This window comes from Dunckerocampus dactyliophorus, chromosome 13, assembly GCF_027744805.1.
Source record: "Dunckerocampus dactyliophorus isolate RoL2022-P2 chromosome 13, RoL_Ddac_1.1, whole genome shotgun sequence".
Lineage (NCBI taxonomy): Eukaryota > Metazoa > Chordata > Actinopteri > Syngnathiformes > Syngnathidae > Dunckerocampus > Dunckerocampus dactyliophorus.
The window spans coordinates 132,046-202,500 of record NC_072831.1 but is presented as its reverse complement, the minus strand read 5'-3'; the positions used below and the strand labels follow the sequence as shown (position 1 = coordinate 202,500).

Sequence of the window (70,455 nt, the reverse complement as noted above, 5' to 3'; positions counted from 1 at the left end):
AGTATTTTGATGCCGCTTTTGGCGCACTGAAACACGGACTCCAGCTGGGCCGGGCCGCTGTGATGAAACACTGGAGGTTATTTTCTAAAAACTGGTTTCCGCGTCCCCCCGGGCGCCCTGCTGGGCCGCGCAAGGCGGCCTGGGCTGCCCTCCCCAAATGAGTACCCCGTTGGGCCGCGCATGGCAGGCATCCAAAGGAAGAAACATGAGCAGCGATGAAGAGACATGAGCTGCAATTTTGACAAAGTGTCACCTCTCAAGCATTTCCAAGCGTGACACAAACAAAAGGGAACGGTAACTAAGAGTGACTTGTGCATCCATTTTCCAAGTGCCAACTTCTATGGCACTGATGGAAATCACGGAGGAAATCACTACTGCCATAGACAACAGAAGATGCGCAGCTGCAGTATTCATGGATCTGACAAAAGCTTTCGATACAATTAATCACACTATTTTAATTTCAAAATTAGAAAGGTACAGAATTAGAGGTTCAGTCTTAAATTGGGTTAAAAGCTATCTAGCAAAGAGGAAACAATTAGTAAAGCTAGGAGAATACACATCAGGGAGTTTACATACCATGTGTGGAGTACCCCAGGGGTCCATACTGGGACCAAAACTGTTTAACTTGTACATTAACGACGTTTGTAAAGTAACAAACAACTTAAAATTGGTCTTATTCGCCGATGATACCACCGCTTTCTGTTCTGGTGAAAGCACACAAGAACTCATTAAAAAGGTCAAGGATGAAAAGGTCATATTAAAGTCATGGTTTGACAGGAACAGATTATCTCTGAATTTAAGTAAAACTAAAATAATGCTATTTGGTAATAGTAGAAAGGACACGTACGACCAAATACAAATTAATGGAACGGATATTGAAAAAGTGGAAGAATATAAATTCCTTGGGGTTGTAATAGATGAAAAAATGAGTTGGAAATCTCATATTAAATATATACAACAAAAGGTGGCGAGAAATATCTCTATATTGAATAAAGCAAAATATGTTCTTGATCAAAAATCACTCCACACTCTGTACTGTTCCTTAGTATTACCATATCTAACGTATTGTGTGGAGATATGGGAAATAATTACAAAAGCAATCTTCACTCACTCACTGTACTGCAAAAAAGATCTGTGAGGATCATTCATAATGCCAAATATAGTAGTAGTAGTAGTAGTAGTAGTACTTTATTAATCCCACAGCAGGGAAATTCATCTATTACAGCAGCAAGCAAGATACACAAGTAAAGAATGCATAGTCATAGACAATGCATGCAATGCATAGACATAGTGAATACAAAATGGTTCAGGTGTTGTAGAGCCTGACAGCGGTCGGTATGAAGGACCTGCGGAACCTCTCCTTCTTACACCGTGGGTGTAACAGTCTGCTGCTGAAGGAGCTGCTAAGGGAACCCACAGTGTCATGTAGCGGGTGAGAGGTGTTGTCCATGATGGATGTCAGCTTAGCCAACATCCTTCTCTCCCCCACTTCCTCCACGGAGTCCAGAGGACCGTCCAGGACAGAGCTCGCTCTCCTGATCAGCCTATTGATCCTGCTCCTGTCCCTGTCCGTGCTGCCCCCTCTCCAGCAGCCCACAGCGTAGAAGATGGCTGAGGCCACCACAGAGTCATAAAAGGTCCGTAAGAGAGTCCTGCACACACCAACCACCATAGACAACATACAAACCTTTATTTTTAATATCACATATTAGTGATGATCATTCATAATACCAAGTATAGACAACATACAAACCTTTATTTTTTAAATCCCACATATTCAAATGTGCTGATTTAGTACACTTTCAAACTGCTAAAATAATGCATAAAGTTAACAATAACTTGTTAGCCAAAAACCTCATCCAGTATTTCTCAATCAGAGAGGAGAAATATGATCTTAGAGGAAAGTTCAACCTAAAACATTTATACGGGAGAACTAGGCTGAAAAGCCACAGCATTTCCGTGTGTGGAATGAAACGATGGAAGGGATTGAGTAAGGAAGTCCAACAAAGTACAGAGATGAGCACATTCATAAACAATACAAGCAGTTGATGTTTGCTAAATACAAGCAGAAGAGTCCTGATTGTTCTGTCAGGTTTGTTATTTTATTTTATTTTTTTATGTTATTTTATTTTATTTTTTATTTTTTTTATGTTTTATTTTTTTTATAATTTTCTTTGTTGTGTTTAAAAAAAAAGAAAAAAGCTTTGTTCTTTTTTATTTATTTATTTAGTATTGTCGTCATTATTATTATTATTATTAATGTATGTGTATGTATATATATATATATATATATAATTTTTTTTTTCTTCTTTCTTTTTTTTTGGGGGGGGGAGGGTTATCTTACCGTTATCTATTATGTATTATTCTGACTATCACAGAAAACATGACATGGAATGCAGGAAGTGAACAACATGTACTGTATAAGATGTAGATTGGAAGGGGGGTAGGATTAAATAAGCTCTGCTTCTTCCTACTCCTTTTGGACATGTGGAACTGTGAAAGAATGATTCATGAGATGTATTCCATTGTAACCTTCATGTTCAAATAAACTAAACCAAACCAAACCAAACCAAGTGTCACTCCACAGCTGGCGCCCAGGCTGTGTGACGCAGGTGTCCGACGAGTAGCGCCCGCGATGGGCCGCGCCAGGCGGCCCGGGCTGCGCTATCACCTCCGGATGAAAAATCCAAAGGAGCACGTTGGTGCTTCGTGGGAGTCGGCGCACGCGATAGGCGACGTCTGGCGGCCCTCGCCAGCGGGTAAAGACGACCACGAGCGCCATGCTGCGCCGATGGAGCTGTCCGAGGAGCGGGAGCGCCCGCGATGGGCGGCGTCCGGCGGCCCCTGGCCGCGCTTCGCCTGTGCGTCGCTCTCCACCTCCGGGTGGCCAATCCGAGGTGTCAGAAAAGCGTGTGCGCCCGCGATGGGCAGCGTCCGGCGGCCCCTGGCCACGCTTCGCCTGCGGGTGTACGCTAGGAGCGAGGCTGCTGCTCGCTCCGGCGCGGTAGCTTTGTCCGCGCACCACCTCCGGGTGGTGAAAAAAAAGTCAAGTATAAAAGCCAACATGTGCTCCAAATGTTCATTTTGTGTTCATTTTGTCTCCTCTTGGCTTGAGGGCTCAGTGATTTCAATACAGTAGCAGGTTGTACATGTCGATACCAACATTGATATCATTCTACTTCTTCACACTAACTACAGTATTTTATGAAGTAATATATGGTTTACAAGTAATCCTTTATTTCTCTTTCCATTCCTTCATTCATTTACTGTAGAAAATGTCATCGTTTTTAAAACAGAAAATATGACAATATTTGGAAAATGTTTTAAAAAGACATTTACATTTTCTATTCAAATGTGCATTACTTTGTAGTCATTTACTGTGGAAAATGTGGAAGTTTTGCAAATGTTCTTAAAAGCCAGCTATTTTTGGTGGGGCAAAACCAAAACCTAGCATGGATTCTAAGGGCCTGTCATACAGTGTATCATTTGAAAAGACAAGAATAAAAATAGGAATAAGCATGTTAAATACATGTTGGCTTAGTTTGCTGAGAGAAGCACCAACCTCCGCAAGTATCTGGCTGGGAATGTTTTGAGGAAAAAATAGCTGGGATGGGTTCTGCGTGGATGTGTGTGTTTATTTCTCAGAATCTCGTCTCTCCCCCCACTCTTGTCCTGGTCCAGGAGCCCCGTGAGAAGAGGTCAAGATCCAACCAGCATGATGGCCCCCAGAAAGGCTGGATGGTTGCCTGGAGGGTGTGTTCCAAGCAACACTTGTCAGCCTTCCTGGTAACTTATTGGCTCAACGTGAACATGAAAATGTCCAACATTACAGGATTTTAAAAGCATGGCTTTTCATCAACTTTTATTTGAAACTTCTTCAAAGATCCTGAGGGTCATGGAACAAAAAAGTGGAGACCTCCTGCAGCGACGTACGACAGTTGTGCAAGAAGATACGCCGCCGCATGCCGGGCCTAGTCCGAGTCCTGACCTGAATCCTTTTCAAATGCGGTGGCATGACCTTAAAAAGGCGCTTCACGCTGGAAAACCTTCAAACTCTTCAGATACTTCTTCATCCAATGTATGTATTTGTTTAGATGACACTTTGTGGCCCACTCAGGCCCTAATTCATGCAACGTGTGCACACTGACCTCAAGTGCTCAATCATTCCAGAGTTTTCCTCATGGAGCAGTGAGGCACACACATGGGATGATGAAGAGCATCCCGCTTTTTTTACGCAATACTTCCTAATAGGCTTCTCTCTTGGAGAAAAAGTGTCTGAAAGTCATGTGCAACAAGAATGATATGATCCCGGTGTGGATTGGGAACTTGTGTCCTATTAGACAACACTGTTGTTTCATTGGAACACTAATTACTGGATGTCTAGCTTGGCCGTTGTCAACCATCTGTAGCTGGAAAAAAGCAATTCTGAAATGTGAACAATGTGAACAATAATAATAGAAACCAAATATAGTGCTGACCAACTTAGTGTTGCACTTCCTGTGTTGCACGATGCATGTAAAACACCTGCTCAGGCCCAATCATCTCCAAGAACATGTCATGTTTCCAGCAGCTCTCCAAAAATGTCCAAACTTTGATCTGCAGCCTTTCTGATGGTCCCAACTCTCCAGCACTCTGGAATAGACTTTCCTGGACTGTAGATGTCATCCCTCCGCCTCGTCAGCCGGCTACATATAGAGCCACCACAGTCCTGATTGGCAAGGGAGAACCCGCCCATTGTGTTCTGATTGGCGTATGTGTCCCACGGATGTGTTTCACAAATGATCCAATCCCAGGAATGTTTCAGTCTGGACGGGGCGTCATTTTCAACTGTGATGAATTTTATTCATGAATGGTTTGACAGCTGTAGTTTTCAGAGAAATGAACATGACGGTGTTCCAACTGTATCCTTGAATATGAAGGTGTTCCAGCTGTATCCTTGAATATGAAGGTGTTCCAGCTGTATCCTTGAATATGACGGTGTTCCAACTGTATCCTTGAACATAACGGTGTTCCAGCTGTATCCTTGAACATGACGGTGTTCCATTTGTATCCTAGAACATGACGGTGTTCCACCTGTATCCTTGAACATGACGGTGTTCCAGCTGTATCCTTGAACATGACGGTGTTGCATTTGTATCCTAGAACATGACGGTGTTCCACCTGTATCCTTGAGCATGACGGTGTTCCAGCTGTATCCTTCAACATGACGGTGTTCCACCTGTATCCTTGAACATGACGGTTTTCCAGCTTTATCCTAGAACATGACGGTTTTCCAGCTGTATCCTAGAACATGATGGTGTTCCAGCTCTATCCTTGAACATGACGGTTTTCCAGCTGTATCCTAGAACATGACGGTGTTCCAGCTGTATCCTTGAACATGACGGTGTTCCAGCTGTATCCTTGAACATGACGGTGTTCCACCTGTATCCTAGAACATGACGGTGTTCCACCTGTATCCGAGAACATGACGGTGTTCCAGCTGTATCCTTGAACATGACGGTTTTCCAGCTTTATCCTAGAACATGACGGTTTTCCAGCTGTATCCTAGAACATGATGGTGTTCCAGCTGTATCCTAGAATATGACACGGTGTTCCAGCTGTATCCTTGAACATGACGGTGTTCCAGCTGTATCCTTGAACATGACGGTGTTCCAGCTGTATCCTTGAACATGACGGTGTTCCACCTGTATCCTTGAACATGACGGTGTTCCATTTGTATCCTAGAACATGACGATGTTCCACCTGTATCCTTGAACATGACGGTTTTCCAGCTTTATCCTAGAACATGACGGTTTTCCAGCTGTATCCTAGAACATGATGGTGTTCCAGCTGTATCCTAGAATATGACACGGTGTTCCAGCTCTATCCTTGAACATGACGGTTTTCCAGCTGTATCCTAGAACATGACGGTGTTCCAGCTGTATCCTTGAACATCACGGCGTTCCATTTGTATCCTAGAACATGACGGTGTTCCACCTGTATCCGAGAACATGACGGTGTTCCAGCTGTATCCTTGAACATGACGGTGTTCCAGCTTCTATCCTTGAACATGATGGTGTTCCAGCTGTATCCTTGAACATGACGGTGTTCCAACTGTATCCTTGAATATGAAGGTGTTCCAACTGTATCCTTGAACCTGATGGTGTTCCAGCTGTATCCTGTTCCAGTTGAGGAAGGTCTGTTTATGGCGTTTGTTCAAGCCAAGCTTCACACCCAAATTCAGGTGCACTCACACAGGCTATTAGTCTGCTAACTCTTCTAGTGGGATGTTAGCGTCCACACATGTTGCTACAACATCTTCAGCCCCACTTGGAATGGATTCACCACCGTAACCGAGGCATTTCCTTGGAAAGTTACAACTATTTTCTTTGGAAACTTTCAACCCCAGTGAGTTTCTAGGTGCAGCCAAAGCGTCAGGGGGGTGATTCAGTCACTGCAAGCCAGCAGGAGGTGCTAGAGGCTGGATTGTCATGTATGTGGGGTAGGTTCTTACCCCCTCCCCTGCAAGGTGAATGTGGGTTCCCTCATTTGTATCCCTTTACAAAAAAATGATGTCGTTATTTAGAAATGATGGCATCTATTCCACGGGACAAAACATCCATACAGTAATCCCTGTTGGCATTGGCATTGGGAAGACTGGATCACTTGGACTTTTTGGAATAGTTGAAGGTTCCCCTAGAAATGGCACTATGCTGTATATTCATCTCCACAAGCGTTGGTACATACTGTAGTCCATGACCACACGGCGCTTACACCAGTCATGGAGAGATGACACTTACATATACACGTTACTTTGTGTACAATATAATAATAACACAATCATATCATCATGTTGTATTTCTTTTATTGATGCAAATATATGCTGTATCATGTGGGATGTTTGTGTCATGAGATCCAATGTCAAACTGCACTGGCACCACATCATTAGGTACACCTGCACAATATGTGCTTCTTAAACAACAAGTGGCTGATTGCAAAGAAAAAATGATCCTATTTTTGGATCGGGATGTTTCGCCAGTCACAAGACCCCCCATCTACTGAACTGGACTTTACAGTCACTGATCTCCTTCAGATGACAGCGTCTACACAAGATGTAGTCTAGCTGTGTGCTCCGACCTCCACTCTTATAGGTCACCCTATGTTCCTGCCTCTTCTGGAAGAAAGTATTCACTATAGCCATTTCCATCCTTTTTGCAAAGTCAACCACCATCTGTCCTTCTGCATTCCTCTCCTGGATACCAAACCTGCCCATGGCCTCCTCATCCCCTCTGTTTCCTGCACCAACATGTCCATTGAAGTCTGCACCAATGACAACTCTCTCTCTTCTAGGTATGCTCTGCATCACTTCATCCAAGTCCAACCAGAATGTCTCCTTCTCCTCCAGCTCACATCCTACCTGTGGAGCATACCCACTAACAACATCGACCATCACACCTTCCATTTCTAGCTTCAGACTCATCACTCAGACACTCTTGTTACCTCCAGGACATTCCTAACAAACTCCTCCTTCAAGGTAACTCCTACTCCGTTTCTCTTCCTATCTACACCATGATAGAACAACTTGAACCTTGCTCCTAAACTTCTAGCCTTGCTACCTTTCCACCTGGTCTCCTGGACACACAGTATGTCTACCTTCCTTCTCTGCATCATGTCGACCAACTCGCTACCTTTTCCTGTCATAGTTCCAACATTCAACGTCCCTACTCTCAGTCCCATACTCTTGGCGTTCCTCTTCTCTCTCTTCCTACGGACACACTTTCCTCCTCTCCTTCTTCCACCAACAGTAGTCCAATTTCCACCAGCACCCTGCAGGTCAACAGCACCGATGGCGGTCGTTGTTAACCCGGGCCTCGACCGATCCGGTATGGAAGTCATAGACTTCATTCGCATGTTTGATTTGGCAAAAGTTTTACGTCGGATGCCCTTCCTGACACAACCGTCTGTATTTATCCGGGCTTGGGACCGCCACAATAAGACACTAAGACACTGGCTTGTGTCCTCTTGGGGCTACATTACATACTCATGACCTTCACACTGCTAGCTTATTGAGCTACTCATGACCTTTACACTGCTAGCTTATTGAGCTACTCATGACCTTTGACACTGCTAGCTTATTGAGCTACTGGTGACCTTTACACTGCTAGCTTATTGAGCTACTTGTGACCTTTGACACTGCTAGCTTATTGAGCTACTCATGACCTTTACACTGCCAGCTTATTGAGCTACTGGTGACCTTTGCCACTGCTAGCTTATTGAGCTACTTGTGACCTTTGACACTGCTAGCTTATTGAGCTACTCATGACCTTTACACTGCCAGCTTATTGAGCTACTGGTGACCTTTGCCACTGCTAGCTTATTGAGCTACTGGTGACCTTTACACTGCTAGCTTATTGAGCTACTGGTGACCTTTGCCACTGCTAGCTTATTGAGCTACTCATGACCTTTACACTGCCAGCTTATTGAGCTACTGGTGACCTTTACACTGCTAGCTTATTGAGCTACTGGTGATGTTTGCCACTGCTAGCTTATTGAGCTACGTGTTTCCTGGTGTTGACTTGTATTTCCTGGTTCAAATGTCTCCCGTTTGAATGGAATCTCCAACTAAATGGAATATTTCATCTTTTTATGACTCATTTCTTCTTTCAGGACATTCTTCTCAGCCACGTCGGCCTTTTTGGATGTTTTGGAAGAGATCCATTTCAAAGTGGATTATTTTGGTTCTGATGCGGCCCAGCCCGTCATGTGCCGTCTGATTGGTTAGAGGCCAATCAGCACTGAAACACACACACACACACTGGAGAGGAGACCAACGTTTCATCCCAGTTTCGTTGGTTTCATCCCATTTCACAATGTCAGCATTCATGTGCTCACACGACAAGCAACGAATTCATGTCCTGGTGACATCCAACGGTAAAAAGGAGGTGGTGATGTGTTTATGGAACACGGTCAGCACGTTTCCAATGTCTTCCATGAGCACCATTTGGAAAGGGAAGTGGAAATGATTGTTGTGAACGTGCAGGTTTCCTTCCATTGTCAATGATTGCAGTCCAGCTGTGGATGGATGGATGAGTTCATGTGCTGACATGTGGATGATTGATCTCATGGCATTTGTCTTCCACATTCACGTCCACAATCAATGACTTGGCTTCTCGACCACATGGACGCTAACGTCTTTGATGAAGCAAGTCATGTTTCTAGTTGCATCGCATAGAATGAAACATTAGAATTGGACAGGAAGAACAATCCAGCTAGCAAACATCCAACTTTGGAACAAACCTTTCTTATTCCTTCTTTGCGTTTGCTCTGAAAACACGGAGGGAAAATAGGAGCGCTTCGTTTTCACTTTGGGCTTTCATGTCAAACACCGATAAACGAGTCACACGCCGAGTCGTCCGTGACCCCTTTTGTCCCTTTTGCTACCGTGCTGGAAATTGGAAAAACAATTTGTTCTGTTTTTGTTGTTTAGTTTGAGTCTCTGGAAATAAATGTTGACAAAACAAGTCATTCATGTCGGCTTTATTTTGAAAAGGAATGAACGGATGATACACGGATTCATCCCTTTTGTCCATTTTTCCAATTGTGTCCAAAATAGAACACTGGAAAAATGATTTGTTGTCCGTTTCTTTGTTTTGCTCTGAAAAGAAGTCTTGAAAAAACAGGCCTTATTTAGTTTTTCTTTGTTTGCTTTTAATGTGAAAAGCCAATAAAGGAATGACGGGTGGATTCGTCCTTGATCCGTTTTGTCCGTTTTATAACCGTGCTTGTCCAGCGTTTCTTTGTCTTTGTGAGAAAAGCAAAGGAGTTTTTATTTGTGTGCTGGTGGCCAAGAAGCCTTCAAAGAGCATCTCAGCACTCAAAGCACTCGGCTGCCTTGTGATGGCATCACGTGGCGTTGCTGGAAATGATGCGGGACGATGAAGCCTATAAAAGGGACGTCACCGTCAGACACTCACTCTACTTCCGCCTGGAAGAGACCGACATCTCCGTTCTTCACGACCGATCATCCAACCGTCCTTCCTTCTTCCAGCCCGTTTGGTTCTGAGACGACTCTTCAGCGGACAAGATGAGAATGATCCTTCTGCTGGTGCAGCTGGCCACCTGCTGTGCCATCGGTAAGACCAAGACGTCCTTTCAATGTCAGTAAGACTCGTCCAAAAGAATCCATCAGATCATAGTCACCTTGGATGAGTGCTAATGCTCGATTGCAGTGATCCACAACCCTCGGTACCGGGCCGTGGGCACTTGGTACCCGACAAACCATTTCCATGGCTTATTGTGAAAAGTGGTTCTGGCACCTGACGCTTGTCCATTGTGGGTGTGCTAACTTTATCTCTACTGCTGCTGTCTTCTTTGCTTTGGTTGATTTGAACATGAAGGTTGCGATGGAAAACATCTCATCAATCATCCTTTCACACTCGTTCATTGTCATTCATACGTTTGTTGTTGAATAGCTTCTCCATCATTGGAGAGAATTGTGGTAACAAGGAAACTGGTTGATAATTTGTAAATTGGTGTTTGTCTCCTTTTTTAAAGATTGCAACCACCTTGGCTGTTCTCATTTTGCTTGGAAATATTCCAGTCTGAAAAGATAAGTTACTAATCTATGTTAACGGGTCTACGATCTCATTGATGACCTTTTCATTGTTTCCATTTCCATTCCATGACAATCAGTTGATGTTTTAGCCTTAAAATGGTTAACAATGTCAGTGATCTCCTTTTTGGTTACAGCAGTGAGAAACATAGAATTAAGATTCCTATCAATGATATCATTCCCTTCATCAATTGGGTCTTGTTTTGGAATTTCTTCTTCCAGTTTTGGTCCAATATTTACAAAGTAATGGTTGTAATGTTCCTTGTAAATATGAAGACTGGCAGATGATGACTGAGGCCACTGATGGTGTTGTTATCCAAGTCATTGGTGAATATATTATGGATGGGGGGGGCACAGTGCTCTGGTATTCTACTTGGTCTAATGATTTTAGGATATAAACTCAAACTATACATTGTATCTGTGAAGTCGTCTATTTCCTTGCACTTGTGTGAGTTCAAGAGTTCAAGTCTCCACATATAAAAATAGTTTTTTGACCTCCTGTATGTCTGTAAACGTTGTCTTAATCCAATCCTCAAACATTCCAATCTTTGACTTTGGAGTTCTGTACACACAACTTATTAACACATGTTTGCTTTTTTCTTTACAGATTTCCATTGTTATACATTCTAAAATGTTATCAATGACAAATGACATATTCTTTACCATTTTGTAGTTCAGATGTTTGTCCACGTATACGGCCACACCTCCTCCATTTGCATTGTTCCTGTTTGCACACGTCATTTCATATCCTTCCAGCTCGAAGTCCATTCCTTTGTTAGCATTAATCCAAGCTTATGAGATTGCTTTTACTTTGAAAGGCTCTTTGAATTGATTCAAATATTGTTTAATATTCGTAAAGTTTGCGTACAAGCTTCTGCTGTTTATGTGGATGATGGATAACTTGTCGTCGTTGATGAAGACGTTGTTGTATTGCTCCTCCATATAATAACATATTATTATTAACTATATAACAACATAAACATGTTATATTATTATTATTATTAACTATATAACAACAAACATGTTCTATTATTATTATTATTATTATTATTAACTATATAACAACATAAACATGTTATATTATTATTATTATTAACTATATAACAACATAAACATGTTATATTATTATTATTATTAACTATATAACAACAAACATGTTCTATTATTATTATTATTATTATTATTAACTATATAACAACATAAACATGTTATATTATTATTATTATTAACTATATAACAACATAAACATGTTATATTATTATTATTAACTATATAACAACATAAACATGTTATATTATTATTATTATTAACTATATAACAACATAAACATGCTATATTATTATTATTATTAACTATAATTATGAACTATATAACAACATAAACATGTTACATTATAATTATTATTAACTATATAACATAAACATGTTATATTATTATTATTATTAACTACATAACAACATAAACATGTTATATTATTATTATTATTAACTATATAACAACATAAACATGCTATATTATTATTATTATGAACTATATAACAACATAAACATGTTATATTATATATTATTATTAACTATATAACAACATAAACATGTTACATTATTATTATTATTAACTATATAACATAAACATGTTATATTATTATTATTATTATTAACTATATAACAACATAAACATGTTATATTATTATTATTATTAACTATATAACAACATAAACATGCTATATTATTATTATTAACTATATAACAACATAAACATGTTATATTATTATTATTATTAACTATATAACAACATAAACATGTAATATTATTATTATGAACTATATAACAACATAAACATGTTATATTATTATTATTATTATTAACTATATAACAACATAAACATGTTATATTATTATTATTATTAACTATATAACAACATAAACATGTAATAATATTATTATGAACTACATAACAACATAAACATGTTATATTATTATTATTATTAACTATATAACAACATAAACATGTTATATTATTATTATTATTAACTATATAACAACATAAACATGTTATATTATTATTATTATTAACTATATAACAACATAAACATGTTATATTATTATTATTATGAACTATATAACAACATAAACATGCTATATTATTATTATTAACTATATAACAACATAAACATGTTATATTATTATTATTATTAACTATATAACAACATAAACATGTTATATTATTATTATTATTAACTATATAACAACATAAACATGCTATATTATTATTATTATTAACTATATAACAACATAAACATGTTATATTATTATTATTATGAACTATATAACAACATAAACATGCTATATTATTATTATTATTAACTATATAACAACATAAACATGCTATATTATTATTATTATTAAGTATATAACAACATAAACATGTTCTATTATTATTATTATTAAGTATATAACAACATAAACATGTAATATTATGATTATTATTAACTATATAACAACATAAACATGTTATATTATTATTATTATTAACTATATAACAACATAAACATGCTATATTATTATTATTATGAACTATATAACAACATAAACATGTTATATTATTATTATTATTAACTATATAACAACATAAACATGTTATTATTATTATTATTAACTATATAACAACATAAACATGTTATATTATTATTATTATTAACTATATAACAACATAAACATGCTATATTATTATTATTATTAACTATATAACAACATAAACATGTTATATTATTATTATTATTAACTATATAACAACATAAACATGTTATATTATTATTATTATTAACTATATAACAACATAAACATGTTATATTATTATTATTATTAACTATATAACAACATAAACATGTTATATTATTATTATGAACTATATAACAACATAAACATGTTATATTATTATTATTAACTATATAACAACATAAACATGTTATATTATTATTATTATTAACTATATAACAACATAAACATGTTATATTATTATTATTATTAACTATATAACAACATAAACATGTTATATTATTATTATTATGAACTATATAACAACATAAACATGCTATATTATTATTATTAACTATATAACAACATAAACATGTTATATTATTATTATTATTAACTATATAACAACATAAACATGTTATATTATTATTATTATTAACTATATAACAACATAAACATGCTATATTATTATTATTATTAACTATATAACAACATAAACATGTTATATTATTATTATTATGAACTATATAACAACATAAACATGCTATATTATTATTATTATTAACTATATAACAACATAAACATGCTATATTATTATTATTATTAAGTATATAACAACATAAACATGTTCTATTATTATTATTATTAAGTATATAACAACATAAACATGTAATATTATGATTATTATTAACTATATAACAACATAAACATGTTATATTATTATTATTATTAACTATATAACAACATAAACATGCTATATTATTATTATTATTAACTATATAACAACATAAACATGTTATATTATTATTATTATTAACTATATAACAACATAAACATGTTATTATTATTATTATTAACTATATAACAACATAAACATGTTATATTATTATTATTATTAACTATATAACAACATAAACATGCTATATTATTATTATTATTAACTATATAACAACATAAACATGTTATATTATTATTATTATTAACTATATAACAACATAAACATGTTATATTATTATTATTATTAACTATATAACAACATAAACATGTTATATTATTATTATTATTAACTATATAACAACATAAACATGTTATATTATTATTATGAACTATATAACAACATAAACATGCTATATTATTATTATGAACTATATGACAACATAAACATGTTATATTATTATTATTAACTATATAACAACATAAACATGCTATATTATTATTATTATTAACTATATAACAACATAAACATGTTATATTATTATTATTATTAACTATATAACAACATAAACATGTTATATTATTATTATTATTAACTATATAACAACATAAACATGTTATATTATTATTATTATTAACTACATAACAACATAAACATGCTATATTATTATTATTATTAACTATATAACAACATAAACATGTTATATTATTATTATGAACTATATAACAACATAAACATGCTATATTATTATTATGAACTATATAACAACATAAACATGCTATATTATTATTATGAACTATATAACAACATAAACATGTTATATTATTATTATTATTAACTATATAACAACATAAACATGTTATATTATTATTAACTATATAACAATATAAACATGTAATATTATTATTATGAACTATATAACAACATAAACATGTTATATTATTATTATTATTAACTATATAACAACATAAACATGTTATATTATTGTTATTAACTATATAACAACATAAACATGTTATATTATTATTATTATTAACTATATAACAACATAAACATGTTATATTATTATTATTAACTATATAACAACATAAACATGTTATATTATTATTATTATTAACTATATAACAACATAAACATGTTATATTATTGTTATTATTAACTATATAACAACATAAACATGTTATATTATTATTATTATTAACTATATAACAACATAAACATGTTATATTATTATGATTATTAACTATATAACAACATAAACATGTTATATTATTATTATTATTAACTATATAACAACATAAACATGTTATATTATTGTTATTATTAACTATATAACAACATAAACATGTAATATTATTATTATGAACTACATAACAACATAAACATGTTATATTATTATTATTATTAACTATATAACAACATAAACATGTTATATTATTATTATTAACTATATAACAACATAAACATGTTATATTATTATTATTATTAACTATATAACAACATAAACATGTTATATTATTATTATTATGAACTATATAACAACATAAACATGCTATATTATTATTATTAACTATATAACAACATAAACATGTTATATTATTATTATTATTAACTATATAACAACATAAACATGTTATATTATTATTATTATTAACTATATAACAACATAAACATGCTATATTATTATTATTTCTAACTATATAACAACATAAACATGTTTTATTATTATTATGAACTATATAACAACATAAACATGTTATATTATTATTATTATTAACTATATAACAACATAAACATGTTATATTATTATTATTAACTATATAACAACATAAACATGTTATATTATTATTATTATTAACTATATAACAACATAAACATGTTATATTATTATTATTATGAACTATATAACAACATAAACATGCTATATTATTATTATTAACTATATAACAACATAAACATGTTATATTATTATTATTATTAACTATATAACAACATAAACATGTTATATTATTATTATTATTAACTATATAACAACATAAACATGCTATATTATTATTATTAACTATATAACAAAACATGTTATATTATTATTATTAACTATATAACAACATAAACATGTTATATTATTATTATTATTAAGTATATAACAACATAAACATGCTATATTATTATTATTTCTAACTATATAACAACATAAACATGCTATATTATTATTATTATGAACTATATAACAACATAAACATGTTATATTATTATTATTATTAACTATATAACAACATAAACATGTTATATTATTATTATTAACTATATAACAACATAAACATGTTATATTATTATTATTATTAACTATATAACAACATAAACATGTTATATTATTATTATTATGAACTATATAACAACATAAACATGCTATATTATTATTATTAACTATATAACAACATAAACATGTTATATTATTATTATTATTAACTATATAACAACATAAACATGTTATATTATTATTATTATTAACTATATAACAACATAAACATGCTATATTATTATTATTAACTATATAACAAAACATGTTATATTATTATTATTAACTATATAACAACATAAACATGTTATATTATTATTATTATTAACTATATAACAACATAAACATGTTATATTATTATTATTAACTATATAACAACATAAACATGTTATATTATTATTATTATTAACTATATAACAACATAAACATGTTATATTATTGTTATTATTAACTATATAACAACATAAACATGTTATATTATTATTATTATTAACTATATAACAACATAAACATGTTATATTATTATGATTATTAACTATATAACAACATAAACATGTTATATTATTATTATTATTAACTATATAACAACATAAACATGTTATATTATTGTTATTATTAACTATATAACAACATAAACATGTAATATTATTATTATGAACTACATAACAACATAAACATGTTATATTATTATTATTATTAACTATATAACAACATAAACATGTTATATTATTATTATTAACTATATAACAACATAAACATGTTATATTATTATTATTATTAACTATATAACAACATAAACATGTTATATTATTATTATTATGAACTATATAACAACATAAACATGTTATATTATTATTATTATTAACTATATAACAACATAAACATGTTATATTATTATTATTATTAACTATATAACAACATAAACATGCTATATTATTATTATTTCTAACTATATAACAACATAAACATGTTATATTATTATTATTATGAACTATATAACAACATAAACATGTTATATTATTATTATTATTAACTATATAACAACATAAACATGTTATATTATTATTATTAACTATATAACAACATAAACATGTTATATTATTATTATTATTAACTATATAACAACATAAACATGTTATATTATTATTATTATGAACTATATAACAACATAAACATGCTATATTATTATTATGAACTATATAACAACATAAACATGTTATATTATTATTATTATTAACTATATAACAACATAAACATGTTATATTATTATTATTATTAACTATATAACAACATAAACATGCTATATTATTATTATTAACTATATAACAAAACATGTTATATTATTATTATTAAGTATATAACAACATAAACATGCTATATTATTATTATTATTAACTATATAACAACATAAACATGTTATATTATTATTATGAACTATATAACAACATAAACATGCTATATTATTATTATTATTAACGATATAACAACATAAACATGTTATATGATTATTATTATTAACTATATAACAACATAAACATGTCATATTATTATTATTATTAACTATATAACAACATAAACATGTTATATTATTATTATTATTAACTATATAACAACATAAACATGCTATATTATTATTATTATTATATAACAACATAAACATGCTATATTATTATTATTATTAACTATATAACAACATAAACATGCTATATTATTATTATTATTATTAACTACATAACAACATAAACATGTTATATTATTATTATTATTAACTACATAACAACATAAACATGCTATATTATTATTATTATGAACTATATAACAACATAAACATGTTATATTATTATTATTATGAACTATATAACAACATAAACATGCTATATTATTATTATTAACTATATAACAACATAAACATGTTATATTATTATTATTATTAACTATATAACAACATAAACATGTTATATTATTATTATTATTAACTACATAACAACATAAACATGTTATATTATTATTATTATTAACTATATAACAACATAAACATGCTATATTATTATTATTATGAACTATATAACAACATAAACATGTTATATTATATATTATTATTAACTATATAACAACATAAACATGTTACATTATTATTATTATTAACTATACAACATAAACATGTTATATTATTATTATTATTATTAACTATATAACAACATAAACATGTTATATTATTATTATTATTAACTATATAACAACATAAACATGCTATATTATTATTATTAACTATATAACAACATAAACATGTTATATTATTATTATTATTAACTATATAACAACATAAACATGTAATATTATTATTATGAACTATATAACAACATAAACATGTTATATTATTATTATTATGAACTATATAACAACATAAACATGTTATATTATTATTATTATTAACTATATAACAACATAAACATGCTATATTATTATTATTATTATCTATATAACAACATAAACATGTTATATTATTATTATTATTAACTATATAACAACATAAACATGTTATATTATTGTTATTAACTATATAACAACATAAACATGTTATATTATTATTATTATTAACTATATAACAACATAAACATGTTATATTATTGTTATTATTAACTATATAACAACATAAACATGTAATAATATTATTATGAACTACATAACAACATAAACATGTTATATTATTATTATTATTAACTATATAACAACATAAACATGTTATATTATTATTATTAACTATATAACAACATAAACATGTTATATTATTATTATTATTAACTATATAACAACATAAACATGTTATATTATTATTATTATGAACTATATAACAACATAAACATGCTATATTATTATTATTAACTATATAACAACATAAACATGTTATATTATTATTATTATTAACTATATAACAACATAAACATGTTATATTATTATTATTATTAACTATATAACAACATAAACATGCTATATTATTATTATTATTAACTATATAACAACATAAACATGTTATATTATTATTATTATGAACTATATAACAACATAAACATGCTATATTATTATTATTATTAACTATATAACAACATAAACATGCTATATTATTATTATTATTAAGTATATAACAACATAAACATGTTCTATTATTATTATTATTAACTATATAACAACATAAACATGTAATATTATGATTATTATTAACTATATAACAACATAAACATGCTATATTATTATTAACTATATAACAACATAAACATGTTATATTATTATTATTAACTATATAACAACATAAACATGTTATATTATTATTATTATTAACTATATAACAACATAAACATCCTATATTATTATTATTATTAACTATATAACAACATAAACATGTTATATTATTATTATTATTAACTATATAACAACATAAACATGTTATATTATTATTATTAACTATATAACAACATAAACATGTTATATTATGATTATTATTATTAACTATATAACAACATAAACATGTTATATTATTATTATTAACTATATAACAACATAAACATGTTATATTATTATTATTATTAACTATATAACAACATAAACATGCTATATTATTATTATTATGAACTATATAACAACATAAACATGTTATATTATTATTATTATTAACTATATAACAACATAAACATGTTATTATTATTATTATTAACTATATAACAACATAAACATGTTATATTATTATTATTATTAACTATATAACAACATAAACATGCTATATTATTATTATTATGAACTATATAACAACATAAACATGTTATATTATTATTATTATTAACTATATAACAACATAAACATGTTATATTATTATTATTATTAACTATATAACAACATAAACATGTTATATTATTATTATTATTAACTATATAACAACATAAACATGTTATATTATTATTATGAACTATATAACAACATAAACATGCTATATTATTATTATGAACTATATAACAACATAAACATGTTATATTATTATTATTAACTATATAACAACATAAACATGCTATATTATTATTATTATTAACTATATAACAACATAAACATGTTATATTATTATTATTATTAACTATATAACAACATAAACATGTTATATTATTATTATTATTAACTATATAACAACATAAACATGTTATATTATTATTATTATTAACTACATAACAACATAAACATGTTATATTATTATTATGAACTATATAACAACATAAACATGCTATATTATTATTATGAACTATATAACAACATAAACATGTTATATTATTATTATTATTAACTATATAACAACATAAACATGTTATATTATTATTAACTATATAACAACATAAACATGTTATATTATTATTATTATGAACTATATAACAACATAAACATGTTATATTATTATTATTATTATTAACTATATAACAACATAAACATGTTATATTATTATTATTATTAACTATATAACAACATAAACATGTTATATTATTATTATTATTAACTATATAACTATTATTAATTATTAACTATATAACAACATAAACATGTTATATTATTATTATTATTAACTATATAACAACATAAACATGTTCTATTATTATTATTAACTATATAACAACATAAACATGTTATATTATGATTATTATTATTAACTATATAACAACATAAACATGTTATATTATTATTATTATTAACTATATAACAACATAAACATGTTATATTATTATTATTATTATTAACTATATAACAACATAAACATGTTATATTATTATTATTATTAACTATATAACAACATAAACATGTTATATTATTATTATTATTATTAAGTATATAACAACATAAACATGTTATATTATTATTATTATTATTAACTATATGACAACATAAACATGCTATATTATTATTATTATTAACTATATAACAACATAAACATGCTATATTATTATTATTATTAACTATATGACAACATAAACATGCTATATTATTATTATTATTAACTATATAACAACATAAACATGCTATATTATTATTATTATTAACTATATAACAACATAAACATGCTATATTATTATTATTATTAACTATATAACAACATAAACATGCTATATTATTATTATTATTAACTATATGACAACATAAACATGCTATATTATTATTATTATTAACTATATGACAACATAAACATGCTATATTATTATTATTATTAACTATATAACAACATAAACATGCTATATTATTATTATTTCTAACTATATAACAACATAAACATGTTATATTATTATTATTATGAACTATATAACAACATAAACATGCTATATTATTATTATTATTAACTATATAACAACATAAACATGCTATATTATTATTATTATTAAGTATATAACAACATAAACATGTTATATTATTATTATTATAACAACATAAACATGTTATATTATTATTATTAACTATATAACAACATAAACATGTTATATTATTATTATTAACTATATAACAACATAAACATGCTATATTATTATTATTATTATTAACTATATAACAACATAAACATGCTATATTATTATTATTATTAACTATATGACAACATAAACATGCTATATTATTATTATTATTAACTATATGACAACATAAACATGCTATATTATTATTATTATTAACTATATAATAACATAAACATGTTATATTATTATTATTAACTATATAACAACATAAACATCCTATATTATTATTATTAACTATATAACAACATAAACATGTTATATTATTATTATTATTAACTATATAACAACATAAACATGCTATATTATTATTATGAACTATATAACAACATAAACATGTTATATTATTATTATTATTAACTATATAACAACATAAACATGTTATATTATTATTATTATTATTAAGTATATAACAACATAAACATGTTATATTATTATTATTATTATTAACTATATGACAACATAAACATGCTATATTATTATTATTATTAACTATATAACAACATAAACATGCTATATTATTATTATTATTAACTATATGACAACATAAACATGCTATTTTATTATTATTATTAACTATATAACAACATAAACATGCTATATTATTATTATTATTAACTATATAACAACATAAACATGCTATATTATTATTATTATTAACTATATAACAACATAAACATGCTATATTATTATTATTATTATATAACAACATAAACATGTTATATTATTATTATTATTATTAACTATATGACAACATAAACATGTTATATTATTATTATTATTAACTATATAATAACATAAACATGTTATATTATTATTATTAACTATATGACAACATAAACATGCTATATTATTATTATTATGAACTATATAACAACATAAACATGTTATATTATTATTATTATTATTAACTATATAACAACATAAACATCCTATATTATTATTATTAACTATATAATAACATAAACATGTTATATTATTATTATTAAGTATATAACAACATAAACATGTTATATTATTATTATTATGAACTATATAACAACATAAACATGCTATATTATTATTATTATTATATAACAACATAAACATGTTATATTATTATTATTATTATTAACTATATGACAACATAAACATGTTATATTATTATTATTATTAACTATATAATAACATAAACATGTTATATTATTATTATTAACTATATGACAACATAAACATGCTATATTATTATTATTATTAACTATATGACAACATAAACATGCTATATTATTATTATTAACTATATAACAACATAAACATGCTATATTATTATTATTATTAACTATATAACAACATAAACATGCTATATTATTATTATTTCTAACTATATAACAACATAAACATGTTATATTATTATTATTATGAACTATATAACAACATAAACATGCTATATTATTATTATTATTAACTATATAACAACATAAACATGCTATATTATTATTATTATTAAGTATATAACAACATAAACATGTTATATTATTATTATTATAACAACATAAACATGTTATATTATTATTATTAACTATATAACAACATAAACATGTTATATTATTATTATTAACTATATAACAACATAAACATGCTATATTATTATTATTATTATTAACTATATAACAACATAAACATGCTATATTATTATTATTATTAACTATATGACAACATAAACATGCTATATTATTATTATTATTAACTATATGACAACATAAACATGCTATATTATTATTATTATTAACTATATAATAACATAAACATGTTATATTATTATTATTAACTATATAACAACATAAACATCCTATATTATTATTATTAACTATATAACAACATAAACATGCTATATTATTATTATTATTAACTATATAACAACATAAACATGCTATATTATTATTATTATTAACTATATAACAACATAAACATGCTATATTATTATTATTAACTATATAACAACATAAACATGCTATATTATTATTATTATTAACTATATGACAACATAAACATGCTATATTATTATTATTATTAACTATATGACAACATAAACATGCTATATTATTATTATCATTAACTATATAACAACATAAACATGCTATATTATTATTATTTCTAACTATATAACAACATAAACATGTTATATTATTATTATGAACTATATAACAACATAAACATGCTATATTATTATTATTATTAACTATATAACAACATAAACATGCTATATTATTATTATTATTAAGTATATAACAACATAAACATGTTATATTATTATTATTAACTATATAACAACATAAACATGCTATATTATTATTATTATTATTAACTATATAACAACATAAACATGCTATATTATTATTATTATTAACTATATGACAACATAAACATGCTATATTATTATTATTATTAACTATATGACAACATAAACATGCTATATTATTATTATTATTAACTATATAATAACATAAACATGTTATATTATTATTATTAACTATATAACAACATAAACATCCTATATTATTATTATTAACTATATAACAACATAAACATGCTATATTATTATTATTATTAACTATATAACAACATAAACATGCTATATTATTATTATTATTAACTATATAACAACATAAACATGCTATATTATTATTATTAACTATATAACAACATAAACATGCTATATTATTATTATTATTAACTATATGACAACATAAACATGCTATATTATTATTATTATTAACTATATGACAACATAAACATGCTATATTATTATTATCATTAACTATATAACAACATAAACATGCTATATTATTATTATTTCTAACTATATAACAACATAAACATGTTATATTATTATTATGAACTATATAACAACATAAACATGCTATATTATTATTATTATTAACTATATAACAACATAAACATGCTATATTATTATTATGAACTATATAACAACATAAACATGTTATATTATTATTATTATTAACTATATAACAACATAAACATGTTATATTATTATTATTATTATTAAGTATATAACAACATAAACATGTTATATTATGATTATTATTATTAACTATATGACAACATAAACATGCTATATTATTATTATTATTAACTATATAACAACATAAACATGCTATATTATTATTATTATTAACTATATGACAACATAAACATGCTATATTATTATTATTATTAACTATATAACAACATAAACATGCTATATTATTATTATTATTAACTATATAACAACATAAACATGCTATATTATTATTATTATTATATAACAACATAAACATGTTATATTATTATTATTATTATTAACTATATGACAACATAAACATGTTATATTATTATTATTATTAACTATATAATAACATAAACATGTTATATTATTATTATTATTAACTACATAACAACATAAACATGTTATATTATTATTATTATCAACTATATAACAACATAAACATGTTATATTATTATTATGAACTATATAACAACATAAACATGCTATATTATTATTATGAAGTATATAACAACATAAACATGCTATATTATTATTATCATTAACTATATAACAACATAAACATGCTATATTATTATTATTTCTAACTATATAACAACATAAACATGTTATATTATTATTATGAACTATATAACAACATAAACATGCTATATTATTATTATTATTAACTATATAACAACATAAACATGCTATATTATTATTATTATTAAGTATATAACAACATAAACATGTTATATTATTATTATTATAACAACATAAACATGTTATATTATTATTATTAACTATATAACAACATAAACATGTTATATTATTATTATTAACTATATAACAACATAAACATGCTATATTATTATTATTATTATTAACTATATAACAACATAAACATGCTATATTATTATTATTATTAACTATATGACAACATAAACATGCTATATTATTATTATTATTAACTATATGACAACATAAACATGCTATATTATTATTATTATTAACTATATAATAACATAAACATGTTATATTATTATTATTAACTATATAACAACATAAACATCCTATATTATTATTATTAACTATATAAGAACATAAACATGCTATATTATTATTATTATTAACTATATAACAACATAAACATGCTATATTATTATTATTATTAACTATATAACAACATAAACATGCTATATTATTATTATGAACTATATAACAACATAAACATGTTATATTATTATTATTATTAACTATATAACAACATAAACATGTTATATTATTATTATTATTATTAAGTATATAACAACATAAACATGTTATATTATGATTATTATTATTAACTATATGACAACATAAACATGCTATATTATTATTATTATTAACTATATAACAACATAAACATGCTATATTATTATTATTATTAACTATATGACAACATAAACATGCTATATTATTATTATTATTAACTATATAACAACATAAACATGCTATATTATTATTATTATTAACTATATAACAACATAAACATGCTATATTATTATTATTATTATATAACAACATAAACATGTTATATTATTATTATTATTATTAACTATATGACAACATAAACATGTTATATTATTATTATTATTAACTATATAATAACATAAACATGTTATATTATTATTATTATTAACTACATAACAACATAAACATGTTATATTATTATTATTATCAACTATATAACAACATAAACATGTTATATTATTATTATGAACTATATAACAACATAAACATGCTATATTATTATTATGAAGTATATAACAACATAAACATGCTATATTATTATTATCATTAACTATATAACAACATAAACATGCTATATTATTATTATTTCTAACTATATAACAACATAAACATGTTATATTATTATTATGAACTATATAACAACATAAACATGCTATATTATTATTATTATTAACTATATAACAACATAAACATGCTATATTATTATTATTATTAAGTATATAACAACATAAACATGTTATATTATTATTATTATAACAACATAAACATGTTATATTATTATTATTAACTATATAACAACATAAACATGTTATATTATTATTATTAACTATATAACAACATAAACATGCTATATTATTATTATTATTATTAACTATATAACAACATAAACATGCTATATTATTATTATTATTAACTATATGACAACATAAACATGCTATATTATTATTATTATTAACTATATGACAACATAAACATGCTATATTATTATTATTATTAACTATATAATAACATAAACATGTTATATTATTATTATTAACTATATAACAACATAAACATCCTATATTATTATTATTAACTATATAACAACATAAACATGCTATATTATTATTATTATTAACTATATAACAACATAAACATGCTATATTATTATTATGAACTATATAACAACATAAACATGCTATATTATTATTATTATTATTAAGTATATAACAACATAAACATGTTATATTATTATTATTATTATATAACAACATAAACATGTTATATTATTATTATTATTATTAACTATATGACAACATAAACATGCTATATTATTATTATTATTAACTATATAACAACATAAACATGCTATATTATTATTATTATTAACTATATGACAACATAAACATGCTATATTATTATTATTATTAACTATATAACAACATAAACATGCTATATTATTATTATTATTAACTATATAACAACATAAACATGCTATATTATTATTATTATTAACTATATAACAACATAAACATGCTATATTATTATTATTATTATATAACAACATAAACATGTTATATTATTATTATTATTATTAACTATATGACAACATAAACATTTTATATTATTATTATTATTATATAACAACATAAACATGTTATATTATTATTATTATTATTAACTATATGACAACATAAACATGCTATATTATTATTATTATTAACTATATAATAACATAAACATGTTATATTATTATTATTAACTATATAACAACATAAACATCCTATATTATTATTATTAACTATATAACAACATAAACATGCTATATTATTATTATTATTAACTATATAACAACATAAACATGCTATATTATTATTATGAACTATATAACAACATAAACATGCTATATTATTATTATTATTATTAAGTATATAACAACATAAACATGTTATATTATTATTATTATTATATAACAACATAAACATGTTATATTATTATTATTATTATTAACTATATGACAACATAAAGATGCTATATTATTATTATTATTAACTATATAACAACATAAACATGCTATATTATTATTATTATTAACTATATGACAACATAAACATGCTATATTATTATTATTATTAACTATATAACAACATAAACATGCTATATTATTATTATTAACTATATAACAACATAAACATGCTATATTATTATTATTATTAACTATATAACAACATAAACATGCTATATTATTATTATTATTATTAACTATATAGAACAACATAAACATGTTATATTATTATTAATATTAACTATATAACAACATAAACATGTTATATTATTATTATTATTAACTATATAACAACAAACATGTTCTATTATTATTATTATTATTATTAACTATATAACAACATAAACATGTTATATTATTATTATTATTAACTATATAACAACATAAACATGTTATATTATTATTATTATTAACTATATAACAACATAAAATGCTATATTATTATTATTATTATTAACTACATAACAACATAAACATGTTATATTATTATTATTATTAACTATATAACAACATAAACATGTTATATTATTGTTATTAACTATATAACAACATAAACATGTTATATTATTATTATTATTAACTATATAACAACATAAACATGTAATATTATTATTATGAACTATATAACAACATAAACATGTAATATTATTATTATGAACTACATAACAACATAAACATGTTACTATTATTATTATTAACTATATAACAACATAAACATGTTCTATTATTATTATTATTATGAACTATATAACAACATAAACATGTTATATTATTATTATTATTAACTATATAACAACATAAACATGTAATATTATTATTATGAACTATATAACAACATAAACATGTTATATTATTATTATTATTAACTATATAACAACATAAACATGTTATATTATTGTTATTAACTATATAACAACATAAACATGTTATATTATTATTATTATTAACTATATAACAACATAAACATGTTATATTATTATTATTAACTATATAACAACATAAACATGTTATATTATTATTATTATTAACTATATAACAACATAAACATGTTATATTATTGTTATTATTAACTATATAACAACATAAACATGTTATATTATTATTATTATTAACTATATAACAACATAAACATGTTATATTATTATGATTATTAACTATATAACAACATAAACATGTTATATTATTATTATTATTAACTATATAACAACATAAACATGTTATATTATTGTTATTATTAACTATATAACAACATAAACATGTAATATTATTATTATGAACTACATAACAACATAAACATGTTATATTATTATTATTATTAACTATATAACAACATAAACATGTTATATTATTATTATTAACTATATAACAACATAAACATGTTATATTATTATTATTATTAACTATATAACAACATAAACATGTTATATTATTATTATTATGAACTATATAACAACATAAACATGCTATATTATTATTATTAACTATATAACAACATAAACATGTTATATTATTATTATTATTAACTATATAACAACATAAACATGTTATATTATTATTATTATTAACTATATAACAACATAAACATGCTATATTATTATTATTTCTAACTATATAACAACATAAACATGTTATATTATTATTATTATGAACTATATAACAACATAAACATGTTATATTATTATTATTATTAACTATATAACAACATAAACATGTTATATTATTATTATTAACTATATAACAACATAAACATGTTATATTATTATTATTATTAACTATATAACAACATAAACATGTTATATTATTATTATTATTAACTATATAACAACATAAACATGCTATATTATTATTATTAACTATATAACAAAACATGTTATATTATTATTATTAACTATATAACAACATAAACATGTTATATTATTATTATTATTAAGTATATAACAACATAAACATGCTATATTATTATTATTTCTAACTATATAACAACATAAACATGCTATATTATTATTATTATGAACTATATAACAACATAAACATGTTATATTATTATTATTATTAACTATATAACAACATAAACATGTTATATTATTATTATTAACTATATAACAACATAAACATGTTATATTATTATTATTATTAACTATATAACAACATAAACATGTTATATTATTATTATTATGAACTATATAACAACATAAACATGCTATATTATTATTATTAACTATATAACAACATAAACATGTTATATTATTATTATTATTAACTATATAACAACATAAACATGTTATATTATTATTATTATTAACTATATAACAACATAAACATGCTATATTATTATTATTAACTATATAACAAAACATGTTATATTATTATTATTAACTATATAACAACATAAACATGTTATATTATTATTATTATTAACTATATAACAACATAAACATGTTATATTATTATTATTAACTATATAACAACATAAACATGTTATATTATTGTTATTATTAACTATATAACAACATAAACATGTAATATTATTATTATGAACTACATAACAACATAAACATGTTATATTATTATTATTATTAACTATATAACAACATAAACATGTTATATTATTATTATTAACTATATAACAACATAAACATGTTATATTATTATTATTATTAACTATATAACAACATAAACATGTTATATTATTATTATTATGAACTATATAACAACATAAACATGCTATATTATTATTATTAACTATATAACAACATAAACATGTTATATTATTATTATTATTAACTATATAACAACATAAACATGTTATATTATTATTATTATTAACTATATAACAACATAAACATGCTATATTATTATTATTTCTAACTATATAACAACATAAACATGTTATATTATTATTATTATGAACTATATAACAACATAAACATGTTATATTATTATTATTATTAACTATATAACAACATAAACATGTTATATTATTATTATTAACTATATAACAACATAAACATGTTATATTATTATTATTATTAACTATATAACAACATAAACATGTTATATTATTATTATTATTAACTATATAACAACATAAACATGCTATATTATTATTATTAACTATATAACAAAACATGTTATATTATTATTATTAACTATATAACAACATAAACATGTTATATTATTATTATTATTAAGTATATAACAACATAAACATGCTATATTATTATTATTTCTAACTATATAACAACATAAACATGCTATATTATTATTATTATGAACTATATAACAACATAAACATGTTATATTATTATTATTATTAACTATATAACAACATAAACATGTTATATTATTATTATTAACTATATAACAACATAAACATGTTATATTATTATTATTATTAACTATATAACAACATAAACATGTTATATTATTATTATTATGAACTATATAACAACATAAACATGCTATATTATTATTATTAACTATATAACAACATAAACATGTTATATTATTATTATTATTAACTATATAACAACATAAACATGTTATATTATTATTATTATTAACTATATAACAACATAAACATGCTATATTATTATTATTAACTATATAACAAAACATGTTATATTATTATTATTAACTATATAACAACATAAACATGTTATATTATTATTATTATTAACTATATAACAACATAAACATGTTATATTATTATTATTAACTATATAACAACATAAACATGTTATATTATTATTATTATTAACTATATAACAACATAAACATGTTATATTATTGTTATTATTAACTATATAACAACATAAACATGTTATATTATTATTATTATTAACTATATAACAACATAAACATGTTATATTATTATGATTATTAACTATATAACAACATAAACATGTTATATTATTATTATTAACTATATAACAACATAAACATGTTATATTATTGTTATTATTAACTATATAACAACATAAACATGTAATATTATTATTATGAACTACATAACAACATAAACATGTTATATTATTATTATTATTAACTATATAACAACATAAACATGTTATATTATTATTATTAACTATATAACAACATAAACATGTTATATTATTATTATTATTAACTATATAACAACATAAACATGTTATATTATTATTATTATGAACTATATAACAACATAAACATGTTATATTATTATTATTATTAACTATATAACAACATAAACATGTTATATTATTATTATTATTAACTATATAACAACATAAACATGCTATATTATTATTATTTCTAACTATATAACAACATAAACATGTTATATTATTATTATTATGAACTATATAACAACATAAACATGTTATATTATTATTATTATTAACTATATAACAACATAAACATGTTATATTATTATTATTAACTATATAACAACATAAACATGTTATATTATTATTATTATTAACTATATAACAACATAAACATGTTATATTATTATTATTATGAACTATATAACAACATAAACATGCTATATTATTATTATGAACTATATAACAACATAAACATGTTATATTATTATTATTATTAACTATATAACAACATAAACATGTTATATTATTATTATTATTAACTATATAACAACATAAACATGCTATATTATTATTATTAACTATATAACAAAACATGTTATATTATTATTATTAAGTATATAACAACATAAACATGCTATATTATTATTATTATTAACTATATAACAACATAAACATGTTATATTATTATTATGAACTATATAACAACATAAACATGCTATATTATTATTATTATTAACGATATAACAACATAAACATGTTATATGATTATTATTATTAACTATATAACAACATAAACATGTCATATTATTATTATTATTAACTATATAACAACATAAACATGTTATATTATTATTATTATTAACTATATAACAACATAAACATGCTATATTATTATTATTATTATATAACAACATAAACATGCTATATTATTATTATTATTAACTATATAACAACATAAACATGCTATATTATTATTATTATTATTAACTACATAACAACATAAACATGTTATATTATTATTATTATTAACTACATAACAACATAAACATGCTATATTATTATTATTATGAACTATATAACAACATAAACATGTTATATTATTATTATTATGAACTATATAACAACATAAACATGCTATATTATTATTATTAACTATATAACAACATAAACATGTTATATTATTATTATTATTAACTATATAACAACATAAACATGTTATATTATTATTATTATTAACTACATAACAACATAAACATGTTATATTATTATTATTATTAACTATATAACAACATAAACATGCTATATTATTATTATTATGAACTATATAACAACATAAACATGTTATATTATATATTATTATTAACTATATAACAACATAAACATGTTACATTATTATTATTATTAACTATACAACATAAACATGTTATATTATTATTATTATTATTAACTATATAACAACATAAACATGTTATATTATTATTATTATTAACTATATAACAACATAAACATGCTATATTATTATTATTAACTATATAACAACATAAACATGTTATATTATTATTATTATTAACTATATAACAACATAAACATGTAATATTATTATTATGAACTATATAACAACATAAACATGTTATATTATTATTATTATGAACTATATAACAACATAAACATGTTATATTATTATTATTATTAACTATATAACAACATAAACATGCTATATTATTATTATTATTATCTATATAACAACATAAACATGTTATATTATTATTATTATTAACTATATAACAACATAAACATGTTATATTATTGTTATTAACTATATAACAACATAAACATGTTATATTATTATTATTATTAACTATATAACAACATAAACATGTTATATTATTGTTATTATTAACTATATAACAACATAAACATGTAATAATATTATTATGAACTACATAACAACATAAACATGTTATATTATTATTATTATTAACTATATAACAACATAAACATGTTATATTATTATTATTAACTATATAACAACATAAACATGTTATATTATTATTATTATTAACTATATAACAACATAAACATGTTATATTATTATTATTATGAACTATATAACAACATAAACATGCTATATTATTATTATTAACTATATAACAACATAAACATGTTATATTATTATTATTATTAACTATATAACAACATAAACATGTTATATTATTATTATTATTAACTATATAACAACATAAACATGCTATATTATTATTATTATTAACTATATAACAACATAAACATGTTATATTATTATTATTATGAACTATATAACAACATAAACATGCTATATTATTATTATTATTAACTATATAACAACATAAACATGCTATATTATTATTATTATTAAGTATATAACAACATAAACATGTTCTATTATTATTATTATTAACTATATAACAACATAAACATGTAATATTATGATTATTATTAACTATATAACAACATAAACATGCTATATTATTATTAACTATATAACAACATAAACATGTTATATTATTATTATTAACTATATAACAACATAAACATGTTATATTATTATTATTATTAACTATATAACAACATAAACATCCTATATTATTATTATTATTAACTATATAACAACATAAACATGTTATATTATTATTATTATTAACTATATAACAACATAAACATGTTATATTATTATTATTAACTATATAACAACATAAACATGTTATATTATGATTATTATTATTAACTATATAACAACATAAACATGTTATATTATTATTATTAACTATATAACAACATAAACATGTTATATTATTATTATTATTAACTATATAACAACATAAACATGCTATATTATTATTATTATGAACTATATAACAACATAAACATGTTATATTATTATTATTATTAACTATATAACAACATAAACATGTTATTATTATTATTATTAACTATATAACAACATAAACATGTTATATTATTATTATTATTAACTATATAACAACATAAACATGCTATATTATTATTATTATGAACTATATAACAACATAAACATGTTATATTATTATTATTATTAACTATATAACAACATAAACATGTTATATTATTATTATTATTAACTATATAACAACATAAACATGTTATATTATTATTATTATTAACTATATAACAACATAAACATGTTATATTATTATTATGAACTATATAACAACATAAACATGTTATATTATTATTAACTATATAACAACATAAACATGTTATATTATTATTATTATGAACTATATAACAACATAAACATGTTATATTATTATTATTATTATTAACTATATAACAACATAAACATGTTATATTATTATTATTATTAACTATATAACAACATAAACATGTTATATTATTATTATTATTAACTATATAACTATTATTAATTATTAACTATATAACAACATAAACATGTTATATTATTATTATTATTAACTATATAACAACATAAACATGTTCTATTATTATTATTAACTATATAACAACATAAACATGTTCTATTATTATTATTATTAACTATATAACAACATAAACATGTTATATTATGATTATTATTATTAACTATATAACAACATAAACATGTTATATTATTATTATTATTAACTATATAACAACATAAACATGTTATATTATTATTATTATTATTAAGTATATAACAACATAAACATGTTATATTATTATTATTATTATTAACTATATGACAACATAAACATGCTATATTATTATTATTATTAACTATATAACAACATAAACATGCTATATTATTATTATTATTAACTATATGACAACATAAACATGCTATATTATTATTATTATTAACTATATAACAACATAAACATGCTATATTATTATTATTATTAACTATATAACAACATAAACATGCTATATTATTATTATTATTAACTATATAACAACATAAACATGCTATATTATTATTATTATTAACTATATGACAACATAAACATGCTATATTATTATTATTATTAACTATATGACAACATAAACATGCTATATTATTATTATTATTAACTATATAACAACATAAACATGCTATATTATTATTATTTCTAACTATATAACAACATAAACATGTTATATTATTATTATTATGAACTATATAACAACATAAACATGCTATATTATTATTATTATTAACTATATAACAACATAAACATGCTATATTATTATTATTATTAAGTATATAACAACATAAACATGTTATATTATTATTATTATAACAACATAAACATGTTATATTATTATTATTAACTATATAACAACATAAACATGTTATATTATTATTATTAACTATATAACAACATAAACATGCTATATTATTATTATTATTATTAACTATATAACAACATAAACATGCTATATTATTATTATTATTAACTATATGACAACATAAACATGCTATATTATTATTATTATTAACTATATGACAACATAAACATGCTATATTATTATTATTATTAACTATATAATAACATAAACATGTTATATTATTATTATTAACTATATAACAACATAAACATCCTATATTATTATTATTAACTATATAACAACATAAACATGTTATATTATTATTATTATTAACTATATAACAACATAAACATGCTATATTATTATTATGAACTATATAACAACATAAACATGTTATATTATTATTATTATTAACTATATAACAACATAAACATGTTATATTATTATTATTATTATTAAGTATATAACAACATAAACATGTTATATTATTATTATTATTATTAACTATATGACAACATAAACATGCTATATTATTATTATTATTAACTATATAACAACATAAACATGCTATATTATTATTATTATTAACTATATGACAACATAAACATGCTATATTATTATTATTATTAACTATATAACAACATAAACATGCTATATTATTATTATTATTAACTATATAACAACATAAACATGCTATATTATTATTATTATTAACTATATAACAACATAAACATGCTATATTATTATTATTATTATATAACAACATAAACATGTTATATTATTATTATTATTATTAACTATATGACAACATAAACATGTTATATTATTATTATTATTAACTATATAATAACATAAACATGTTATATTATTATTATTAACTATATGACAACATAAACATGCTATATTATTATTATTATTAACTATATGACAACATAAACATGCTATATTATTATTATTAACTATATAACAACATAAACATGCTATATTATTATTATTATTAACTATATAACAACATAAACATGCTATATTATTATTATTTCTAACTATATAACAACATAAACATGTTATATTATTATTATTATGAACTATATAACAACATAAACATGCTATATTATTATTATTATTAACTATATAACAACATAAACATGCTATATTATTATTATTATTAAGTATATAACAACATAAACATGTTATATTATTATTATTATAACAACATAAACATGTTATATTATTATTATTAACTATATAACAACATAAACATGTTATATTATTATTATTAACTATATAACAACATAAACATGCTATATTATTATTATTATTATTAACTATATAACAACATAAACATGCTATATTATTATTATTATTAACTATATGACAACATAAACATGCTATATTATTATTATTATTAACTATATGACAACATAAACATGCTATATTATTATTATTATTAACTATATAATAACATAAACATGTTATATTATTATTATTAACTATATAACAACATAAACATCCTATATTATTATTATTAACTATATAACAACATAAACATGCTATATTATTATTATTATTAACTATATAACAACATAAACATGCTATATTATTATTATTATTAACTATATAACAACATAAACATGCTATATTATTATTATTAACTATATAACAACATAAACATGCTATATTATTATTATTATTAACTATATGACAACATAAACATGCTATATTATTATTATCATTAACTATATAACAACATAAACATGCTATATTATTATTATTTCTAACTATATAACAACATAAACATGTTATATTATTATTATGAACTATATAACAACATAAACATGCTATATTATTATTATTATTAACTATATAACAACATAAACATGCTATATTATTATTATTATTAAGTATATAACAACATAAACATGTTATATTATTATTATTATAACAACATAAACATGTTATATTATTATTATTAACTATATAACAACATAAACATGTTATATTATTATTATTAACTATATAACAACATAAACATGCTATATTATTATTATTATTATTAACTATATAACAACATAAACATGCTATATTATTATTATTATTAACTATATGACAACATAAACATGCTATATTATTATTATTATTAACTATATGACAACATAAACATGCTATATTATTATTATTATTAACTATATAATAACATAAACATGTTATATTATTATTATTAACTATATAACAACATAAACATCCTATATTATTATTATTAACTATATAAGAACATAAACATGCTATATTATTATTATTATTAACTATATAACAACATAAACATGCTATATTATTATTATTATTAACTATATAACAACATAAACATGCTATATTATTATTATGAACTATATAACAACATAAACATGTTATATTATTATTATTATTAACTATATAACAACATAAACATGTTATATTATTATTATTATTATTAAGTATATAACAACATAAACATGTTATATTATGATTATTATTATTAACTATATGACAACATAAACATGCTATATTATTATTATTATTAACTATATAACAACATAAACATGCTATATTATTATTATTATTAACTATATGACAACATAAACATGTAATATTATGATTATTATTAACTATATAATAACATCAACATGTTATATTATTATTATTAACTATATAACAACATAAACATCCTATATTATTATTATTAACTATATAAGAACATAAACATGCTATATTATTATTATTATTAACTATATAACAACATAAACATCCTATATTATTATTATTAACTATATAAGAACATAAACATGCTATATTATTATTATTATTAACTATATAACAACATAAACATGCTATATTATTATTATTATTAACTATATAACAACATAAACATGCTATATTATTATTATGAACTATATAACAACATAAACATGTTATATTATTATTATTATTAACTATATAACAACATAAACATGTTATATTATTATTATTATTATTAACTATATAACAACATAAACATGCTATATTATTATTATTATTAACTATATGACAACATAAACATGCTATATTATTATTATTATTAACTATATAACAACATAAACATGCTATATTATTATTATTATTAACTATATAACAACATAAACATGCTATATTATTATTATTATTATATAACAACATAAACATGTTATATTATTATTATTATTATTAACTATATGACAACATAAACATGTTATATTATTATTATTATTAACTATATAATAACATAAACATGTTATATTATTATTATTATTAACTACATAACAACATAAACATGTTATATTATTATTATTATCAACTATATAACAACATAAACATGTTATATTATTATTATGAACTATATAACAACATAAACATGCTATATTATTATTATGAAGTATATAACAACATAAACATGCTATATTATTATTATCATTAACTATATAACAACATAAACATGCTATATTATTATTATTTCTAACTATATAACAACATAAACATGTTATATTATTATTATGAACTATATAACAACATAAACATGCTATATTATTATTATTATTAACTATATAACAACATAAACATGCTATATTATTATTATTATTAAGTATATAACAACATAAACATGTTATATTATTATTATTATAACAACATAAACATGTTATATTATTATTATTAACTATATAACAACATAAACATGTTATATTATTATTATTAACTATATAACAACATAAACATGCTATATTATTATTATTATTATTAACTATATAACAACATAAACATGCTATATTATTATTATTATTAACTATATGACAACATAAACATGCTATATTATTATTATTATTAACTATATGACAACATAAACATGCTATATTATTATTATTATTAACTATATAATAACATAAACATGTTATATTATTATTATTAACTATATAACAACATAAACATCCTATATTATTATTATTAACTATATAAGAACATAAACATGCTATATTATTATTATTATTAACTATATAACAACATAAACATGTTATATTATTATTATTATTAACTATATAACAACATAAACATGTTATATTATTATTATTATTAACTATATAACAAAATAAACATGCTATATTATTATTATTATTAACTATATAACAACATAAACATGCTATATTATTATTATGAACTATATAACAACATAAACATGTTATATTATTATTATTATTAACTATATAACAACATAAACATGTTATATTATTATTATTATTATTAAGTATATAACAACATAAACATGTTATATTATGATTATTATTATTAACTATATGACAACATAAACATGCTATATTATTATTATTATTAACTATATAACAACATAAACATGCTATATTATTATTATTATTAACTATATGACAACATAAACATGCTATATTATTATTATTATTAACTATATAACAACATAAACATGCTATATTATTATTATTATTAACTATATAACAACATAAACATGCTATATTATTATTATTATTAACTATATAACAACATAAACATGCTATATTATTATTATTATTAACTATATAACAACATAAACATGCTATATTATTATTATTATTATATAACAACATAAACATGTTATATTATTATTATTATTATTAACTATATGACAACATAAACATGTTATATTATTATTATTATTAACTATATAATAACATAAACATGTTATATTATTATTATTATTAACTACATAACAACATAAACATGTTATATTATTATTATGAACTATATAACAACATAAACATGCTATATTATTATTATGAAGTATATAACAACATAAACATGCTATATTATTATTATGAAGTATATAACAACATAAACATGCTATATTATTAATAATAATGTGTTCATCCTGTCTTTTAGGCTCAGATCTTCAGTGCCATTCATGTAATCTTGAAGGGCCCAACGCTGGCAGCTGGGACTGGGTTAATACATGTAAACTCACCAGATGTAATAAAGGAGAGCAGTGCTTTGTCACCAAAGAGCAGAGTAAGCAAGCTGAAAGGTGTTGCAGGTGTCAGCCATGATCTACATAGAATACAACACCTAGAGCACATACACTACATATCATACATACATCATAGCCTTTGTGAACACGACCACCACTCACCCCGTGTCCTTGTCTGACCTCTACAGATACAGGCAACTACCAGGTGGGCTGCAAGGCTGCTTGTAAAGCTGATGATAACACTAAGTGCTGTAACAACGCTGATGGATGCAACAACTGGCTGGACGTGTCTGCTGCACCAGCATGGAAGAATCTGGAGGCCATCAAGGCAGCTTGCGACTTCAGCAACAACCAGAACAACCTGAAAGGCTGCGTGGAAGCCATCTCCTCCACCAAGAGTAAGACCAGTGGTGTGGGGGGGCCGTCTGCAAGGTTTCACTTCCACAGTTCTACTTCTAACTGCTGACTAGAACATGACTTGGACCTGTTATGTCATGACTTGTTGACACCACTCATGTGTTCATGTTCACCTCATGTGTTCATCCTGCCTTTTATTCTCAGCTCTCAAGTGCTATTCATGCCCTACTCCCCTTGGATCGGACTACTTCACCCTCGACAAATGGGACTTGAGTGCTAAATGTACCCTCACCCAATGTGCAGCAGGAGAGCAGTGCTTCGTCACCAAAGACTCAGGTAAGCAAGCTGAAAGGTGTTGCAGGTGTCAGCCATGATCTACATAGAATACAACACCTAGAGCACATACACTACATATCATACATACATCATAGACGTACAGCACATAGACATGATCACATCACCTTCCTCATTCATGTCTTTGTGAACACGACCACCACTCACCCCGTGTCCTTGTATGACCTCTACAGGTGCAGGCACCTACCAGGTGGGCTGCAAGGCCAATTGTGAAGGTGATGCTAACACTAAGTGCTGTGACTCTGATGGATGCAACAACTGGCTGGACGTGGCTGATGCAAAGCAACAACCTGCTGTCAAGACAGAATGCACCAATGACAACACCAAGACTCTCAAACAGTGCGTGGATGCCATCATCAAGACCAAGAGTAAGAGCAGACCAGTGGTGGGGGGGCTGCGTGTGGGTCCTTGAAAAGGCCTAAGAAGGCAAGCAAACAATAAGAATACAATGTAAGCATCAGTGATGAAGATGAAGATGAACACAGTCTGATGACACCTTCATCTGAGCAGCTTCAAGGTCAAATGTTGACCTTTAAAAGCTGACATGGAGTTGTGCTTTTAGGGAAAAGTGCTAAGTTTCCAAGAATAAAGTAACTAATAAAGAATAAAGTAACTATTGAAAGTAACTAATAAGGAATAAACTATTGAAAGTAACTATTGAAAGTAACTAATAAAGAACAAAGTAACTTTTGAAAGTAACTAAAGGAATAAACTATTGAAAGTAACTATTGAAAGTAACTAATAAAGAACAAAGTAACTATTGAAAGAAACTAATACAGAATAAAGTAACTATTGAAAGTAACTAATAAGGAATAAACTATTGAAAGTAACTATTGAAAGTAACTAATACAGAATAAAGTAACTATTGAAAGTAACTATTGAATCGAGGGAAAGGCTTCTTGAGACGTCATCTGTACTTCTGTGAAGGTGTCGGACGTTTCGCTCCTCATCCGAAGAGCTTCGTCAGCGAACCAACATTCAATGTTGCCAACGTCCACGCAGCTGTCATGTGACAAGAATAAAGTTGTCATGTGATGATGACATCATTTCATTCAGGCAATAGAAAGGTAGTAAAAGTGGTCCTATTGTAGCATGCTAGGCTAACAGCTCCTCAATGCAGACTGCTGCTGCTTTCTATGTGCTGACTCGAACATGACTTGGACCTGTTATGTCATGGCTTGTTGACACCACCCATGTGTTCATGCTCACCTCATGTGTTCATCCTGCCTTTTATTCTCAGCTCCCAAGTGCTATTCATGCTCTCCTGACATTGGAGCGAACTACTTCAGCAACGACTGGAATTGGGCTGATACATGCAAACTCACCTCCAACCCATGTCCAGCAGAAGAGCAGTGCTCCATCACTAAAGTGTCAGGTAAGCAAGCTGAAAGGTGTTGCAGGTGTCAGCCATGATCTACATAGAATACAACACCTAGAGCATATACACTACATATCATACATACATCATAGATGTACAGCACATAGACATGATCACATCACCTTCCTCATTCATGTCTTTGTGACCACCACTCACCCCGTGTCCTTGTATGACCTCTACAGGCACCTACCAGGTGGGCTGCAAGGGTGCTTGTGAAGAAGATGCTAACACTAAGTGCTGTGATGCTAATGGATGCAACAACTGGCTGGACGAGGCTGCTGCTGCATGGAAGAAGGTGGAGGCCATCAAGGCAGCTTGCAACTCCTCCAGCAACAACGTGAAAGACTGCCTGGACGCCATCGACCCAACCTGGAAGGCCAACGTCACCAGTGGTGGGGGGGGGCTGGCTGGTGCTTTGGGCCTGCCTTTGGTCTTGGCCATCAGCGTGATTGTGTTGGTGGTACTGGGCTAACCCCCCATGCAGCCCCCCCTTCCCCCCCAGCCATCAGCGTGATGGTGTTGGTGGTACTGGGCTAACCCCCCCATGCAGCCCCCCCTTCCCCCCCAGCCATCAGCGTGATTGTGTTGGTGGTACTGGGCTAACCCCCCATGCAGCCCCCCCTTCCCCCCCAGCCATCAGCGTGATTGTGTTGGTGGTACTGGGCTAACCCCCCCCTTTTCCTCGTTCACATGAAAAGGCTAAAAAAAGAAAAGAAATAATCCAACAAAGCAACTTTCCATCAACCTGACCTGATGTGATGTTTGCACCCCCCCACATGACCAGCCCCTCCCTTGCTGTTACACTCGGGGGTGTCGCATGTGCGGCCCCGGGGCCCATGAAGGTCTTAATATGAGCAAAGTGTCATTCATTGTCATCAAATTGGGGGGGGCACAAGAAATTGTTAGACGGGAAGAAAATGTCAGAAGAAAGTTGAAGTGGTTGGAAAATAAAAATAAAACCAATAAAAAGCTGTGATGTGCAAATGAACGAGTTGTTAAACGTCATGAATGCATGATTGTACAATGAATGCATGATTGTACAATGAATGCATGGTTGTACAGTGAATGCATGGTTGTACAATGAATGCATGGTTGTACAATGAATGCATGATTGGACAATGAATGCATGATTGGACAATGAATGCATGATTGTACAATGAATGAAACCACAAGTATCATTCTTGTCCAAAAGGATGGAAAAGGCAACATGAGAAGGAAATGAACAAGATGACTTTAATGACTGGAAAACATCATTTTCATCAATAAACTCACATTGCAGCACATTTGATGGAGTGGAGCCTTTTTCTCTTTAGCCTAAATGAAACATGCTAACGCTACATCCCATCGTTCCAGCATCGGAGACATGCTAACGCTACATCCCATCGTTCCAGCATCCGTGACATGCTAACGCTACATCCCATCATTTCAGCATCCGTGGCATGCTAATGCTACATCCCATCTTTCCAGCATCGGTGACATGCTAACGCTACATCCCATCTTTCCAGCATCCGTGACAAGCTAACGCTACATCCCATCGTTCCAGCATCCATGACATGCTAACGCTACATCCCATCTTTCCAGCATCGGTGACATGCTAACGCTACATCCCATCTTTTTATCATCGGTGACATGCTAACGCTACATCCCATCTTTCCAGCATCGGTGACATGCTAACGCTACATCCCATCTTTCCAGCATCGGTGACATGCTAACGCTACATCCCATCTTTTCAGCATCGGTGACATGCTAACGCTACATCCCATCTTTCCAGCATCCGTGACATGCTAACGCTACATCCCATCTTTCCAGCATCGGTGACATGCTAACGCTACATCCCATCTTTCCAGCATCCGTGACATGCTAACGCTACAGCCCATCTTTCCAGCATCCGTGACATGCTAACGCTACATCCCATCTTTCCAGCATCCGTGACATGCTAACGCTACATCCCATCTTTCTAGCATCCGTGACATGCTAATGCTACATCCCATCTTTCCAGCATCCGTGGCATGCTAACGCTACATCCCATAATTTCAGCATCCGTGACATGCTAACGCTACATCCTGTCTTTCTAGCACCCGTGACATGCTAATGCTATATCACATCTTTCCAGCATCCGTGGCATGCTAACGCTACATCCCATAATTTCAGCATCCGTGACATGCTAACGCTACATCCTGTCTTTCTAGCACCCGTGACATGCTAATGCTATATCACATCTTTCCAGCATCCGTGGCATGCTAACGCTACATCCCATAATTTCAGCATCCGTGACATGCTAACGCTACATCCCATCTTTCCAGCATCCGTGGCATGCTAACGCTACATCCCATCTTTCCAGCATCGGTGACATGCTAACGCTACATCCCATCTTTTCAGCATCGGTGACATGCTAACGCTACATCCCATCTTTCCAGCATCCGTGACATGCTAACGCTACATCCCATCTTTCCAGCATCGGTGACATGCTAACGCTACATCCCATCTTTCCAGCATCCGTGACATGCTAACGCTACATCCCATCTTTCCAGCATCCGTGACATGCTAACGCTACATCCCATCTTTCTAGCATCCGTGACATGCTAATGCTACATCCCATCTTTCCAGCATCCGTGGCATGCTAACGCTACATCCCATAATTTCAGCATCCGTGACATGCTAACGCTACATCCTGTCTTTCTAGCACCCGTGACATGCTAATGCTATATCACATCTTTCCAGCATCCGTGGCATGCTAACGCTACATCCCATAATTTCAACATCCGTGACATGCTAACGCTACATCCCATCTTTCCAGCATCCGTGGCATGCTAACGCTACATCCCATCTTTCCAGCATCGGTGACATGCTAACGCTACATCCCATCTTTCCAGCATTGGTGACATGCTAACGCTACATCCCATCATTTCAGCATCCGTGACATGCTAACGCTACATCCCATCTTTCCAGCATCGGTGACATGCTAACGCTACATCCCATCTTTCCAGCATCCGTGACATGCTAACGCTACATCCCATCGTTCCAGCATCCGTGACATGCTAACGCTACATCCCATCATTTCAGCATCCATGACATGCTAACGCTACATCCCATCTTTCCAGCATCCGTGACATGCTAACGCTACATCCCATCATTTCAGCATCCGTGACATGCTAACGCTACATCCCATCTTTCCAGCATCCGTGGCATGCTAACGCTACATCCCATCTTTCCAGCATCGGTGACATGCTAACGCTACATCCCATCTTTCCAGCATCCGTGACATGCTAACGCTACATCCCATCTTTCCAGCATCCGTGACATGCTAACGCTACATCCCATCTTTCCAGCATCGGTGACATGCTAACGCTACATCCCATCTTTCCAGCATCCGTGACATGCTAACGCTACATCCCATCTTTCCAGCATCCGTGGCATGCTAACGCTACATCCCATCGTTCCAGCATCCGTGACATGCTAACGCTACATCCCATCTTTCTAGCACCCGTGACATGCTAATGCTATATCACATCTTTCCAGCATCCGTGGCATGCTAACGCTACATCCCATCTTTCCAGCATCCGTGGCATGCTAACGCTACATCCCACCTTTCCAGCATCGGTGACATGCTAACGCTACATCCCGTCTTTCTAGCATCCGTGACATGCTAATGCTACATCCCATCTTTCCAGCATCCGTGGCATGCTAACGCTACATCCCATAATTTCAGCATCCGTGACATGCTAACGCTACATCCTGTCTTTCTAGCACCCGTGACATGCTAATGCTATATCACATCTTTCCAGCATCCGTGGCATGCTAACGCTACATCCCACCTTTCCAGCATCGGTGACATGCTAACGCTACATCCCGTCTTTCTAGCATCCGTGACATGCTAATGCTACATCCCATCTTTCCAGCATCCGTGGCATGCTAACGCTACATCCCATAATTTCAGCATCCGTGACATGCTAACGCTACATCCTGTCTTTCTAGCACCCGTGACATGCTAATGCTATATCACATCTTTCCAGCATCCGTGGCATGCTAACGCTACATCCCATCATTTCAGCATCCATGACATGCTAACGCTACATCCCATCTTTCCAGCATCCGTGGCATGCTAACGCTACATCCCATCTTTCCAGCATCGGTGACATGCTAATGCTACATCCCATCTTTCCAGCATCCGTGACATGCTAATGCTACATCCCATCTTTCCAGCATCCGTGACATGCTAACGCTACATCCCATCTTTCCAGCATCCGTGACATGCTAACGCTACATCCCATCTTTCCAGCATCGGTGACATGCTAACGCTACATCCCATCGTTCCAGCATCCGTGGCATGCTAACGCTACATCCCATCATTTCAGCATCCGTGACAAGCTAACGCTACATCCCATCTTTCTAGCACCCGTGACATGCTAACGCTACATCCCATCTTTCCAGCATCGGTGACATGCTAACGCTACATCCCATCTTTTCAGCATCGGTGACATGCTAACGCTACATCCCATCTTTCCAGCATCCGTGACATGCTAACGCTACATCCCATCTTTCCAGCATCCGTGACATGCTAACGCTACATCCCATCTTTCTAGCATCCGTGACATGCTAATGCTACATCCCATCTTTCCAGCATCCGTGGCATGCTAACGCTACATCCCATAATTTCAGCATCCGTGACATGCTAACGCTACATCCTGTCTTTCTAGCACCCGTGACATGCTAATGCTATATCACATCTTTCCAGCATCCGTGGCATGCTAACGCTACATCCCATCATTTCAGCATCCGTGACATGCTAACGCTACATCCCATCTTTCCAGCATCCGTGGCATCCTAACGCTACATCCCATCTTTCCAGCATCGGTGACATGCTAACGCTACATCCCATCTTTCCAGCATCGGTGACATGCTAACGCTACATCCCATCTTTCCAGCATCGGTGACATGCTAACGCTACATCCCATCATTTCAGCATCCGTGACATGCTAACGCTACATCCCATCTTTCCAGCATCCGTGACATGCTAACGCTACATCCCATCATTTCAGCATCCGTGACATGCTAACGCTACATCCCATCTTTCCAGCATCCGTGGCATGCTAACGCTACATCCCATCTTTCCAGCATCGGTGACATGCTAACGCTACATCCCATCTTTCCAGCATCCGTGACATGCTAACGCTACATCCCATCTTTCCAGCATCCGTGACATGCTAACGCTACATCCCATCTTTCCAGCATCGGTGACATGCTAACGCTACATCCCATCTTTCCAGCATCCGTGACATGCTAACGCTACATCCCATCTTTCCAGCATCCGTGGCATGCTAACGCTACATCCCATCGTTCCAGCATCCGTGACATGCTAACGCTACATCCCATCTTTCTAGCACCCGTGACATGCTAATGCTATATCACATCTTTCCAGCATCCGTGGCATGCTAACGCTACATCCCGTCTTTCTAGCACCCGTGACATGCTAATGCTATATCACATCTTTCCAGCATCCGTGGCATGCTAACGCTACATCCCATCATTTCAGCATCCATGACATGCTAACGCTACATCCCATCTTTCCAGCATCCGTGGCATGCTAACGCTACATCCCATCTTTCCAGCATCGGTGACATGCTAATGCTACATCCCATCTTTCCAGCATCCGTGACATGCTAATGCTACATCCCATCTTTCCAGCATCCGTGACATGCTAACGCTACATCCCATCTTTCCAGCATCCGTGACATGCTAACGCTACATCCCATCTTTCCAGCATCCGTGACATGCTAACGCTACATCCCATCATTTCAGCATCCGTGACATGCTAACGCTACATCCCATCTTTCCAGCATCCGTGGCATGCTAACGCTACATCCCATCTTTCCAGCATCGGTGACATGCTAACGCTACATCCCATCATTTCAGCATCCGTGACAAGCTAACGCTACATCCCATCGTTCCAGCATCCGTGACATGCTAACGCTACATCCCATCTTTCTAGCACCCGTGACATGCTAACGCTACATCCCATCTTTCCAGCATCCGTGACATGCTAACGCTACATCCCATCTTTCTAGCACCCGTGACATGCTAATGCTATATCACATCTTTCCAGCATCCGTGGCATGCTAACGCTACATCCTGTCTTTCTAGCACCCGTGACATGCTAATGCTATATCACATCTTTCCAGCATCCGTGGCATGCTAACGCTACATCCCATCATTTCAGCATCCATGACATGCTAACGCTACATCCCATCTTTCCAGCATCCGTGGCATGCTAACGCTACATCCCATCTTTCCAGCATCGGAGACATGCTAACGCTACATCCCATCTTTCCAGCATCGGTGACATGCTAACGCTACATCCCATCTTTCCAGCATCCGTGGCATGCTAACGCTACATCCCATCTTTCCAGCATCGGTGACATGCTAACGCTACATCCCATCTTTCCAGCATCGGTGACATGCTAACGCTACATCCCATCATTTCAGCATCCGTGACATGCTAACGCTACATCCCATCATTTGAGCATCCGTGACATGCTAACGCTACATCCCATCTTTCCAGCATCCGTGGCATGCTAACGCTACATCCCATCTTTCCAGCATCGGTGACATGCTAACGCTACATCCCATCTTTCCAGCATCCGTGACATGCTAACGCTACATCCCATCTTTCCAGCATCCGTGACATGCTAACGCTACATCCCATCTTTCCAGCATCGGTGACATGCTAACGCTACATCCCATCTTTCCAGCATCCGTGACATGCTAACGCTACATCCCATCTTTCCAGCATCCGTGGCATGCTAACGCTACATCCCATCTTTCCAGCATCCGTGGCATGCTAACGCTACATCCCATCTTTCCAGCATCCGTGACATGCTAACGCTACATCCCATCATTTCAGCATCCGTGACAAGCTAACGCTACATCCCATCGTTCCAGCATCCGTGACATGCTAATGCTGCATCCCATCTTTCCAGCATCCGTGACATGCTAACGCTACATCCCATCTTTCCAGCATCGGTGACATGCTAACGCTACATCCCATCTTTCCAGCATCGGTGACATGCTAACGCTACATCCCATCATTTCAGCATCCGTGACAAGCTAACGCTACATCCCATCGTTCCAGCATCCGTGACATGCTAACGCTACATCCCATCTTTCCAGCATCCGTGGCATGCTAACGCTACATCCCATCTTTCCAGCATCCGTGGCATGCTAACGCTACATCCCATCTTTCCAGCATCCGTGGCATGCTAACGCTACATCCCATCTTTCCAGCATCCGTGACATGCTAATGCTACATCCCATCTTTCCAGCATCTGTGACATGCTAACGCTACATCCCATCATTTCAGCATCCGTGACATGCTAACGCTACATCCCATCGTTCCAGCATCGGTGACATGCTAATGCTACATCCCATCTTTCCAGCATCCGTGACATGCTAACGCTACATCCCATCATTTCAGCATCCGTGACATGCTAACGCTACATCCCATCTTTCCAGCATCCGCGACATGCTAACGCTACATCCCATCTTTCCAGCATCCGTGACATGCTAACGCTACATCCCATCTTTCCAGCATCCGTGACATGCTAACGCTACATCACATCATTTCAGCATCCGTGACATGCTAACGCTACATCCCATCGTTCCAGCATCCGTGACATGCTAACGCTACATCCCATCTTTCCAGCATCCGTGGCATGCTAACGCTACATCCCATCATTTCAGCATCCGTGACATGCTAACGCTACATCCCATCATTTCAGCATCCGTGACATGCTAACGCTACATCCCATCTTTCCAGCATCCGTGGCATGCTAACGCTACATCCCATCTTTCCAGCATCGGTGACATGCTAACGCTACATCCCATCATTTCAGCATCCGTGACAAGCTAACGCTACATCCCATCGTTCCAGCATCCGTGACATGCTAACGCTACATCCCATCTTTCTAGCACCCGTGACATGCTAATGCTATATCACATCTTTCCAGCATCCGTGGCATACTAACGCTACATCCCATCTTTCCAGCATCCGTGGCATGCTAACGCTACATGCCACCTTTCCAGCATCGGTGACATGCTAACGCTACATCCCATCTTTCTAGCATCCGTGACATGCTAACGCTACATCCCATCTTTCCAGCATCCATGGCATGCTAACGCTACATCCCATCATTTCAGCATCCGTGACATGCTAACGCTACATCCCATCGTTCCAGCATCCGTGACATGCTAATGCTGCATCCCATCTTTCCAGCATCGGTGACATGCTAACGCTACATCCCATCTTTCCAGCATCCGTGACATGCTAACGCTACATCCCATCGTTCCAGCATCCGTGACATGCTAATGCTGCATCCCATCTTTCCAGCATCGGTGACATGCTAACGCTACATCCCATCTTTCCAGCATCCGTGACATGCTAACGCTACATCCCATCTTTCCAGCATCGGTGACATGCTAACGCTACATCCCATCTTTCCAGCATCGGTGACATGCTAACGCTACATCCCATCATTTCAGCATCCGTGACATGCTAACGCTACATCCCATCGTTCCAGCATCCGTGACATGCTAATGCTACATCCCATCTTTCCAGCATCCGTGACATGCTAACGCTACATCCCATCTTTCCAGCATCCGTGACATGCTAACGCTACATCACATCATTTCAGCATCCGTGACATGCTAACGCTACATCCCATCGTTCCAGCATCCGTGACATGCTAACGCTACATCCCATCTTTCTAGCACCCGTGACATGCTAATGCTATATCACATCTTTCCAGCATCCGTGGCATGCTAACGCTACATCCCATCATTTCAGCATCCGTGACATGCTAACGCTACATCCCATCTTTCCAGCATCCGTGACATGCTAATGCTACATCCCATCTTTCCAGCATCAGTGACATGCTAACGCTACATCCCATCATTTCAGCATCCGTGACATACTAACGCTACATCCCATCTTTCTAGCACCCGTGACATGCTAATGCTATATCACATCTTTCCAGCATCCGTGGCATGCTAACGCTACATCCCATCATTTCAGCATCCGTGACATGCTAACGCTACATCCCATCTTTCCAGCATCCGTGACATGCTAACGCTACATCCCATCATTTCAGCATCCGTGACATGCTAACGCTACATCCCATCGTTCCAGCATCCGTGACATGCTAACGCTACATCCCATCTTTCTAGCACCCGTGACATGCTAATGCTATATCACATCTTTCCAGCATCCGTGGCATGCTAACGCTACATCCCATCATTTCAGCATCCGTGACATGCTAACGCTACATCCCACCTTTCCAGCATCGGTGACATGCTAACGCTACATCCCATCGTTCCAGCATCCGTGACATGCTAACGCTGCATCCCATCTTTCCAGCATCGGTGACATGCTAACGCTACATCCCATCTTTCCAGCATCGGTGACATGCTAATGCTATATCACATCTTTCCAGCATCCGTGACATGCTAACGCTACATCCCATCATTTCAGCATCTGTGACATGCTAACGCTACATCCCATCGTTCCAGCATCCGTGACATGCTAACGCTACATCCCATCATTCTTAAATATTAAAGAATAAAGTGTAAATATTAAGAGAATAAAGTGTAAATATTAGAGAATAAAGTGTAAATATTAAGAGAATAAAGTGTAAATATTAAGAGAATAAAGTGTAAATATTAAAGAATAAAGTGTAAATATTAAGAGAATAAAGTGTAAATATTAGAGAATAAAGTGTAAATATTAAAGAATAAAGTGTAAATATTAAGAGAATAAAGTGTAAATATTAAGAGAATAAAGTGTAAATATTAAAGAATAAAGTGTAAATATTAGGAGATTAAAGTGTAAATATTAAATAATAAAGTGTAAATATTAAATAATAAAGTGTAAATATTAAAGAATAAAGTTTAAATATTAATAGAATAAAGTGTAAATATTAAATAATAAAGTGTAAATATTAAAGAATAAAGTGTAAATATTACAGAATAAAGTGTAAATATTAGAGAATAAAGTGTAAATATTAAGAGAATAAAGTGTAAATATTAAAGAATAAAGTTTAAATATTAAATAATAAAGTGTAAATATTAAATAATAAAGTGTAAATATTAGGATAATAAAGTGTAAATATTAAAGAATAAAGTGTAAATATTACAGAATAAAGTGTAAATATTAAATAATAAAGTGTAAATATTAAGAGAATAAAGTGTAAATATTAGAGAATAAAGTGTAAATATTACAGAATAAAGTGTAAATATTAGAGAATAAAGTGTAAATATTAAGACAATAAAGTGTAAATATTAAATAATAAAGTGTAAATATTAGGATAATAAAGTGTAAATATTAGAGAATAAAGTGTAAATATTAAATAATAAAGTGTAAATATTAAAGAATAAAGTGTAAATATTAGAGAATAAAGTGTAAATATTAAGACAATAAAGTGTAAATATTAAATAATAAAGTGTAAATATTAGGATAATAAAGTGTAAATATTAAAGAATAAAGTGTAAATATTAAATAATAAAGTGTAAATATTAGAGAATAAAGTGTAAATATTAAATAATAAAGTGTAAATATTAGGATAATAAAGTGTAAATATTACAGAATAAAGTGTAAATATTAAGAGAATAAAGTGTAAATATTAAAGAATAAAGTGTAAATATTAAGAGAATAAAGTGTGAATATTAAAGAATAAAGTGTAAATATTAAGAGAATAAAGTGTGAATATTAAGAGAATAAAGTGTAAATATTACAGAATAAAGTGTAAATATTAAAGAATAAAGTGTAAATATTACAGAATAAAGTGTAAATATTAAGAGAATAAAGTGTAAATATTAGAGAATAAAGTGTAAATATTAAGAGAATAAAGTGTAAATATTAGAGAATAAAGTGTAAATATTAAGAGAATAAAGTGTAAATATTAAAGAATAAAGTGTAAATATTACAGAATAAAGTGTAAATATTAAGAGAATAAAGTGTAAATATTACAGAATAAAGTGTAAATATTAAAGAATAAAGTGTAAATATTACAGAATAAAGTGTAAATATTAGAGAATAAAGTGTAAATATTAAGAGAATAAAGTGTAAATATTAAAGAATAAAGTGTAAATATTAAATAATAAAGTGTAAATATTAGAAAGTAAAGTGTAAATATTAAGAGAATAAAGTGTAAATATTAAGAGAATAAAGTGTAAATATTAAAGAATAAAGTGTAAATATTAAATAATAAAGTGTAAATATTAAAGAATAAAGTGTAAATATTAGATAATAAAGTGTAAATATTAAAGAATAAAGTGTAAATATTAAGAGAATAAAGTGTAAATATTAAGAGAATAAAGTGTAAATATTAGAGAATAAAGTGTAAATATTAAACAATAAAGTGTAAATATTAGAGAATAAAGTGTAAATATTAAGAGAATAAAGTGTAAATATTAAACAATAAAGTGTAAATATTAAGAGAATAAAGTGTAAATATTAGAGAATAAAGTGTAAATATTAAACAATAAAGTGTAAATATTAAGAGAATAAAGTGTGAATATTAAGAGAATAAAGTGTAAATATTAAGAGAATAAAGTGTAAATATTAGATAATAAAGTGTAAATATTACAGAATAAAGTGTAAATATTAAGAGAATAAAGTGTAAATATTAGAGAATAAAGTGTAAATATTAAGAGAATAAAGTGTAAATATTAAAGAATAAAGTGTAAATATTAAGAGAATAAAGTGTAAATAATAGATAATAAAGTGTAAATATTAAGAGAATAAAGAGTAAATATTAGGATAATAAAGTGTAAATATTAAAGAATAAAGTGTAAATATTAGAGAATAAAGTGTAAATATTAGATAATAAAGTGTAAATATTAAGGAAATAAAATGTAAATATTAGATAATAAAGTGTAAATATGAGAGAATAAAGTGTAAATATTAGATAATAAAGTGTAAATATTAAGGAAATAAAATGTAAATATTAGATAATAAAGTGTAAATATTAGAGAATAAAGTGTAAATATTAGAGAATAAAGTGTAAATATTAAGAGAATAAAGTGTAAATATTAAAGAATAAAGTGTAAATATTAGAGAATAAAGTGTAAATATTAGATAATAAAGTGTAAATATTAAAGAAAAAAGTGTAAATATTAAGAGAATAAAGTGTAAATATTAAAGAATAAAGTGTAAATATTACAGAATAAAGTGTAAATATTAAGAGAATAAAGTGTAAATATTAAGAGAATAAAGTGTAAATATTAAAGAATAAAGTGTAAATATTAAGAGAATAAAGTGTAAATATTAGAGAATAAAGTGTAAATATTAGGATAATAAAGTGTAAATATTAAGAGAATAAAGTATAAATATTAAAGAATAAAGTGTAAATATTAAGAGAATAAAGTGTAAATATTAAGGAAATAAAATGTAAATATTAGATAATAAAGTGTAAATATGAGAGAATAAAGTGTAAATATTCGAGAATAAGGTGTAAATATTCGAGAATAAGGTGTAAATATTAAGAGAGTAAAGTACATATATTAAAGAATAAAGTGTAAATATTAGGATAATAAAGTGTAAATATTAGAGAATAAAGTGTAAATATTAAAGAATAAAGTTTAAATATTAGAGAATAAAGTGTAAATATTAAGAGAATAAAGTGTAAATATTAAAGAATAAAGTGTAAATATTAGAGAATAAAGTGTAAATATTAGATAATAAAGTGTAAATATTAAAGAAAAAAGTGTAAATATTAAGAGAATAAAGTGTAAATATTAAAGAATAAAGTGTAAATATTACAGAATAAAGTGTAAATATTAAGAGAATAAAGTGTAAATATTAAGAGAATAAAGTGTAAATATTACAGAATAAAGTGTAAATATTAGATAATAAAGTGTAAATATTAGATAATAAAGTGTAAATATTAAGAGAATAAAGTGTAAATATTAAAGAATAAAGTGTAAATATTAAGAGAATAAAGTGTAAATATTAGAGAATAAAGTGTAAATATTACAGAATAAAGTGTAAATATTAGATAATAAAGTGTAAATATTAGATAATAAAGTGTAAATATTAAGAGAATAAAGTGTAAATATTAAAGAATAAAGTGTAAATATTAAGAGAATAAAGTGTAAATAATAGATAATAAAGTGTAAATATTAAGAGAATAAAGTGTAAATATTAGGGAATAAAGTGTAAATATTAAAGAATAAAGTGTAAATATTAAGATAATAAAGTGTAAATATTACAGAATAAAGTGTAAATATTAGAGAATAAAGTGTAAATATTAAGAGAATAAAGTGTAAATATTAAAGAATAAAGTGTAAATATTAAAGAATAAAGTGTAAATATTAAGAGAATAAAGTGTAAATATTAGAGAATAAAGTGTAAATATTAGAGAATAAAGTGTAAATATTAAGAGAATAAAGTGTAAATATTAAAGAATAAAGTGTAAATATTAAATAATAAAGTGTAAATATTAGAGAATAAAGTGTAAATATTAAGAGAATAAAGTGTAAATATTAAGAGAATAAAGTGTAAATATTACAGAATAAAGTGTAAATATTACAGAATAAAGTGTAAATATTAGAGAATAAAGTGTAAATATTAAGAGAATAAAGTGTAAATATTAAATAATAAAGTGTAAATATTAAAGAATAAAGTGTAAATATGAGAGAATAAAGTGTAAATATTAGAGAATAAAGTGTAAATATTAAATAATAAAGTGTAAATATTAAAGAATAAAGTGTAAATATTAGAGAATAAAGTGTAAATATTAAGAGAATAAAGTGTAAATATTAAGAGAATAAAGTGTAAATATTAAAGAATAAAGTTTAAATATTAAATAATAAAGTGTAAATATTAAATAATAAAGTGTAAATATTAGGATAATAAAGTGTAAATATTAAAGAATAAAGTGTAAATATTAAATAATAAAGTGTAAATATTAGAGAATAAAGTGTAAATATTAAATAATAAAGTGTAAATATTAGAGAATAAAGTGTAAATATTAAATAATAAAGTGTAAATATTAAAGAATAAAGTGTAAATATTAGAGAATAAAGTGTAAATATTAAGACAATAAAGTGTAAATATTAAATAATAAAGTGTAAATATTAGGATAATAAAGTGTAAATATTAGAGAATAAAGTGTAAATATTACAGAATAAAGTGTAAATATTAAATAATAAAGTGTAAATATTAGAGAATAAAGTGTAAATATTAAGACAATAAAGTGTAAATATTAAATAATAAAGTGTAAATATTAGGATAATAAAGTGTAAATATTAGAGAATAAAGTGTAAATATTATAGAATAAAGTGTAAATATTAAGAGAATAAAGTGTAAATATTAGAGAATAAAGTGTAAATATTAAATAATAAAGTGTAAATATTAGGATAATAAAGTGTAAATATTAAATAATAAAGTGTAAATATTAGAGAATAAAGTGTAAATATTAAGAGAATAAAGTGTAAATATTAAAGAATAAAGTGTAAATATTAAATAATAAAGTGTAAATATTAGAGAATAAAGTGTAAATATTAAGAGAATAAAGTGTAAATATTAGAGAATAAAGTGTAAATATTAGAGAATAAAGTGTAAATATTAAATAATAAAGTGTAAATATTAGGATAATAAAGTGTAAATATTAGAGAATAAAGTGTAAATATTACAGAATAAAGTGTAAATATTAAGAGAATAAAGTGTAAATATTAAAGAATAAAGTGTAAATATTACAGAATAAAGTGTAAATATTAAGAGAATAAAGTGTAAATATTAGAGAATAAAGTGTAAATATTAAACAATAAAGTGTGAATATTAAGAGAATAAAGTGTAAATATTAAGAGAATAAAGTGTAAATATTAGAGAATAAAGTGTAAATATTACAGAATAAAGTGTAAATATTAGAGAATAAAGTGTAAATATTAAGAGAATAAAGTGTAAATATTAAGAGAATAAAGTGTAAATATTAGAGAATAAAGTGTAAATATTAAAGAATAAAGTGTAAATATTAGAGAATAAAGTGTAAATATTAAGAGAATAAAGTGTAAATATTAAAGAATAAAGTGTAAATATTAAGAGAATAAAGTGTAAATATTAAAGAATAAAGTGTAAATATTAAATAATAAAGTGTAAATATTAAAGAATAAAGTGTAAATATTAGATAATAAAGTGTAAATATTAAAGAATAAAGTGTAAATATTAAGAGAATAAAGTGTAAATATTAGAGAATAAAGTGTAAATATTGGAGAATAAAGTGTAAATATTAAGAGAATAAAGTGTAAATATTAGAGAATAAAGTGTAAATATTAGAGAATAAAGTGTAAATATTAAACAATAAAGTGTAAATATTAGAGAATAAAGTGTAAATATTGGAGAATAAAGTGTGAATATTAAGAGAATAAAGTGTAAATATTAAACAATAAAGTGTAAATATTAGAGAATAAAGTGTAAATATTAAAGAATAAAGTGTAAATATTAAGAGAATAAAGTGTAAATATTAGAGAATAAAGTGTAAATATTAAAAGAATAAAGTGTAAATATTAGAAAATAAAGTGTAAATATTAGAGAATAAAGTGTAAATATTGGAGAATAAAGTGTGAATATTAAGAGAATAAAGTGTAAATATTAAGAGAATAAAGTGTAAATATTACAGAATAAAGTGTAAATATTAAACAATAAAGTGTAAATATTAAGAGAATAAAGTGTAAATATTAGAGAATAAATTGTAAATATTACAGAATAAAGTGTAAATATTAAGAGAATAAAGTGTAAATATTAAAGAATAAAGTGTAAATATTACAGAATAAAGTGTAAATATTAAGAGAATAAAGTGTAAATATTAGAGAATAAAGTGTAAATATTAAACAATAAAGTGTAAATATTAAGAGAATAAAGTGTAAATATTAGAGAATAAAGTGTAAATACTAGGATAATAAAGTGTAAATATTAAGAGAATAAAGTGTAAATATTAAGAGAATAAAGTGTAAATATTCCAGAATAAAGTGTAAATATTAAAGAATAAAGTGTAAATATGAGAGAATAAAGTTTAAATATTCCAGAATAAAGTGTAAATATTAAGAGAATAAAGTGTGAATATTAAGAGAATAAAGTGTAAATATTAAGAGAATAAAGTGTAAATATTAGATAATAAAGTGTAAATATTACAGAATAAAGTGTGAATATTAAGAGAATAAAGTGTAAATATTAAGAGAATAAAGTGTAAATATTAGAGAATAAAGTGTAAATATTAAGAGAATAAAGTGTGAATATTAAGAGAATAAAGTGTAAATATTAAGAGAATAAAGTGTAAATATTAGATAATAAAGTGTAAATATTACAGAATAAAGTGTAAATATTAGAGAATAAAGTGTAAATATTAAAGAATAAAGTGTAAATATTAGAGAATAAAGTGTAAATATTGGAGAATAAAGTGTGAATATTAAGAGAATAAAGTGTAAATATTAAGAGAATAAAGTGTAAATATTAAAGAATAAAGTGTAAATATTAAAGAATAAAGTGTAAATATTAAAGAATAAAGTGTAAATATTAGAGAATAAAGTGTAAATATTAGAGAATAAAGTGTAAATATTAAACAATAAAGTGTGAATATTAAGAGAATAAAGTGTAAATATTAGAGAATAAAGTGTAAATATTAGAGAATAAAGTGTAAATATTACAGAATAAAGTGTAAATATTAGAGAATAAAGTGTAAATATTAGAGAATAAAGTGTAAATATTAAGAGAATAAAGTGTAAATATTAAGAGAATAAAGTGTAAATATTAGAGAATAAAGTGTAAATATTAGAGAATAAAGTGTAAATATTAAAGAATAAAGTGTAAATATTAAGAGAATAAAGTGTAAATATTAGAGAATAAAGTGTAAATATTAGAGAATAAAGTGTAAATATTAAAGAATAAAGTGTAAATATTAAATAATAAAGTGTAAATATTAGAAAGTAAAGTGTAAATATTAAATAATAAAGTGTAAATATTAGAGAATAAAGTGTAAATATTAAGAGAATAAAGTGTAAATATTAAAGAATAAAGTGTAAATATTAAAGAATAAAGTGTAAATATTAAGAGAATAAAGTGTAAATATTAAGAGAATAAAGTGTAAATATTAAAGAATAAAGTGTAAATATTAAACAATAAAGTGTAAATATTAAGAGAATAAAGTGTAAATATTAGAGAATAAATTGTAAATATTAAGACAATAAAGTGTAAATATTAAAGAATAAAGTGTAAATATTAGAGAATAAAGTGTAAATATTAAAGAATAAAGTGTAAATATGACAGAATAAAGTGTAAATATTAGAGAATAAAGTGTAAATATTAAGAGAATAAAGTGTAAATATTGGAGAATAAAGTGTGAATATTAAGAGAATAAAGTGTAAATATTAAGAGAATAAAGTGTAAATATTAGATAATAAAGTGTAAATATTAAGAGAATAAAGTGTAAATATTAGATAATAAAGTGTAAATATTACAGAATAAAGTGTAAATATGAGAGAATAAAGTGTAAATATTAGATAATAAAGTGTAAATATTACAGAATAAAGTGTAAATATGAGAGAATAAAGTGTAAATATTAAAGAATAAAGTGTAAATATTAAAGAATAAAGTGTAAATATGAGATAATAAAGGTTTGGTTTGGTTTAGTTTATTTGAACATGAAGGTTCCAATGGAATACATCTCATGAATCATTCTTTCACAGTTCCACATGTCCAAAAGGAGTAGGAAGAAGCAAAGCTTATTTAATCCTACCCCCCATCCATTCTACATCTAGTACAGTACATGTAGTTCACTTCCTGGATTCCATGTCATGTTTTCAGTGATAGTCAGGATAATACATAATAGATAACGGTGGGATAACCCTCCCCCCCAAAAAAAGAAAGAAGAAGAAAAAATGCATCTGGGCCAAATCCTTTCTTTTTTTTTTTTTTTTTAAGATGAGAGCTTTTAGTTCCGTGGTCCCTTCATAGTCAAGCAGGGCAGATGTCTCAGCTGAGAGTTGGACTATTCAACATAAATAGCTTTTAAATGATTTATTTATTTATGTATTTTACACCATAAATAGCTTTTAAATGATTTATGAGCTGTGTTTGTTGTCTGAGTGTAGTAAAACACCAAGATGAAGAGTGTTGTGGCACCGTAGCGTAATAGTATTGCACATGCTTGGAACTTGTGAGAGCAGAAAATGAGCCAGGCAATTGCAAGTGTGATATTATGATTGCAGTCAAACCTTGATCTGATGGCCTGTAATGTGATGGACAAAAACCCGTTGGTGGACACCAGCGGTGAGGAAAAAGACACGTTCCAAATATCAGGTCCCCATTTGCCGATATTATCGGACATCCCGTAGTGCTTATGTCAATCGCGTCGTTTGAGGCGCACTTCGGTACTTCTTCTTACGTCTTTTACGACTTATTTTAAAAGTGCGCCGAAGTCCAATTGGACACTAACAACTTATGTGTCCGCAGAATTTGCATGTGTCAACATGAGCTAATGGATTCTGCAATTCTGAAATATACGTAACTTAGCACGTGTTGCTTTACAAAATATCAAAGCGGCGCGCAATGTGGTGTATATTAACGTAAGTGTTTTCTCTAGGTTTTTCACTTTCAAATTTGGAGTTTTTAGCTCATAATTAGGACTTTTGATCTGGGAATTTTGAGCTTTTTATCTCATCATTATGGCTGGCGGAAAGGGGCTCTGCCATGGCCGACTGCGGGAAGATCTGATGGCCATCTGGCTGCCTCGCTCTTCCATCACCATTTTCTGTCACTCTCAAGCGTGAGTCCTTGTAAATGTATATTTTTATATGATAACTTTATTTATTTTGACTCCATCCTATTTTGGTCATTTGTTTGAAACTTATTTGCCCTCCATAGACCCCCATAAACAATCAATAAAAATCAACAATACAGCTGAAGTCAAGGCAACACATAACAAAGCTTAAGCCTTAAGAATATTTTTGGAACAATGTGATGTATTCCCTTGTAACTTGCACACGTGTTCTAATTAAATTAAACCTTTACCTTTACCATATTTGTACAACAAATAAATCAAATATTTCAACTCTATGCTACTAAAATGACATTATTTTTCATCATAATTTCGACAAGTTTATTCTTTTAAAATTGCAACTTTTTTTCTCATTGCCTAACAAAATCATAATATTAGAACTTTTTCCCCAACTGAATTTTGCAGCAGGGGGGGTGACCGACGAGGGGATCAGCTGCCAGACACACACTCAGACGCTCGTGGCCGAGGCAGGAGCACAACGCAACCTACAACTTCCTATTTCGGCTCAAACGGATAAGGTTCTGGATCCTCATTTGTCCAAAAGTAGTCGGCGGTGGCTCACGTGGGAGCCTAATGTCAGCGATTTGATCATTTAGAAATCATTCCAATGGGGAACAGGATCGCAATGTCTCCAATCCCAGCTCAGCATTTCTGACCAAGTCTTTGTTGCTTGATTGGTTGGATGCTTTGACTTTCTCTTGTTAACAAACAAATCTTATTTTTAATATTCCAGCTCTATAAGCACGGTTCTATTTCCATTAAAGACAACTTTTTTATGATGTATAATTGAATAATTGACGTATCAGGATAATATAATATAATACCTTTAATTCCTTTCACACCACCAGTCATAAAGGGGGGGACATGTTCATGTTTCATTACGTAACTCTGGTAGCATAATGTTGGAAGTTAAAGCTGCAAACGTCACATCAGATAGTTTCCTGACACTACCCTGAGTTCATTAGACCGGTGGTCTTCAAAATAAAAACGCCACTAAAATAAACAATTAAAACACTCTCAAAGTTCACATTTTGTTTAAAATCCTGTCTTAAGTTTAGAATAAACTAATTGGAAACTGTATAAGTTCAGAGTCTTGTAGCCTGTGGGATTATTTTGATCAAATTGGCTTAACTTTTGTTTGTTTGGATTTTGTGAGCGGGCAAGAGCACTCGTGGACAACCTGGGAAAATGTCCTTTGTCATCCATGAAAGCAGACCTTTTATCTTTGCCGAGCTGTCCGCTTTGTTGCCGGGCAAATTCGTTAGACTACTGGTAAACAACAGATGCATCATCCATAGCAAGAACCCACCTGAACACTTCACTGCCCTCAGTGAGACTGATAAATGTGGGGTTGACAAATCAAACTGTGAAGGGAGACAAATTGCTTAGTGTACATTCTTTATTGTAAGAAATAAAAAATATTTTCATCGCAGACTTAAACGCGGTCATTGGGTTATGAACTCGTGCAGATTAAGCCATCATGATTAATCCGATCGCACGTGTGCAGGCGTCGTAAAACGCTCGCTTACATTGACAAAATCAACATTTTACTCAGGGATGAATGACACTTGTGGTGGATGAGTTAAAAAGGAAGACAAGAAGAAAGATGTGAGGCGCTGTGAGCGGGGTGCTGTGTCCCCCCCCCCAACATAATTTTTCAAAAATTACAACTTTATTTTGTTTGGTTTGTTTCTCCTAATATAAAAAAACAACATTTTCTTAGTCAACAGACGTTTAATCAGCTAAGAAAAAGGAGAGGATGGCGTCCAGCTGTGTGAACGTCATCAATCACACGTGCTTTAATTTAAATATTGATTCGTTAACAATGGCCTATGAGAAGGTGTTATGGAATGTGAAGGTGACTACAGGGTGTCAGATCACAGACATGACACAAAACTAAAGTCATTTCAAATGATTGTTAGTCGAGCTAAACACACTCGGAAAAAAATGGCCCCTGACCGTAAATGGCCCCCAGGCCGCACTTTATCCAAAATGACAAAAAGCTTCAAAGAAGTATAAAAAAGTTCAATGTAATGATTAATGAATGCATGAATAATAAATGTAAAATGATTTTAAAAATAATTTTTACATGTTTAATGCCAGCGGCAAATTGTCCCACTTTGTTGGATGGTGTTTGAATGCACCATCTAACTTTGATTTTTACTACAGTATGGTCAATGTTATCATTATTTAAAATAGAAAATGTATATCTAACGGCTAAAATCTTTCATTAAATTTGATATAAGAATACATTTGTGATTTATTTTTGTAAATATTTAATTTATTTTTTGTTAACTTTCTATTTAACACGGTTCTTGCATTGACCTTCCTCATATTTCTGCGCGTGCTGGGATGGGCGTGCAGGTCCAATTTATCACTAGAACATGCTCGCAGGGGTCCAGTCCGCTGCCTTTGCAGCAGCACAAACTCAGACCACAGAAGAAGAGGACATCTTGTGCCTCCCCGGTTAAACAGTCCATCAGCTGATCCTTACACATACCTGCATTGGAAACCATGTGCCAATTGACGTGCGTGCAAATGAGGCAAGATTACTATATGATCGATACTAGAGTGTTGAGCTCGATATTTTCCAGTTCGCCTCTGTTGATTTTCACATTTATTCATGATTTTGATGTGCCATCATCCTTCCTTCAAGCCAATCATGCCTGTCCTAAGTGATGGAGTGACTCACCCTTTTACAGTGTTCACACACACACACACATCACAAGGAAAAAGAATGTCATTTTAGTAGGATGGAGTTGAACTATTAAAGAATTAAAGTCATACTATTTAAACTTTGAAACCTTCGGCTTATACTGCGGTGCGGCTAATCTATGGCTGAATTGTAATCTCGTGACATCTCCTTTACTTCAGACACACCACCCTCTGGTCGGTCGCTCACTGTGTGTGGAATACGCTGCTACAATTTACAATAGCCAAGCTAATACACAACAACAGAATCATAAGAACTGTGAGAAAACGTTATTTTGAACAATGAAAAAAGAAAATGGGGAAAATAAAACCATTAAAATAAATGATGAATTATTAAGAATGAAATGAAAACTTTTTTCACGATTCATACATACTGTAGCTCCGTCAACGATCCATTCAACAGACAAATGTTTCAGATAAATATTACTATCATTCCGTGTGTGTTCTGTGAACAAATGCACCACAATCACATGTAATCTTCTTTGTTTGTTTTCATTTTACGCAGCGGTACAAAGTCATTTATTCTATACTGTATGACACAGGGGTATCCAAAATACAGAACCTATGGCTCGAGAGCCACATATGGCTCTTTTGATGCCTGCGTCTTACCTGCCCACACACGAACACCAAGTTTCACGTCTCAACAGTGTGACATGGAATATTACCTTCTTTATTTAATACAACAAATACATTTGTAATATTTGGAAAATGAGGTTTGTGAAAAAGTTATAATCATTTGGATGGTGGGAAATGTGCGTTGTTGAAAATCGGCTATCTCCAACTAGCTGTAGTTAGCTCGTTAAGTAGTATCCACAATGTAAGGCAGCCCTCAGAGACAGCCTATAAACGAGTGTCTCTTCCATGGATTTTTATTCCAATGTTAACCTGCTGTAATCCATGATTTGGCCCATATTTACACTTTATTCTCTAATATTTACACTTTATTCTTTTAATATTTACACTTTATTCTCTAATATTTAATATTTACACTTTATTCTCTAATATTTACACTTTATTCTCTTAATATTTACACTTTATTATCTAATATTTAATATTTACACTTTATTCTCTAATATTTAATATTTACACTTTATTCTCTAATATTTACACTTTATTCTCTAATATTTACACTTTATTGTTTAATATTTACACTTTATTCTCTTAATATTTACACTTTATTCTCTTAATATTTACACTTTATTCTCTAATATTTACACTTTATTGTTTAATATTTACACTTTATTCTCTAATATTTACACTTTATTCTCTAATATTTAATATTTACACTTTATTCTCTAATATTTACACTTTATTCTCTAATATTTACACTTTATTGTTTAATATTTACACTTTATTCTCTAATATTTACACTTTATTCTCTAATATTTACACTTTATTGTTTAATATTTACACTTTATTCTCTAATATTTACACTTTATTCTCTAATATTTAATATTTACACTTTATTCTCTAATATTTACACTTTATTGTTTAATATTTACACTTTATTCTCTTAATATTTACACTTTATTCTCTTAATATTTACACTTTATTCTCTAATATTTACACTTTATTGTTTAATATTTACACTTTATTCTCTAATATTTACACTTTATTCTCTAATATTTAATATTTACACTTTATTCTCTAATATTTACACTTTATTCTCTAATATTTACACTTTATTCTGTAATATTTAATATTTACACTTTATTCTTTTAATATTTACACTTTATTCTTTAATATTTACACTTTATTCCCTTAATATTTACACTTTATTCTCTAATATTTACACTTTATTGTTTAATATTTACACTTTATTCTCTTAATATTTACACTTTATTCTCTTAATATTTACACTTTATTCTTTAATATTTACACTTTATTCTCTAATATTTACACTTTATTCTCTTAATATTTACACTTTATTCTCTAATATTTACACTTTATTGTCTTAATATTTACACTTTATTCTCTAATATTTACACTTTATTCTCTTAATATTTACACTTTATTCTTTAATATTTACACTTTATTATTTAATATTTACACTTTATTGTCTTAATATTTACACTTTATTCTCTAATATTTACACTTTATTCTCCTAATATTTACACTTTATTCTCTTAATATTTACACTTTATTCTCTAATATTTAATATTTACACTTTATTCTCCTAATATTTACACTTTATTCTTTTAATATTTACACTTTATTCTCTAATATTTAATATTTACACTTTATTCTCTAATATTTACACTTTATTCTCTTAATATTTACACTTTATTCTCTAATATTTAATATTTACACTTCATTCTCTAATATTTACACTTTATTCTCTAATATTTAATATTTACACTTTATTCTCTAATATTTACACTTTATTCTTTAATATTTACACTTTATGCTCTTAATATTTACACTTTATTCTTTAATATTTACACTTTATTCCCTTAATATTTACACTTTATTGTTTAATATTTACACTTTATTCTCTAATATTTACACTTTATTCTCTAATATTTAATATTTACACTTTATTCTCTAATATTTACACTTTATTCTCTAATATTTACACTTTATTGTTTAATATTTACACTTTATTCTCTTAATATTTACACTTTATTCTCTTAATATTTACACTTTATTCTCTAATATTTACACTTTATTGTTTAATATTTACACTTTATTCTCTAATATTTACACTTTATTCTCTAATATTTAATATTTACACTTTATTCTCTAATATTTACACTTTATTCTCTAATATTTACACTTTATTGTTTAATATTTACACTTTATTCTCTAATATTTACACTTTATTCTCTAATATTTACACTTTATTGTTTAATATTTACACTTTATTCTCTAATATTTACACTTTATTCTCTAATATTTAATATTTACACTTTATTCTCTAATATTTACACTTTATTCTCTAATATTTACACTTTATTCTGTAATATTTAATATTTACACTTTATTCTTTTAATATTTACACTTTATTCTTTAATATTTACACTTTATTCCCTTAATATTTACACTTTATTCTCTAATATTTACACTTTATTGTTTAATATTTACACTTTATTCTCTTAATATTTACACTTTATTCTCTTAATATTTACACTTTATTCTTTAATATTTACACTTTATTCTCTAATATTTACACTTTATTCTCTTAATATTTACACTTTATTCTTTAATATTTACACTTTATTATCTAATATTTACACTTTATTGTCTTAATATTTACACTTTATTCTCTAATATTTACACTTTATTCTCTTAATATTTACACTTTATTCTTTAATATTTACACTTTATTATTTAATATTTACACTTTATTGTCTTAATATTTACACTTTATTCTCTAATATTTACACTTTATTCTCCTAATATTTACACTTTATTCTATTAATATTTACACTTTATTCTCTAATATTTAATATTTACACTTTATTCTTTAATATTTACACTTTATTCTCTAATATTTACACTTTATTCTTTAATATTTACACTTTATTCTCTTAATATTTACACTTTATTCTCTAATATTTACACATTATTCTCTTAATATTTACACTTTATTATCTAATATTTACACTTTATTCTCTTAATATTTACACTTTATTTTCTAATATTTACACTTTATTCTTTTAATATTTACACTTTATTCTCTTAATATTTACACTTTATTCTCTTAATATTTACACTTTATTGTTTAATATTTACACTTTATTCTCTTAATATTTACACTTTATTCTCTTAATATTTACACTTTATTCTCTAATATTTACACTTTATTCTTTAATATTTACACTTTATTCTCTAATATTTAATATTTCCACTTTATTCTCTAATATTTACACTTTATTCTTTAATATTTACACTTTATTCTCTTAATATTTACACTTTATTCTCTAATATTTACACTTTATTCTCTTAATATTTACACTTTATTCTTTAATATTTACACTTTATTCTCTAATATTTACACTTTATTCTCTAATATTTACACTTTATTCTTTAATATTTACACTTTATTCTCTAATATTTACACTTTATTCTTTAATATTTACACTTTATTCTTTAATATTTACACTTTATTCTCTTAATATTTACACTTTATTCTCTAATATTTACACTTTATTCTCTAATATTTAATATTTACACTTTATTCTCTAATATTTACACTTTATTCTCTTAATATTTACACTTTATTCTTTAATATTTACACTTTATTCTCTAATATTTACACTTTATTCTTTAATATTTACACTTTATTCTCTAATATTTAATATTTACACTTTATTCTCTAATATTTACACTTTATTCTCTAATATTTACACTTTATTCTCTAATATTTAATATTTACACTTTATTCTCTAATATTTACACTTTATTCTCTAATATTTACACTTTATTCTCTTAATATTTACACTTTATTCTCTAATATTTACACTTTATTCTCTTAATATTTACACTTTATTCTCTAATATTTAATATTTACACTTTATTCTCTAATATTTACACTTTATTCTTTAATATTTACACTTTATTCTCTAATATTTACACTTTATTCTTTAATATTTACACTTTATTCTTTAATATTTACACTTTATTCTCTTAATATTTACACTTTATTCTCTAATATTTACACTTTATTCTCTAATATTTAATATTTACACTTTATTCTCTAATATTTACACTTTATTCTCTTAATATTTACACTTTATTCTTTAATATTTACACTTTATTCTCTAATATTTACACTTTATTCTTTAATATTTACACTTTATTCTCTTAATATTTACACTTTATTCTCTAATATTTACACTTTATTCTCTAATATTTAATATTTACACTTTATTCTCTAATATTTACACTTTATTCTCTAATATTTACACTTTATTGTTTAATATTTACACTTTATTCTCTAATATTTACACTTTATTCTCTAATATTTACACTTTATTCTCTAATATTTACACTTTATTGTTTAATATTTACACTTTATTCTCTAATATTTACACTTTATTCTCTAATATTTAATATTTACACTTTATTCTCTAATATTTACACTTTATTCTCTAATATTTACACTTTATTGTTTAATATTTACACTTTATTCTCTAATATTTACACTTTATTCTCTAATATTTAC

The 70,455-nt window shown here is 26.6% G+C and overlaps 1 protein-coding gene across 1 annotated transcript; it reads left to right on the top strand.

Moving 5' to 3' along the window:
• Nucleotides 1–9,718: 9,718 nt before the first annotated feature.
• On the top strand, nucleotides 9,719–45,026 carry LOC129192674 (uncharacterized). The gene is made up of 7 exons (XM_054796935.1): nucleotides 9,719–10,112; nucleotides 41,582–41,707; nucleotides 41,855–42,064; nucleotides 42,228–42,359; nucleotides 42,551–42,745; nucleotides 43,618–43,752; nucleotides 43,938–45,026. Exons 1-7 carry the CDS (start codon nucleotides 10,064–10,066, stop codon nucleotides 44,225–44,227), a joined length of 1,137 nt encoding a protein of 378 aa, XP_054652910.1. The 5' UTR covers nucleotides 9,719–10,063; the 3' UTR covers nucleotides 44,228–45,026.
• Nucleotides 45,027–70,455: the final 25,429 nt, after the last annotated feature.

Excerpts from the sequence above, each read along its gene's own strand:
- LOC129192674 (XM_054796935.1), top strand. The coding sequence starts at position 10,064 with ATGAGAATGATCCTTCTGCTGGTGCAGCTGGCCACCTGCTGTGCCATC. Across the intron at positions 42,065-42,227 it reads AGCCATCTCCTCCACCAAGA|CTCTCAAGTGCTATTCATGC; the intron begins GTAAGACCAGTG and ends TTTTATTCTCAG. Across the intron at positions 43,753-43,937 it reads CTCCATCACTAAAGTGTCAG|GCACCTACCAGGTGGGCTGC; the intron begins GTAAGCAAGCTG and ends TGACCTCTACAG.